We start from the raw sequence: 72,089 nt of genomic DNA, 5'->3' as shown, positions 1-72,089 counted from the left end.
CCCCATTTTCAAAAAAGTTGGTACAATGTGTCAAGTGTAAAAACTCATGAGTTTTTACAGTTGACATATCTGAGGCTTGTAGAGTCTGACATGTAGCACTTGGGTTTTTTGCAGTTTCTCTGAGCATTGCACGGTCTGACCTTGGAGTGAATTTGCTGGAAAGTCCGCTGCTGGGAAGATTGTGTCATTTTGTTAACACACACCTCAATGGTCCATACAAGCACACTGCCAAAATTTCTACTTACAGAGGTCCTCACACTTGCTGATGATCATTAAATCAAGTACATTTGATTAGCAGAACCTGGCTGCTCCTCACCTTCTTAATTCCTATAGAAGCAGAAAAGGCATCCTTAGTTTTTCACAGGACTGCACAGAGTCCTATGAAAGCTTTTTTTTTTCACATGGCTGTAGCTAGCCTCAGTTATATAGCAGATTATGATAGTCTGCATTGGCTTAATTTTCAAGCTAATGTTATTGATCAGACTCTTGAAGTGAAAAAGATACTAATAAAAGGTGAGTTTTGGGACACGGATATCTAAATCCAGCACCAAAATTATTACATTAAACATCAATATTAGAGATTCATGGACAAATGATTATAAATAGGTATAAATGAGTATAATATTATCAAAAATGAAACACCTAAATTTAGTATCTGTGTATCCATACTTTTTGTAAAATCCTACTTTTACAAAAACGTATGGATACACAGATACTAAATTTAGGTGTTTCATTTACTGTCTGTGTATCCATACCTTTTTGTAAAATCCTACTTTTAGGATGCGGTCATGTGGCTGGGGCCCACAGACAAGGCAGAGGTCCATCACCAGCTTTAAAGTAACTGGAAACTTGTCGTGTAGGTGTGTTTTCTGTCTCATAGCAAGCTCTGATCAGTAATCTGAAGGCCTGTGGGCCAAGTAGTAAAGACAGGTGGGCTAACCGGTATTTAGGCCATGCAAGATCCAGTTTAGCCCTGTGTGATGGTGAAACTGATGCAAATGAGCTTTTAAGCTGTAGCTAGTGAAACGGCATTCTCTGGAGCTACCTCATTTATCCCCCTCATCCTCTCCTAAGCTGGGGATCCAGACAGCAATTGGAGGCTCGTGACTGAGTTTTTGGAAGCGATGGAGTCATCGGTGACCCAGATGCCCTGATCTTCTGTCCATCAAGCCTCTGTTTTAGACCTGAAATACGCTCATCTCCCAGAAGCTATGCCTGTCACTGTCTGGGCTCCCGTCAGGAATTTTCTGAGTAAGAGCCTTGCGGTCTGCAGTGGCACGATAACAAAAACATCTCTTCCCTGTTAGGCTGCAAGCTCGTCTCTTCTCTCATGGTAAAAATAACATCAGGCCTAGAATATTAAAGAGGGATATTTTTTTATATATATTTATCATCTGTAATTGCATTGCCACACCTGATTTTCTGTTCTTTCTGTGTGTGAAGCAAATGGCTGCTACTAGTGGATTACAGTTGCCATGGTTTCTTCTGTTTTGATCATTCTTATATAATGTTATTGGTGACTGGTTGGCTGTGAAAAATGAGCACACACATATACACACACATTTGCAGTTTATGTCAGTAAATGTTGCTAACCACCCCCACATTCTTGTCCTTCCTCGAAGAGAGCAGCCTGAGGACAAACAACAGCTCCTCTCACATCATCTTCCTCTCTCTTATACTCATCACACCCCTCTGTCTCTTTCTCTCTCCTTATCACTCTCTCATTCCCTCTCTCAAGTCTTCCCTTCTTCCAGCTTTATTGTCACCATTTTCTCCCCTCCCCTGCCCCACTTCTTCTCTATCCACTTTATCTCTCCAGTCATAGCTGCATTGATTTTCTCAGGGCCTCTCCCCTGTCATATCTCCATATCTCTTAATTCTCGCACACTTCTTCTCTCTACACCTTTCAGATTTGTTTTCATTTTCACACAAGCACACACGCAGTCTTGTATCCAGGACACATTACGATGACTTGCATTCATTTCCTGTAGTCTTATATTTACCTTTGCCGGAGCTGCTGCTTACCTAACCCTGACCTTAAAATATGTCTTCACCTTATGGGAACTTGGTTTTTGTCCTCATAAGGAAGACACGCCATAATGTGACTATGTGAACAGATTTAGGTCCCCACAATATTAGTAATTCCAAGACGTCACAAACACACGCAAACACCCCCTCCCCATCATAATTTTTTTGTATCTCCAGCTATCTTTGGCAGCCACACATGCTCTATCTGTCTTTCCCCTCTAGATATGATTTTTATTAATCTCTTTTTCTACTTTTCCATCAATCTCCTTTAAAATACTCAGCATCTCCATCCCACTAAGCTCTGTCACACTCCCTTTTTTTAAATTTCCTGACACTCCATTTCATTTCCCCTCTCCTCACCTCTCTTTTCATGTCAGAGCCGTTTGTTGTGACTTTCTGTTGGAAGTCACATACACTGGCTCTGACTGCCTGCTGAGTCCTCTGAGCGAGGCAATGTGTGTTTGTAGAGCCTTCAGGGCACTCCAGAGCTGCAGAGCGTTTGTAGAGCAAATTGCTGATGATGCCTTTTACTCTCTCTGATGCTATCGCTGAGAAACACACATTATGTGCGAGTGTCATGCTGTAAATTTACGTACAAGTTTTTAGAGTTCACGGTCACTCGTTGGTATGACAGAGCTGTTGCTATGGAGGTAAAAAGGATACTGTTTGACTGCATTTATTTTTGCCTTCTGGATATTTCCACCTTGTTTTCTTGGAGCCAGAAGAGGCAATATTTGGACAAAAGGGTTGAAAGTGGTTAGCTTGGTTAGCAGGTTGAATTGTACATACACAAATACCTGCTGATTAGTGCTGCCACAAAAATAAAATACTAGATTTTCATTATCCAAAAATTTTAACTACACAGCTTGTTATTTGAAAAATGCTCCAAAATGTGCCATCAAGCACAACAGACAGTTCCTGTTCAGTGACTTGAACAAGATGAGGTGATACCTAGCAGACAGCTAGCGGGCTAGTCAGTACTAAATGTGTCTACACCGTTAATCATGCATAAAGTTAAGTCTTAAAACAAATTAATTAGGGGACTTATATAAGACTTCACCCTAAACTTAATCTGCTGATCCAGAACATGTTAAGCAACACACGAGAATTTTAGCATCTGTTCATGTGTCTGCAGATATTTGTTCATCAGTTTGTGATGTACTGTTGGTAATTCTTAGTATCCTGAGGCAGGTCTGTGCAAATGTCTTGATCCACAACTCATTTCTTTATATTTTGCTTCCAAGCAGCCAGAGTTTCTTGGTCTTGAGCAATAGTTCTACAGGCTTTCAAAAGCCTTTTTAAAAACATTTTTTTGGACTCTCCCTTCTTTTACATTCATTTTCCATCCAGGCCTTGTACCTGATCATTTTCAGAGAAATTATTTTTCTGTTTGTTAAGCCATTTAACAGTATGAATCATTCAAGCATAAAAAATACACCTAACCCAAAGGATGAACTAGTACTGTGTCTACACATAACATACAACTTAGCAAAAAAACAATTTTCAGTTGTATCTTTAAGCACTTTTTTTTATTAGCAGCCTGTCACAAAAATGCATAATTTGTTCCCATTTCCTTACCTGAATCTATGAAAAATGCCAATGATAACACAGTTTGACAGGCAGAAAATAGTATTTTTGCATCAGCAAGGTGATTCCCAAAGAGTTATTAGCCAAAAACTCAAAATATCTTGGCATGGTGTCCTCCAATATTTGCAGAAACTGCACAAGTGGAGGGCAAAAAAAAAAAAGAAAAGAAAAAAAAGTGGCAGGCCTAGAAACTATCTACAGCAGATGAACAGTAAGTCATGTTCTTAAGAAAGAGGGGGAAAAAAATCCAGCAAAGACCTGACACAAAACCTGAAAGATGAATGTGTCCCTTCAAATGTTGCTTCCAACTGTTCACTGAAGCCTCATCAGAAATGGTCTCAGTGGAAGGGTGGCTGTCAAGAAGCCATTCTTAACTAAGAGAAACAGGGAGGAAAGGCTGCGGTATGCCAAATTACACAAGAACTGGACTGAAAATCAGAGCCCGGACCTCAACATTATAGAAGCAGCGTGGGACCATCTTGACAGAGAACAGAACAAAAGGTAGCCAACATCCAGAGAAGAGCTTTCAATGACCTTCAAGAAGCCTGGAGAGTTATTCCTGAGGACTACTTAAAGAAATTACATAAAAGCTGCCTGAGAGAGTTCAGGCTGTGATGAAGAATAAAGGTGGTCAAATATTGATTTTCAGGCTCGCCAGAATTGGACAAACCCTGTTTCTGCCTTATATACTGTGTTTCCATGCATGTTTGCACATGTTTCAGTAAATCACTGCACCTATTTTCTATTTTCCTAGCAAAATATAAATAAATGAGGGGTGGCTTGAGACTTTTGCACAATATTGTGCATCTGAAATCTGTTTCACAAAAGCCAATTTTCTCTCCAAACATTATGCTTTCAGAGATTAAACCAAAACAGAAGCAGATGATAGTGTTGAGAGTCCACTGAGAGACATAAATTATTGTTACCGTTCTTTCAGAGCACCTGGGCGAAGTATGTAGCTGTTTGGATCAGAGCATTTTCCGCTCACAGCACAAAGGAAACAGCAGCATGTTTGAGGTTTCAGGCTGTTTTTAGCTTACAGGGAGTCATTAAATTTTTCAGGGGTACAGGACTGTATCCAACTGTGTATTGGAGGGAGTGAGGTACAACTATTCAGGGTAAAAAGTTTCCAGTGAGACAAGCTAACAATGCCTTCCCACACCAAACTAGCACATCATGTCATTAGAGTAAACATGGTTGACTTGCTTTTATTAATGGGAAAGAATTGGTATGTGTAGTTTGTAATGACAAAGAATTGTTACTTGTATCACTGTCGTTCACTTCAGTCTTACAGAGCACTTGGAGTTGTGACTGATTAAAAAAGAAAAGCAGCTGCAGAGTCATAAACAATCAAGTAACAGGTTGGTCAGCACACTTAGCTGCTGAAAAGTCAAACTTTGCGCCAGAGTTGGTATGAGAACAAAAACGGAGAGAACATTCACCAGGTGTCAAGAACATGGCCGTGTGTCAGCTGCATATGTAATGGGTTTGTCAATGTGCCATGACAACTTTATTGAGGTGATAATATATCAGTGCATTACTACCAAGTGACTAAAGAGTGACTAAGAGACTAAATCCATTATGAGAATTTGATTTGCAACACATTGTACGTAATTTAGACTCTGACACTCAAATAAAATGTCACAGATCAACTATTAAGCTTAATGTAGTTTCATGCTGCAGCTATTGTTGTATACATAATGTGAAAACACCCTGCACCAAATGCTTCAGGCCCATCCCAAGTCACATGGCAATATTTTGGAAATGAGCCAAAAGTGAGAGATGAGGGCATGTAGTGACCCTCAAGGCACCCACATAGAGGATCAGTCCATCAAAAACCTAATTTCTGAAGCCTGCCTCCTCTCATCTGAACAGACATCCTTATCACTTTTTAGGTATCTCCCCCTCAACCAACATTTGTTCTCTTCTTCCACTCATTCCCTCCTGCTTTCCACCCATATCACGTCACATTTTCTTCCCATTTTTCTCCCACTCTCATGCATTTTTGACTTTTGTTTCACGCTGTACTCGTTCACAACTCATTATCCCCTTTTTGATATATTTCATATGTCAACTGTCCATCGTCCCCTCTCTTCCTGCTTCCACTGTCCTATTTATTTTCCTACGATTCACATTCACTGTTGCCATCCTCCTGCCCCTCCTCCAACCCCTCCATCCACCTTCTCCTCCTGCTCACAACCCTGCTCACGTCCACGTCTGTTTCCACTGATAAGACTCTCAGTAGCGTGCACACACACACACACACACACACACACACACACACACACACACACACACACACACACACACACACACACACACACACAGCAGCAGATAATAATGTTGTATTGCCAACAGCATCGCAGTTACCTGGTATTCCTCTCTTCCCTAATTTTGTTGCTAATGAATATGCCATCAGTGATTTTTCTCTCTCAGCCAAATAAGTATGTGTAAAAATGAGATGGACTATGTGGAGAACGTGAACAATAGAGGACAAAACATTCTCCTTTTCTTGTAAATCCATTTTGTTTGTGGCTGCACCTAAAGCAAAGTTATTACCTGACATGTCATGGCTGGCTCAGGTAGAGAGCAGTGAGTAAGCTGCCCTCTCTCAGACACAGGCTGAGCCACGGGGCAGTTAGTTTGTTATTGTCAGACACAAATAAAGTGTTTCTGTCTGAGCCACACAAAAAAGAGGCTTTTCTCAATTAACAACTGATAAAAACAAGTTTCAAGTAACAGTAAAATGTATGACCTTCTTGTGTGTATTGCTTTTGACCTCTTAAAATGTTCTTTAATGCAAATATCTGCATTTCTTTGGAAACAAGCCAACACAATTAATCAATATGACAATCAACAAGATTTCAGCTGTGGATTGGATTTTCTGCTTTAGGTTGTACTGACAATCTGGTTTCAGCAAAGTCTGAGAAAAAAAAATCAACATATTCAGGATACATTAATTCAGCACTTACATGGGGACAGTGATTTGTTACTGTGATTTAGAAACAGGTTTAAAAAACTGAAGATACCTCTTAATGTAGTCGTATACAGACATGTGAAAAAGTAAGTTTTTTTCGCAGTCTTGTCAGTCAGAGAAACTACAAAAAAACCCAAGAGCTACATCTTAGACTGCACAAGCCTCAGTTAGCACGTTAAATGCTAACGTTCATGACAGTAAAAGACTGAACAAGTATGGCTTGTTTGGAAGGGTTGCCAGGAAAAAGCCTCTTCTTTCTAAAAAGAGAATGGCAGCACAGCTTAGGTTTGCAAAGTTTCAGCTGAACAAAACCAAGATTTATGGAACTTTGTCTTTTGGACAGATGAGATCAAAGTGAAGATGTTTGGCCATAATGCACAACACTACATTTGGCATGTTTGGTGAGAACCAAACACAGCATATCACCACAAACCCCTCATAACAGCTGTCAAGCACAGTGGTTGAGGGGTGATGATTTGGGCTTGCTTTGCAGCCACAGGACCTGGTCAACCAAGAACTCCAAAGTATAGTATAGTACCAAAGTATTCTATAGTCAAATGTGAGGTTATCTGTCTAACAGCTAAAACTTGGCTGAAACTGGGTTGTGCAACAGGACAATGATCCCCAGAACAGCAGCAAACCTGCAACAGAATGGCTGAAAAAGAAAAGAATCAAGGTGTTGCAATGGCCCAGTCCAGACCTCATCTTGATTGAAATGATGTGGTGGGAACTTAAGAGTACTGTGCATAAATGAATACCTGCAAACCTGAATGAACTGAAGCAACACTGTAAATAAGAGTGGGCCAAAACTGATCCACAATGATGTAGCCTCCTTAAAGAAGTAGAGCAGGGTATCTACTAATCAGAAGGTCAGTGGTTCGAACCCTGCCCTGTTCAGTCTGCATTTCGAAGTATCCTTGGGCAAGATATTGAACCCCAGGTTGCCTCTGGTGCATCCATCAGAATGTGAGTGCATGTACGAATGGTAGATAAAGTGCTTAAACGTACAGAAAAAAAAACACTGTGTGAGTGTGTGAATATGCCTTGTAGTAGGAAGCTCCATCCATCCATTCATCCATCCATATATCCATTCATTTTCTTTCACTTATCTGGAGCCAGTTTGGGGGGCAGCATGCGCCTAAGCAGAGAAGCCCAGACCTCCCTCTCTGTAGCCACCTCCTCCAGCTCATCTGGGGATCTCTCTAGCAATGTCCTGGGTCTACCCTGCCCGGAACACCTCACCCAGAAGGTGCCCGGGAGGCACTCTAGTCAGATGCCCGGACCACCTCAACTGACTCCTTTTGATGTGGAGGAGTAGTGACTGTGATGTAGACTGACCGGTAAATTGACAGCTTTGCTTTTACACTCAGCACTCTCTTCACCACAATGGACCGGTACAGCATCCACATCACTGCAGCTATGGCCCCAGTCTGTCTGTTAATCTCCCATCCCCTCTACCATAATTCATGAACAAGACCCCGAGATACTTAAACTGCTCCACTTGGGGCTGCAACTCGTTCCTGACCCAAAGTGGGTACAAAGAACTACGGCCTCAGACTTGGAGGTGCTGTGAACTGCTCCAGTGTGGTCTGGAGGCCACCACCTGATGAAGCCAACAGGACCACATCATCCAAAAAAAAAACCAGAGATGAAATTCTGAGGCCCCAAAGGCAGAAGCCCTCTGTCACTTTGCTCCACCTAGAAATTCTGTTCATAAAAATTATGAACAGAATCAGTGATAAACGGCAGCCCTGATGGAGTCCAACACCCACCAAAATCTAGTCTGACTTATTGCAATGCAATAAGTAATGTGGACCAAGGTCTCACTGAAGTTGTACAAGGGCTGAAATGCTCCTACCACTCCATACTCACACAGCAGCCCCACAGGATGCCCCGAGGGACATGGTTGAATGTCTTCTCCAAGTCCACAAAGCACACGTAGACTAGATGGGAAAACTCCCCCACACAATCAGATATCCTTGAGAGGATAAAGAGCTGGTCCAGCATTCCGAGACTAGGATGAAAACTACATTGTTCTTCCTGAATCTGAGCTCTGACTAACAGATGAACTCCCTTTTCCAGCACCCTGGCCTAGACCTTTCCAGGGATGCTGAGGAGTGTGGTTCCCTGATAATTGGAGCACACCCTCTGGTCCTCCTTCTTGAAGATGGGAACCACCACCTTAAGCTGCCAATCCAGAGGCACGTCCCAGATCTCCACATGTTGCAGCGTGAAACAAACCTCTTATCCACAGGTAAAAACTCCAACATATATGCAGCAAGCCAAGGGGATACAAGGATACCCACCCCAGCATGCCATCTCTCACCAAGTGCAACCCCAGACTGGAACGGAGTCCAGCGCCTCTCCAGGAGACTGGTTCCAGAGCCCAAGCTGTGCATTGAGGTGAGCCCAACTATATCTAGCTGGTATCTCTCGACCTCATACTGTTCCACATCTCAATTGCCAGCCTTGATAACCAGGGATCAGTCCAACCTCTGCCCTCTGCCCTTGGCCGCTGCCCAACACACACTACACCCGACTAGTGCTACACAGAGAGACACAGAGGCCAGTAGAAAGCTATGAAGCAAAACATGTTACCTTCATAGAAAGCATTTTGAGTGCTCAGCTGGAGTAGAACTGTATGTACCAGTCAATTTAACAATGTGAGAGACTGATAAAGTCTCACAGAGAACAATTTCTTCAAATTATTAGTGCTAAAGGTGGTTGCACAAGCTAATAAATTATGGGGTATTAATTTCACAGGACTAAGATAGACTTTGAATGTTTGGGATTGAATAAAACTTATACTTAACCTTTGCTTACTGAGCAATAAATGTGTACATTTTTAACACCTAAGGCACCATGCTTTGGAGTTTCAGACTTTGACACTCCCAGTATAGAGTTACTTGATGGGAAATAACTCAGGTCATACAAGCAGCTGGTGGTATTTTGGGGAGTGCGCCACAGTCAGGGATAAAAATTCCCTCAGCTTTTGACGGTTATCTTTTTGAACAGACTGAAATGCAGAGAAGTTGCCAAACACAACAGTAATGGACAAGGCAGCAATTAGTTTCATGACACAGCTGCTGATAGGACATGAAGTGTGGAACACATACACACATGTGCGCGCACACACACACACACACACACACACACACACACACACACACACACACACACACACACACACACACACACACAAGACAGCTAATATGTACTCACGATTAAATCAAATCTCCTGTTTCTTGTATGAAGTTCCTCTTATCATGGAATTAATTTGCATATTTTGAAGTAAGCTTGTGATTCATGCTGGTAGCTTGAATAATTTCCACAAGTGAGATAAAAACCCTGTTGAGTTTGAACATCATAAAAATAAGCTAAACAGCTCAACTTATGATATGCATTCACTTGTATTTGACTCTGTATTGCATAAACTGCTTATACATTTCTTGCAGTAGCTTTTAGTCACACCTATCTTTGTTAAACAGGTGCGTTTTGTACCAGATCATTTCTTTTATATTTCATCCAAGCAGTCTGATACAATGATGTCTGACCCACATCCCACCAGCACTCAGAATTCAAATGCCATCGTGTTCGGTCCGAAATGTCAGTGCAGCTTAAATTCCTCCCAAATGTGGGATTTTGAGAAAGAAGACTGTCACTTGGGTTCAGTGTGTGACCCACAGTTCTTGCATTTCTAGTCTCAATGCTAACACTCTGCACCTACTATATCAACATATTGTGCACATATCACTATACACTCACACAGATATATCCACTGTTGTTTAACGCAGAGCCATAAAGCAAATTCTAAAAATCTAAGTAAGATTATTTCTTGGACCTAAAGAAGAGTGTGTAGTTACTAAAAGGTGGAATATCTGTAGCTAACGGTCTCATTCAGAACAATTTGTTGAAATGAACAAATGCACACCAATTATCTTCTCCTAGTGTTTAATTTATTCACAGTGTTTACCAGAAAAGCAAGGGAGATTGGGATTTTTTTTTTTTTTTTTGGGGGGGGGGGATAAAGATCAAATTGTTCATAAGAACAAGACCCAGGGCTAGGCTCATGGCTACTGGGGAACCAACCAGCATATTAATAATGAAGCGCCACACTGAATTCTCTCTAAGGAATAACTATCCCTGACCTATATACTCCCCTACACCACATGAACAAACCCTATATTAAATTTATCAGTTAACTCATGTAGTTGACATTTTCATCCAAAAACAACATGAAGAATTTCAAATGACCATTTCTAGACTTCCCCCACAGTAACACAAACACAAAAATGTGTTCATTATATTATTAAGAGACTCAAAAGACCTGAGAACAGTGGAACTCTCCCTTTTGTTTTCAGTCTACATGGTACACTCCAAAGTGTGTCCCAATGTATATTTTATATAAAATTATTGACAGTATGGATGCTGAGGAAAATTACAATCAGAAGCTTTGTTAGCTATGTTCGCATGCTGAAGCCACCTTTTTTTTTTTTTTTTTTACTTGGCTTGACTTAAAGCAACTCAGTGACAGAATAACAATAAATAGCACTGGCTTTAGTCTTAAATCTTCAAGAAAGTCGATTTTGCTAGTTTGATGTACAGTAGCAATATAATAGAAACTGAGGTACAGATGTGTTGTTGGCCCAGCAAAAGTCTCTAGAGGGCACGGGTTATCACAGTGGCAACGATAAATGTAGATTACTGACATTTGTTTGTTTATTCTTCAGTTCTCAGTTGAACCATTTGCAAAACTGAAAGGTTGTTCATAAAGTACACAGCAGGAGAAAAACACAACCTGCTCCTCTGGTGTTTCAGCCAAATGACACACATTTGGCTGAAATACAAGCAAATGATATTTTCGCAAGATGTCACCGTATTTATCTGTACAGAAGTGCAAAAAAAAAAGAAAGAAATAACCTCTTTATTTATCAAAACAGTTCTGTAGTTGAGAAACTTAAACCTAAAAAAAGAAAAACAACTCATGGATATCTCTGACAGCCAGATTACCAGCCTAGGCTGGATGTGTACTGCTCATTTAATGAGTTAATTTAATTAGCTTCACTGTCATCAGATGAGAGCGGTCTTAATCTGACAGTCACTACTACAGTAGATTTCATCGTAGAACACCTTAGAATATCTTAGAGGTTTTATTCTTAAATCAAAATTTTCTGGTATGCATGGTGTGTCTTCTTAGGCCTCAGTCAAATAGGTCTAGATGTTGGTGACCATCTGACAATCACCACTCACTTACACCATGCAGAAAAATATGTATTCCCTGCCTGGAGTGATTTCTGGGGGTTCATGGTTGTTGCTGGGTGAAATCTGTTGCATCGAGTCTGCACCAAAAACCTCTCTGTGATTCCTTTGGTCACTAGCAGATGGTTGCCGTCGGCCATAATTTGCCTGAAACACACTGACATGTCTGCAGACACTCACCACGTGCTTTCCGAGCTGTAATGAAACTTTAAAAAAAAGTCTGCATCAAACCAGAAACCAAGAAGATTCACCTTCAAAGTAAAAGTTGTGCCTTACTGCTGCAATCAACACATTTCAAAATTTTACTTTGAAGGCAGCCAGTCTCTGTGTCTTGATTCTGTACAGTTTCACTACCTCTTGACAAGTAGTTTGCAAGTGTTTGTAAACAAGTTGGCATCTTCCATGCAAACCGCTGGTGACTGCAGCAACCTGATAGTGACCAAAGCAATTGCAAGGAGGGTTGTGCTAGTGACTACTAGCAACCTCAAGCAACCACTGTCTGAGAACTGGTCAGGGAATAATCATTTTTCCCTTGTGACCAGTGTTTGCCAGATGGTTGCCAACAGGTGTCTAGGCCTGAGTGACTGAGGCATAAGCTAATCAGAAGGGGTTAATCAGCAGTGTTTTCTTCAGTGTTTGATGGTGTGTGAAGCCATGCACACAGTCACCGGGGCTATTGTAATGTTGTATATATGCAAACAAGTGATGGAGAAGAGTTGCATGATGTTATCACTGTCTTGTGTGTTGCTTAAACAGTGTCTATGAAAGATAATGTGAAATCCAGTGCCTTAGACGAATACTGAGAATAGCTGAATTTTTTTAAGCACATTGAACATACACAGCAAGCACACACAACTGCTATTTTATATTTTTATTTTTTGTCACTGTTTTGGTAGCTTCAAAAAACCTCTTATGCTATAGTTTGGTTGAAGCACACTCCTTCACAGCATTACCCACAGAGTTATCATCTCTCACCTTTCTTTGGTTACCATGTAGGAATGCTGGGATCAAACACTGATCATACTAGTGAAACACATAATAATATACATAAATGTGTAATTTTTGTTTTTGTTTGCTTTCATACAAGTCACCGCATAGGCAGCCTGAATACATTTTACATTTCCGCTCATGAATTCAAGCTTTCAAATCAGTAAAGACTTTTTTCTTTTTTTTTTTTTTTTTGCAATTTTAAGACATTCCTTTAATCAGAGAAACAGAGCAGAGTAAATGCATTACACTTCTGTAGATATCATAATAATGTCATCATCATAAATTCTTTTGGGCATAATAATCATGTAGCATAGGCCTATTATCATGATGGTGATGTCATTATATGACATTTGTTTGCATATATCACATGCTGAGGGATCTCTTGAAGTTTGCTAGACTAGCAGATACTAAATAGGTAACCAGTGGATGAAAATACAATGCCTAAGATCATGGCCAGCTCAGGTGTGATGAGTTGGTAGTGAGAACAGGTTGGTAAATTAATTGGTTAAATTAAGTAAGAAGATAATCCATCCATCCACCCATTTTCTGCTGTTTGTCTGGATTCAGGTGGTGGGGCAGCAGTCTAGGCAGAGAAGCCCAGACCTTCCTCTCCCCAGCCACCTTCTCCAGCTCATCCGGGGAAATGCCAAGGCATTCCCAAGCCAGCTGAGAAACATAATCTCTCCAGCATGTCCTGGTATGCCCCAGACTCTCCTCCCGGCAAGATATGTTCAAATCACCTCCCCCAGGAGGTGTCCAGGAGGCATCCTAGTCAGATAAGATTTTTTTTTATTATTATTAAGTTAACCTTACCATTATGTGTAATGCGTTTTTGCATTCAGGCTTCAGCAAAGCAAGAAGATGTGATGTGATATTTTAATGTACTTGTGTGGTCAGGCAGTTTGGATTGGCTCAGAGATTGGAGTGGTAGGTGTTTGCTGGACTTGACCTCCACCAGGCATCATGACTTGCCCGACCTCTGGCCTGAGGGTCGCAGGCCAGACTTCTCCTTTCCTGTGATGAGCTGTTAACTGACCTCAGGGGCAGTCAGGCTAGAAGAGTGCGTTTCTCTCTCTCTGTGTTTCAACCTCAGTTCCCTGTGATCTGATCTACCCTGACAAGGCAACAGGACCGAACAATAAAAATGTCTATTTTCCTCCTCTCTCATTCGCTCCCTCTCTCTGCATGCTTCAGGCAAAATGGGGGAGGTGATTAAACAATACAAACTCACTGGAAGAATGACATTTCATCATAAATCTTTTTTTTGTATTTTATACTCACCATTTTTCTCTAATCAGAAGCAGCTTGGTGTCATTTGGTTCAGAACTGCTGCAGCAGGATGCAACACTTGAATGGACATATTCCCAAATTTAGGTGCCCTTATGCCTTTACTTGAAGATTTAAAGGTCACCTTTAACATTTCCACTGTTCAGTATGATGAACTGCACTTGTTCCTAGGTCAATGCTAATAATCAGAGGAGATTGGGCCTCTGCATTGAGGGCCCTTTAACTATCAGGAAAACATGCAGACTAGTTCTGAAGCTAGTTCTACAAATTTCAAAGACTTGAGAGTTGGACTTTTCACAAATGCAACTGTAGCCAAAAATGGCATATGCCTCGCAATCTGATTCAGATGTGACCAGCCCAGTGAATGGCCGTTATCATTTGTTATCAGTCCCATACACATCGCCAGTAGGCACCCTCCTCTACCTGCTGGCAGCCTCAGAAGGCTTTTATCATCCACTGCAATCAGTGAAAAACAGAGAGCAACCTAGATTATGTAGGAGAGTGAAGTCACAGTCATGTGGAGAATTAAGTTAAAATACTAGCAGACTAAGCTCTGTTACTTGTGGTTTACACAGTGAAAGGGTGCAGTTTAACCCATATTTACTGGATTATTAGAAACGTCTTGGGAGGATTTTAGAAATGCCTTTAATACTGATGTGAACACTGATTTGTGCTACAGTCACACTTGGGAAAACAGTGGTTGCAGACAGCGAGCAGGACCAAATTTATTTCAGCCATGTGCAATGAACATGCAAGTGCTGTGACCACTCACAGTCAGTTGTCATCTTCAAAACATCTCTGATGCATCAAGACGGTGATAAAGTGGCACTAAGACAGAGTCAGTCTGCTAACAGTCTGTTATCAGTTTGCAGCTTGGATATATACAAATTGGCAATTATATAAAATCTGTTTGTGATTATGTGGCAATTAACTGTGATACATGGGTGAAAATTGCAAATCTGTTCCTGCCTACATGCACAAAAGTTCATTTCAACAGAAATTCGCATCAGAGTCCAACCAGAATCTCATAGATCTAAAATTGAAATTCTTAATTTTCTCCACAGTTACAGATCAATTAGTGACATAATAATTTAGTAAGTAGTGATATAGGGACGTAGTTGGAAGGCACCAATTTAACTGCAAAATAACATAGGTGCTCAGCAATCTTGCTTTTGTATAACCAGAATACAAGTTGGCAACCTGTTGAGTTGAGTCCCCTATTGCAAAGAGAGGCGTGGAGATGATTTGAGCTCATTGGCACAGAGTGACTCAGGTTGACTGCAACATGTTGGTAATCTGTCTGCATTTATAAATGAGATTATTTAATACTATTTTTAAACCTTGGTCAAACCGTCTGAGACTGACTGCAGTCAGTCCAAGTCAGACTGCGATGGTTTGGAGACAGGCTGCCTCCTACCGGGTGACCTTGCAATCTAAAGTGAATCTAAAAATGAATTTTTTACTAAATGCAAGGAGATTGTCATCCTATTTTTACTATACTGTGACTGAGCCACTGGACAACTTGTCTAAGATCAAATGTGATGTTATCTTTCTGACAAACACACCTGTAGTTCTGTCCTTTTATTGCTATTTTCTTTCAAATTCTAATAAACTGATTTTTTTATTCCAGTATCATCTGATCACAGTACTTTGCAAGTCTACTGTGATTTGCGAGACCCTTCCCTTCTTATTTTCTAAATGATTTCTATTAGTAGTAGCAACGGTATTAAGAAGAGTAGTAGTAATAATTCTCTTATCTATGCTTAGAAATATTTCTGCTGTTTTTCTGTCTTCTAATCTGTGCTGTCATTCTTTTTGTTCTCTATCCAGCCCTGTTGTTTAGAGACTCCCTCAGCCATACGCTCGGCAGCACACTGAATTGTGAATCCTAACAGCCTGAGCAGTAGCAGATAGAGAGTGACTGAGAAAAGTGAGGGAGGGAGGGGGTTGGTGAGAGATAAAGAGTGAGAGAGCAGAGAGAGAGAGCAGAGAGCGAGAGAGAGATGAAAAGCATGCTAAACGAGAGAGAGGCGCTCATACTGAAGGAGGCAGAGGCAACAGCAACAGCACGCTCCTTCCCCCATCCTCCCTCTCTTTTCCTCATAATCCCACATCCATGCTGGGGGAGATGAAGGGTACCCTGACCAGCTGATGGGCACTGGCTGAAGAAGAGGAAAGTCTCAGTGTGAGTCCCCTTCTTTTTTGGGACGATTACCAACAAGGAGTGCAAGGAGGTGTGTACACGCGAGCGTGCCTGCGGGAGGGAGGGAGGGAGAAGAGGGAGATGCGTGGTAGGTCTGGTACAGCTGCTGATGTCAAGGTCTGAGAGTGAGACAGACTGAGGGAGACCTGAGGCTCGGAGGGCTTGCACGTGCAGCAACTTGTGGGCAAAGAGGAGAGGAAAACAGATTTCACATACGCACACAGCTGGACAAATGAGGAGGGATCAGGGACCACGCTTCAGCCCTGGGTATGTTAACTTGTGCTAAACACACACACATGGGCATGTACATCTTATCCTCAATGGCCACTCTGTTGTTTCAAATAGAGCACAGACACACTTGAAATGCAACAGTGTGCGTTTGCTGAGCTTAAGGGTTGACGACTACCCACCCTGACAAGGCTCCCTACTTGCCCTCAGATACTTGCAGGAAAGAAAAGAGGATGAACAAGAGAGGTTATGTGTGTGTCTTCCCGTGTGTCTTCATGTGTGTGTGTGTGTGTGTGTGTGCTTTCTTACTGTGTCTTATCTGATTTCTGCACACAACTAGAGGCATTTTATAAAGGCTTTGTAAGCTGCCCAAGTGATGAATGTTAATAAACCTCGACTGATGGAATGTTTCACATCGCCCGACTCTTCTGGTTGTAACATTGCTCATTACATTACCTACACGAGTTATGTGCTCTGCTCACAGTCTGCAGTCTTAAATTGTACAAAATGTAAAAAATCTGAAACAATAACCTGGCTGAAAAACAGCTGAAGTGAGGACTTGTGTATTCACTCTGGTCTGAGACACAAACAGCTCTGCTCACCCATGCTACACTGCAGGATGCCATGTGTGGTAACATGTTGTGTGTGGCCGTGTGTTATGTCATGTTGTGGCGGGGTGCATATGGCCTTTGACAGCAAGTGTGCCTTAGGTGTTTTAGCCAGCAGCCCCTTTTTTTCTGAATCTAACTCTCTGTTTCAATCCTTTTCCACCATCTTCCACCCTTCTCCATTTCCAATTATAGACTGTCACCTCTCTCCCTTTCCTCCTGATCCTATCTCCTGTTTCATTCTCTTGCTAAGCAATTACCTTTACCTGAATCTGCCCCTCTGGACATCATGGCTGGCTGGTTTTTCTGTCTGTCTTCTCAACAATGAAAGTGAAGGATAGGTGGTGATTTCATGGCCATTTTTTATGGCTGCCTGAACCATGAGCAAAGAGCAGCAGTGAAGCATGAGCGCAGAAGCCACTTCATATTAATACCACTCAAACAGATCTGGAACAGATACGTAAATATGAAGTACATCTGGGAGGAGGGGGTGTTCAGTGTACAGAAGAATTATGCCTCTAATCATTGAATCAGCTCATTGCTTCCTGCTCCTCATTAACTTGTTTGGGTTTCTAACTTTATCACTGCTCAGTCTTGTCTTCCTGAAAACAAAACAGGAAAAAAAAAACTCACCCAGACAGTGCTGGCAGGCAGATAGCTCCCAGCATACAGGCTAACTTGTTGTTGGTGTCTTTCCTCCACACACGGACTCTTCAGCTATCTCTATTTCTGTTGCTTTACCCTCTTTCTATAATCGCCACTGGTACTGAGCCAACCTTCACACACACACGTACACAAAAAACACGCACCTATTCCCACCTTCCCACCATCAGCATGACCCTTTAAGTGCAGCAGCTTGGCAGCTACCTGAAGCATAATATCACTGTCCTTTCCGCTGCCAAGTCTGCGCAGTGTGTGAAAATACTGAGACTAGAAATGAGACACACCGTTGAATCAATGAGACGTTAGATAAGAGAAAGAGAATATAACAAGGAGAAAGAGGAAGACAGCAAATGTGACATAAAATTAAAGAGAAGGACATTAAGGTGATGTAGTGAAACACTTGTCAAAAGGATAGATGGGACAGAAAGTGTTGGGAGGGTGACAGAAAAATGAGAGAATGAGGGTGAAACTGTTTGGCCTCTGTGTTGACAGGTGCTTATTGCAGATGTGTTTTTCCAGTGAGTGGACACACTGGCAAAGTGATAGTTTCAGCCACCCGTGGGGAAGAGGGTGATGAAAAAGAATGAAGAGGCAGAGGCACACATCATTGCTGGAAACAAAATCTTTACAAAAAAGGAAAAAAAAATCTGTAAAGAAGACAGCTGATTCTCAACCCCCCCCATCCCCACCCACCCACACACACACATTTAGGGGTACAAGTGAGCATCTGAAATTCCACATTAAAGAAAGTGCCACAGCTGCACCACGTACCATATAGAAGTATAAATGAGAATAGAAACATGAAGTCAAAACATTGCAGCAAATTGAATGTCTGCAAGATGGCCTACCCCATTCCCAGAATTTTTCAGCTTTAATTCTGGGGAGCTGTCATGTCTTCTATGCATCTGTGGTCAGGATGTTCATGTAAAGATTTTCACTGGAACAAAATACTTCCAGAAAGTAAAGGTGGTGGTCTATATGTGATACTTTTGTTTTGTTTTTTTGTTGGCATTTTCACCTTTTTTGGATAGGGGTACAGTGATGATAGACAGGATAGCAGTGAGATAGAGAGAAGGGGAAGACATGCAGCAGAGGGCCATGGGTCAGACTCATGCTGGCTGCATTTTGGCCATGTGGTACATGGTTGCCTGCTCACACACTGAGCCAAACCTGCACATGTGATACTTTTCAGCTAAATTTAACACAGATGCGACAGAGCAGAGATCATTTGATGAACATGAATTCCTATTTTAAGCTATACAAATCAGCACTATTATGTTCTCTCATTAGGGTTGCATATCTTTCACATTTAAACCAATGACAGTACCAGAACCTGGAATTCAGGGCTGGTATCGAACAGTACCTTCTATTTGGTTGGGTTAGCTGCTGTCAGCTGCTCCACAGTGAGTGGTATTTATAACAAATTCAAAAACTTATCTTACAAAAGAAGTCAGTACTTATCTGTTGAAACAGTTTGTTATTTATTTACAACATTTTACACTCCACGCAAGCTGCCTTGGTCAACATTGTCTGTGTGCTGACATCGCTGTCACAGTGTTTGCAAACTACAATAATAAATAGCAGTGTTAAACTATTTTCAGTTATGGCTATATCTTAAGGTTTTCAGACAGACTGTGACAGATTTAGTGGGGGGTTGTGGCTCAGGAGGTAGAGTGAGTTGTCCACTAACTGGAAGGTTAGTGGTTCAATCCCCAACTACTCCAGTCTGTGTGTTGAAGTATACTTGGGGCAACTAAACCCCAAGTTTCCCCAGATGCATCTGAGTGCTTGATTAGAGTAGAAAAGTGCTATATAAGTACCAGTCCATTTATGATAAATAATATACAAATTAACAATTGCACTTCCCTGACATTGCAGAATGTGTAAATGCACAGTTGTTTTTCCTCTAGTACTGAATTCTCACCAAATGACTGTGTTTTCACCTGTGGGATAGTACAGTCATTGTCTCAACTTTATAGGGTTATATCAACTTTATCTTCCCTACTGAGAGATACTATAAGGAATACCGCAACGTTGTTTTTACAGCTTGTTGTGCTCTCCCCAGATTGTCAAAAATCAACTCTCATTATGAGCATTATGTATCTACTGGAGGAGACGTGAAAAGAGAAAATAATCTGGTGCAATGAAAGAATTTGATTGAGAGGTATGTGGGCGTGTTACAGGAGCTTTTGATGCCAGCATGAGCATGCTTTTGTGTGTGTGTGTGTGTATGTGTGTGTGTGTGTGTGTGTGTGTGTGTGTGTGTGTGTGTGTGTGTGTGTGTGTGTGTGTGTGTGTGTGTGTGTGTGTGTGTGTGAGGGCAATGGTCGACCTTGAGGAGGTCTTAAGAATGAGGTCCAGCGTGGCGGATTGTTTTTATTAGATTGCTTGATCGTGAATGAGGCGATTGCACGGACAAGGGCAAAGATACACATCCACACTGCCCACATCTACCCACGCACATACACACATGCACACCCATGACACAAACAAACACCAGTCCTTATTAAAGTCTTGAATTGCAGTACAGCGTCCAGTGTTGCATCAGAGGTCGCTCACAAACTGAAGTTAATGGTCTTGCTTCCAGTATCATTCAGCGTGGGTGAGTATGTAATATTACCACTGAGTGTGTGCATGTGCATGCACGTGCGTGTGTTCAGAGAGGTTATTAGATCTTTAAGGTGGTGGCCGCGGGTGTAGCCGCCCATGTACAGTGCAAAGTAAAGGGCATGATTCCAGTCAATAATGAACAAGTAGGCCCCTGCTGCAGGCCAAATAACTTGCAGGTGAAAAGTACAACACTTCTGCGGTCTCAGCCTCCTCCATCACTCTTCTACAACCTCCCGACCTTCTTCAGCACATGCTGTTTCTCTTTCTTTCACTTCGTCCTTCATGATAAATTATTCTTCCTCACACGTTCCCTGTTTTGCTCATGCTGCCCTTTCACTTTCCATTTTGCCTACTTTAATTTACTTTCTCAGCTGCATTTTCTCAGACGTGACCCAGTACTTCAGGTTCTGCTGTTCATTCTCACCCATGCAGTTTCTGTCCGTCTCCTGCACTTTCCCCTGTCTGTCTCTTTTGTCCCTCAGCTGCCTGAGTCTGATAGGGAAAGTTTTAAGGTCACCTGCTATCTCTTGCCGAGCACTCATAATGAATTAGCATTTGGCTTTGCCTCATTATTCAGTCTGACACAACCATCCCTTGAGTTATTCTCAATGTCTTGACAATTAAACGCTCAAATTCAATTTAGCGATGATTAAGTAACAAAATCTCTTCTTTGTAATTACAAAAATCTTCCCTACTGAGAGATACAGAGTCCTTAAAGGTGTGTCCGTTCCATTTTCATGTTAAAGAGTTCAACACCACCGTGATAAGAGCCAATAAAAGAGTCTAATTTTTCCAACTTTAAACACTTTGTCTTGTCTTTTAAAAGAAACCTTTCATTGTTGCGCATGTATGGTGCTTTTGTCTTCCTTGACACCTCATTCTGAGCACTCCTAATAAGGTTTCTTGTTCATCTGCATAGAGCAGAAAAATAACTGTTGAAGACAAACAGCCTTTTATGGCAACATCGCATAACTGCATTTAATGTCACACTCTGCCAGCAGCTATTACTATCACACTTCTCGTGCAAAAAAGAGTGAAGGAAGTCATGGAAATACAAAGGCTTTGCGTTGACTGTGAAAAACACACATCTTGGCTCTCACAGTTGTCACATTAAAGCTGGCAGTTAATGACCTTGAACAGGCAGCGCTGTGTTGATGCTTGCTGTGATTCGCTATAAAAATCTGCAAATTTCATTTCATTTGTATTCAAACTGCATTTGATGGTGCAAAAAAAAAAATGAAGTAAACATAAAAATGAGAGCAGGCATGCTGTTTTGGACCAACACATCCAGACTTACGTCATCGAACTAGTGATTCACTGCAATCTCCACACCTCCACATGTTTATACCATTTCATGACTTTTGATTCTGAATTTCTCCAGAGTTTTATCATCCCTCAAAAACCAGACGTCTGGCGACTCATCGCTAAGCAACAATGTCTTTGCTATTCAAATCAGCCTGCTGTTGTGCTCAATCAACTGCTGTTTCCACTGCCCAATTGGCCAATTAGAGTTGTACAGATGGGGTTAGTCGCAGCGCATAGGTAGCAGTTTAAGAACATTCATGAAAGGAGATGCCCCATGCAAAGAAAACAAGTGGTAAGACTCGCACCTCTGTAAATAATAACTCTGCATGCAATCAAAGCTTGATCCCACATTAACTCATCAATACTGTTCAGACCACAAGAGAAACCCAGATAACTTCTACTACCAAAAAAATCTTGTCTCCTGCCTGCAGATATCTGTTTATAGAGATTTGTGTACCAAATGTAGCAAATCTCAAAATGTTTATTTGATCAAGTGAAAACATTAGGGGATTCTCTTATTAGAAAATGGAACTGTGGGTTACGTTTCAAATGAATTTTATATCTGCAATCATTACTGAGTGGTTAGAACAAAACAACTGAAAAAGAAAACAGCTAACATGAAAAACTTTTTTTTTTTTTTTTGCGCTGCACGCTAGCTTCTCTTTACAGATGGACTAAATGAAGAAACCTTGAAAGGAGGATTCTGGAGATCATGAAGATCATTGGTTTTGAAAAGAGTATGCATGACAGTATAAAGCTCTGAAAAATGCGAGTGCGTGGACCTTTAAGTTAGGAGTAATTTGTGATTTAACATTTCTGTGGTTGGCTTTTAAATGAGACTACGATTACCTTGAATATCTTGCTCACGGGTGTTGGGCTGAATCAGAAAGGTTGATACAAAAGGTGAGCTTGTTTTAGCAGTCTCTTCCACTCACCACCTGTTGCAGTAATAGGAACTGGTTCCAACAACTCTTTGTGCATACATGTGTATGTGTGTTTGCAGCAGTCGTCTCATTACTTCACCTGCATGAATAAAGGAATCACATTTCTAAGACTTCATTAAATGTTGATGCAGGTCATGAAGCATGTAGCTTTGCTCACCTGAGCTTCCCGTCCTCCGCAGATGCTAATGCAGGTCAAGGAGATTCTGTCAATGTGTGCAAATGTGTGTTTGTGAAAGTGCACCCACATCTGCTTTTGTTAACTGAATGTTAATGCAGGTTAAATTGTATCACCCTACCTTTTAATAATGCAGGTGAACTAATGAATGCACACAGGATATTGTGGTTCCGCTTTCTTCACTCTGCTTTTCCACTTTTCTGTACTCCATCTTACACATGTTAGACAAAGTGGATCAAAGTACTATTACGTAGATGTGTGATTATTCTTTTTTGAATTCATGTGATGCCCTGGAGTGACCTAGTTTGACATTTAAACATACTGATGTACAATATTCTCAAAATTGCTGATGGAAGTAATTGGCCTGTGTGTGTGTGTGTGTGTGTGTGTGTGTGTGTGTGTGTGTGTGTGTGTGTGTGTGTGTGTGTGTGTGTGTGTGTGTACTGCCATCTAATGCCATCTGTAGGCCCAACCTTTGGGGCAGGGGGGACGTTATTCATTAATTCTAACAGCATGATTTCTAGACAAGAACACTATTCAAGTAGGTGTGTGTGTGTGTGTGTGTGTGTGTGTGTGTGTGTGTGTGTGTGTGTGTGTGTGTGTGTGTGTGTGTGTGTGTGTGTGCGTGCGCGTGTGCGTGTGCGTGCACGTGCACGCAGTGCATGTTCTTTACACACATAAGGTCAATGAGTCTCACTTGTGCGCTTCATTTTTCTCCTTTCTCACTCCTCTTTCTCTCCGTCGCTCTCTTTCTCTCTTTCATCTGCGATTCTCAGTAGATGAACGGCTCTCTGATCCATAAGAACTCTGTTAAGAAATGCCGTATTGCTATTGATTCCCTCTCTGTTCCTTCAGTTTGTACAGGCACAACCCAAACCGTGCGGTGTTGAGAGGAAGGCTCAGCTGATAGCTGTGATGGAGTGTTGTGCCCCAGTCCTGCAAATTGGATTTTAATGATTCAAGTATCATTTTGTGAACACTGCTCACTGCTCCCCACAGACATTAAAATGTGATTTCCTCTACAAAAGACAGAGAGATGACTGGGCAGGGGAAAAAAGAGTGTTTGGTGAAGTTGAAATGCCTTGAAAGGGCAATTTACATTTGTGTGAATGCATTTTAGATTAAAGTTAAACTAGCTTGCTAAGGAATCAGCAGACAGATAATACTGAAACTTGCAGTCACCAAAACAAGATGTTTTTTCTGTCATTAGGTGAACTAGCTTTCACTTACTGATTGACATGCAAATATCAGAACATGGTGGGTGCTATCAAATCTAAACATTGCACAGATGAGACAGATAGATAGCGTAAAGTGCAACCCTGCACACTGTAGCTCAAGCCTCTGCCTTGTTTTTGTATCCCCCTCTGCGTCCCATTACGCCACATCCACCGACTGGATGCTGTATGGCTTTCCTCTTGTTCCCATTTGCCCCTCAGTGTGTTTTTACCTGCCATCTATCCTTCGTTTTATGTCAAATCATGGAAGGCTGGTTCCTCTTGTTGTTCCAGTCTTGTTGTCTGCTTCCTTGTCCCAGTTTTCCACCTGTAGGCTTCAATTTGCGTTTTAATAAGCCACTAAAACTGTCTCTGCCTGCCCAGTCATGTCTGCACTTGGGTCCTCCCTCTTGGTCTCATTGTACAAATTGGGGCAGTATGGGATTGTCTCTCCTGAACTCCTCTGTGCATACTGGCAACAATTTGAACCAGAAATTTCACATTTGGATTCATCACTCCATAAGACTATTTTATGCCTGTCAAACTGGGTTATCTTTGGCATTTTTTTTTTTTATGTATTCAACTACAGAAATGGGAACCAATTATATGTTTTTATAACAGGCTGCAAGTAAAAAAGTGCCTAAAGATAAAATGTAAAAACAGTTCTTACCTAAGTTGTCTGTGATGTGTAGACACAACAGTGGCTCATTCTTTGAGTTAGGTGCTTTTTATGTTTGATAAAGGCTCAATAAACAAAAAGCATTACTCTGGAATTGATCAGGTACAAGGACTGGACAGAAAGTGGGTAAAAAAAAGCAGCCATTGTCTAAAGAAAGCCCTTCAAAAAGCTCAAGACCACTTAAAAAAAAAAGTGTGGCTCATTGGAAGCAAAAAATGAGGGGCAGTTCAATAAGTAATTTTTTTCCATCACTTTTTGAAAAGCTCATAGTTGCAGTATCATGATTGTTTCCTTAGGCAAACAGTGGGGAAAAAAATCAAGTTCAAATTCATAAATCAGTGCAAAGTTTTCTATAAACTGTATCTGGCTTGAAATTTTTTTCCCTCTCCTTTGGGAGTAATTAGTCTTGTTCAGTGTAGATGGGCAGATTTTCTCTACTGTCCTTCAGTGCTGACCCCCTATTCAGTGCGCGCACACACACACACACACACACACACACACACACACACACACACACTCACACACGCACACATACATTTCGCTCTGAGGGAGCACAGATTCAGACATTACTTCTGCCTCACTGCTACACAAACAGGCTTGCAGAAGCCTGGGGACACTTTACCATTGGCGTGTAGATACACACACACACACACACACACACACACACATAGACGCACACATTCATCCAGGCTCACGTGTTTGTCACCCTTCCTGCTGAACTGGAGGCATGTGGAAGTCACTTGGGCATGTTAGCACATGTGTGTCGTTTTTGTCTTTATACGTATAAAAAAGAGGCCAGTTGTTGAGTCACTGTGCAAATGTATTCAATATCTGTTAAAGTTCGTGTACCACTAAAGGTTAGCTGCCTCTTCAGAATCAGATCTCTCTTTGCTTGGCTTCTTCTCTCATTTATACAACAAAACTGTCTCGAATTATTTGCTCCGTTGCGTGTTGAACTCTAGGACCAATTTAAAGCTGGTGAAAAACACAGACTTGTTGCCTTTTAGCAAGGCAGTTGGGGTGTTTTTGTTTTAGCATATGAAAGCAAAGAGCAGACAATCAAGGCTGCAACCACAGAGATCCTTCTGTTTCCCAGAAAAGGTAGAACAAAGACAGGCTGAATTATTAATGTGCACATTTACATTCTCATATATAAAGAGCGCAGCTCCTCATCAGTTCTTGCGTGACAGATTGTGTAGTGTCATGTGTCCTCTGACTCATTTTGTTTCAGCCGCTTGTTAAAGTGAGGTTTGTTTAAAAAGGACACAAGCCTGTGGCAAGTTATCTCTGCTCTGCGTCTTCTTCTGTAGATCTTTTTGTTTTTCTTAAATTACTACACTGACAAAAGTTTTTAAGGTGCTCTTTTCAGAAAAAGATATTTTCTTTCAAAAAAGAATATCTGATGTTGTGCTTTCAGTTCAGTGTAGCATGTAAACTCCTCTTTATCATGTGTTCAATTTTCTCTTAGCGTCTCTATTTTCCATCTATTTTTTGTTTTGTTTTGTTTTTTTGCTTGAAGTCATCATGACTTCCATAATAGCCATAATTCTGACCTTTTTGAAGGAAAATTATTTTGAGTTGTGTTTCTGTGCTTACAACACTAAGCTGCACTTACAGTGCTGTGAAAAAGTGTTTGCCCTCTTCCTGATTTCTTTCTCTCTCTTTTTTTGTATATTTGTCACATTTACTGGTTTCACATCAGCAAACAAATTTTAATATTAGACAAAGATAACCAGTGTAAATACAAAATTCAGTTTTTAAATGATTATTTGATTTATTAAGGGAGAGGGAGAGAAATCATTGGACTAAGGAACAGTACTGAACCTTTCCAGGAGTAGCTGGCCTACCAAAATTACTCCAAGAGCGCATCAACGTCTCATCCAGGAGGTCACAAAAGAACCCAGAACAGCTGGGTAAAAGACGGTAAAAATGGCATCTATGGAAGAGTTCCAAGGAGAAAACCACTGCTGACTAAAAAGAACACAAAGGCTCATCTCACATTTGCTAAAAACCTCGTGATCATCCCCAAGACTTTGGGGAAATAGTTTGTGGACTGACCAGACAAAAATTGAACTTTTTTGGAAGGTTTGTGTCCTGTTACATCTGGCATAAAACTAACACAGCATTTCATAAAAAGAACATCATACCAACAGTTGAATATGGTCGTTTTAGTGTGATAGTCTGCGGCTGCTTTGCTGCTTCGGGATATGGACGATTTTTTGTAACTGATGGAACAATGAATTCTGCTCTCTACCAGAAAATCCTGAAGGAACATGTCCGACCACAGTTTGTGCCCTGAAGCTCAAGCAGGTTATGCAGCAAGACAATGATCTGAAACACATGAGCAAGTCAACCTCTGATTGCCTTAAAAAAAAAAAAAAAGGAGTGGCCTTTTGGCTGTTTAAGCTTGAAAACCTTCCAGTGTGGCTACATGAAAACAATTCTGCAAAGAGAAGTCGGCCAAAATTCCTCCACAGCGATGTGGAGATAATACCAAAAGATGACCTTGACATGGTGGTGGTTAGCACTGTGGGCTCACAGCGTGAGGTAGTACAGTGTATGAAATAGTCATGACTTTTAAACTAGTGATTCATGTAGATACACAAATTTTACCGTTTTTTTTTTTTTTTCATGTTCCTCAGCACAAAATTCCCAACATTGTTTTCATGTCCCTGAATATGGCATCAGCCTGCTACCATATGTACAGATTCAATGCTCAGTCCACTTTTAAAAGGCAAAAACAAAAGAAAAGGAAAAAAGCCCACATTTGGAGGTTGGAGGGTTTGGTGGTGGAGTGGATCATCTCACACCAGAGTGTTCAAGTCATGTCACAGATTTTCAACATGTTATAACATTTTTTAAAAATGTCTCTTAGTTATTTTTAGCCATTAAAAACTGCTTGGTTAGGTTTAGAAAAAGATGGTTTGGAGTAAAAAGCTACACTTACCACATCTTTTAAGACTTGTTGCCATGGTGATGCCTCCCTGATTTCTCTGGACAAAATACGTGCTTCTTGAAATGACATATACTTCCTACCGAAGTACATTATTCAAAAAATTTGTGCTCACTGACACACAAAAAAGGGACAATTCATGTTCATGAGTATGAAAAATAGATTCTTTTCATGAGACTGGGCTGGAAAAGCTGAATGATTTTCCCATGCTTGCATTGCTTTTCTCATGTTCCTCCAGTTTCTCCCAGCATCAGACAACATGCGAGGCTCTTGTGTCTTTCTGAGACACTCTGGCAAAAATCTTAAACGTTTCACTTCCAGATTGAAAAACCACTGTAATCTTCCTAGCATCGTCATGGTTACAAACAACCTGTAATGCAACACTCTTGGAGGCTGCAGTATTTAGTTTCTTAGTGATGAGCGTCACGGTCCGACTCATGAACCATGACAAGTAATGGGAGAGACACAACTTGAACCAAATTTTACCGATTGATTAACCAAATAAACCAAAAACCATAATTAACATCATGAGGTGTGTTAGTCAGTGTTGTCAGTGTGTCAGCAGTTGGACAAGTGATCGGATGTTAGGTGTGTTGTGTTGTGTTGTGTAGGGTAAAACCTAATATAAGCAACTAAAACCAACCAAACAAATAACATGGTGCTGGGTGAATGGAGAGACTGATGAAAGCTGAGACACCCAGCTCTTAAATGCTCCAATGAGACTGGCCAGGCACTCCCAGTTGCACTAATTAGCCCAACCTACCAGGACCCTGTTAGACAACACAAAGGGACAAATAGGGAAAAACCCAGCAGGTCAAGGCAGATGGCTGTCACAGCTGGGTTCATATTTTAAGGAGTTCAGTTGGGGACACAGTTCATTTAATCACACTTATTTCATATATTGCTTTGAAACCATTCACCAACCATAAGCAGATAGGATAAACGATGTTAAGCTGCAATTAGCAGCAACATGGCAACCAGAGACCACAGAGAGTGAACGACGTTTGGCAACTTCAAGTAAGTATGGACAAAATAACCGCTGGTGACGCAAGGTGTACGGGACCTGAGATACACTTTTCTCAGCTTCCAGGCAGGCAATTGCATCGACTGCCAAAGAGAGTGCAGGATACTGTTGATTTACATATAACCTGGTCGTAAACACATTAGACAGTTACCTAGGCAACCAGAGCTTGGAGCATCCTCAAGGGACCAACCGTCATCTTCAAAGCGATGCGCAACATTAGGCAGTGAACTAAAGATCACCAATCAGTCATGTGACTGAGGTGCAGGTCTCTCGTTGAGCCATAACCATGTGGTACCCTGTTTGAGTTTCTTCTTCACCCACTCGCTCACGATTTCCAGTCACTCCTTCGGTTCTGGCAAGTCTCTCTTCTGAGAAGACAAGTGGACTAAACAAATGAATCTGCACAGTGAATGTGACTGAATAGCTTGAGTAAGGGACAAGTTTACCTACGTCACACCCTTTAAATATAATATGGCCTGGCTTTTTAATCCCCATAATGCGCTATTAATTTAGTATTTGATTTTCTCTCCTTTCAGTTTTCCTCGCAGGGTGTCAGCCTCGCTCTCAGCTGATTCTTGGTTGATGTGCTGTGTCAGCTATTGCTTCATGTGTTCATGTAGATTTTTACACAGAAGCTCTTTTTGAAATATTTATCTCCAAAATCTCTGCACCCTTTCCTCATTGAGAGCCCTGTTTTCCCTCTCTCTTCCCCTTCCCCTTTCATCTTTCTTTCACACTTTTTGGTGCTCACAACCTTTCCTGAGCCCCCAACTGTCTCCACCCCTCCTCCCACCCTTGCCTTTTTCTTTTTCTCTTTTAAACATCCAGTCATGAATTTATTATGTGAATCAAAATAGAGCGATGACTCTTTGTCCCCTTTTGCTGCATGTCATTGGTCTAGAATGAATAATTCAGCCACTGTGGTTGAAATTAGGATCAGGGAGAAAAAAGGGAATTATTTTGAAGCAGCGCTATTCAGGCTATTTTCGAACGGCGAGCTGTCAGCGCCTTTCCTGCAGCGCTCACTCTTTCTTCTCCTTCTCCACTTGCTATCTCTTATTCCTCCCACCAGTTCACTCAGTATACATGAAGATAGAGACAATTCTTCTCTGTCTTCTCCGTCCTTGGGAAGGCTTGCCTGCTAAGCAGAGAGGATAGGATTCCCATTGGATACAGTCAGCTTTTGTATCTGTGTTGCTGGGATGTGTGCGTGTGTGTGTTTTTGTCTGTTTTTACACTATGTATGAATCCTGAAGGTTTTTTGTCAGTGTGAAAATATTATTATGAATGCTTGTTTTGCAGATTTTTGTTGAACAGCTTTGATGGCAAAACATGTAACTGACAGTTTATGTCAACAGCTTCCTCCCTTTCAGAGGCAGCCATTGATCTCATTACAGAGTGCTTGCCGCCTCACTGTTTGACACCAATTTAATGTCTGCCTTTTAAGATGACAGTTATCGAATGGCCTAAAATGAGTCCTGCAAGCTCTCAGTTTGACTTTTATGATACTTTATGAAAAGGAAACCACAGGAGACAGGATGAAATGCTCCTCACTTTGATTCAGATGGCCTTTTTGGGTGTTCAAATCCTGCACTGACCGCCACCGGCAATGGATCAGATAACCCTGTGACAGTGTGACAGAGGCCATCAAGCAGCCAGCCACCTACACATCCATACATGATGCTCTCATAGCCATAAACATAGACCCGTGGCGTTGTATGCACATAAGGTCAATCATGCAGCTGAATACACACACATAGACGCAGATGCACACTTGGATGATTATTCTCTGCCTCCTGGGGCATCATTGAAACTTTTCAGCCATGACCTCGCTAAGAGGGAGAGAGGGAGTGAGATGAGCATTAGAGGGAGCAAAAATGAGGAATGGAGAGAGTCCTTGAATTTTAACTGGATGCTCCCTGGGGAGAACTCCAATCATCTCTGTGTGTCTTCAGTGCCAGAGTCCCACAGCTTCTTTTAGGACCTCAAGGACCCTGAAAGCTCTGCTGTTCTCTCAGGGAGGTGGGTTTGTCATCATTGACTTGATAGCTGCTTTTTGGGAGAGAAATCATTGGACTAATCAGCTGTAAAGTGTGTTTCTTATCAGTTTTTAGTGCGGGGCAATGGCATTCCTTCTGCGGTAGCTAAGTCTTCTAGAGAAAAGGATGTACCAAAAGATATATGTCACTATCACTTATCAGTAATGTAATCAGGGCTCAGTGACCTCATCTCTTCGTTTGTAGTGTGTGTTTTAAATGAATTTTACTGCAGTGCAGGGATTTTGTGTATGTTTTCTCTTAGTTATAAATAATGTTGCACCCCCACCACATAGCCAAATAAGCCAGATTATTTAAAAGAAGGAAAATAAGCATTCCCTCCATATAAACTTCATATATTACTACTCTTCAGATTAATATTCAAATCATGGTGTTACAGACGTGTCATTATGGTCATTATGAGAAATAGTGCTGGCCAAAACTGTGAAATTAGATGAAAGAAAAACATTGTTTTACTTTTGAGGTCTGTGTGTGTGTGTGTGTGTGTGTGTGTGTGTGTGTGTGTGTGTGTGTGTGTGTGTGTGTGTGTGTGTGTGTGTGTGTGTGTGTGTGTGTGTGTGTGTGTGTCCATGTCTGCATGCAGGTGCAGACATGGACAGGCGAATAGAAGCTGTCACAGTGCTGTGAGTCCAGATTGTCAGCTGTCAATCAACAAGCCAACCCTGACCTATCTGCACACTTGACAACCCATTTACACGCTCCCTCCCTCTGGCTCATCTTCTTTTATTCTTCTCTTATAATGTGTGTGCGCTCGCACGCGCGCATGTGTGTGTGTGTGTGTGTGTGTATGTGTGTGTGTGTGTGTGTGTGTTTTCATTATTTCACCTTCTCTTCACTCCTGCAGCTCTTATTTGTTCAACAGCGTTTATGACCTTTCCAGAAACTTCCTCCCCTGTGATCCCTCTCCTCTTCCTCTTCCTCCTCCCCCTCTTTCTTCCTCACAATGATCTGTTTCTGCCTCTGAAGTGTTTACAAAGCCTTCAAAGACATATATGTGTGTATACAGACATGCATGTCTGAGTTGGAAAGGCTGGGGTGAATATCCTCCTCTGGGATCTCTGGTGAGAAGAGGATCCAGAAAGTGTGATGATCACCTAATGTTCTGTGAAGCATCATCTTTTTACACATACACACAAAGCTGTTCAACACACACACACAGTTACACATATGCTCTGTTGGTGTTGTACAACCACAAGCCGAGCGGCTTTATCACTGCTTAGGGATTGTCGCCTTTGTTTCCTCAGTACAGAGGATTCAGCTCTCTCCTTCACATCTCCTGCTTTCTTTTATCCCTCATCTCCAACCTTGTCACTCTCCATTTCTCTCCCCTCCCCACATTACCCATTTTTTTCCTAACCTTCACCTCTATTTCACCGTCCTCCTTGCTCCCCCCTTCTTTCTGTTCCTTCATCCCCACATCTGAAACGGTGGCGGCGGCTCTTATTGGTTGTGCTGACAGAATCAGAGAAATAGATAGCCAATAAGCTTTCAGGCTAACAGGGTCACCATTATCCATGAAGCAGTGCAATTACGCGGCTGTCTACAACCCTGCAATATACGCATATGTCGTGCTTATACTTATACCTATTCTACACGTTTCAACTGTGCATGAGCATCCTTCTTGCCTGGAACAACATATTTATTTGTTAGGGGCTCATATGATGTCAAAAGCTTAAATGATTCCACATTCCCTTTTTGCCTTTATTTTGCAATATGCACATTGTTCAAAAATAGAATTTAAAATTTAGAGAGTGCGAATGAAATTGAACGTACATTCGGAATCAGTTTATGCATTCAGGTCAAAGCTATGAACATATTCATCATAAATTCTCCCCATGTGAATCCAGCACCATGCTGCTCTTCAAAGACTGCAGGAGGAAAGCTGTTACACTGCTCCCCTCCCCCTTCTTTCTCCTTCCAACTTGTTCCTTTTCTTGCTGTTTACTTGCCACACAGACAGTTATATATTTGTAGCAGGCTCAGTCAGTCAGTCAGGCTGTGTTTGACTGCGTAAATTACACAAGTTTTGTTCTGTGGGGTGATGTGGCCTTTTCACTTGCCACTGCCGCCTTGCAATAAAAAAATAGGATGTTTAAAATGCTAAATTTCAACCTTCAGACAATTGCACTGTGTGTTATTGGGCAACATCATGATTTCTGGGCCTCTCTTGTGGCATTTGACTGAGCGTCAGGCCTAATTTGCATCATTAGATTCTCTCAACTGTGGAATAGCTTTGACCTTCCTCCATCATTAGTGACAGAGTGAGACAGAGTGTCCTTCTTACCTCCCTCCCGTCTGCTCTTCTCCTCCTCCTCTTCCATCCATCACACTCACTTCTTTACGGTCCTCCATGTCCATTATCTCTTCCCCTGATACCCAAATCTATCCTTCACTCATATTGTGGTGATATTATGCAGCTGTACACTTATCTATTTCAATCCCCCCTCCCCGTCAGTTGGTTTTCATCACACTTCTTCCTGCACCCTTCTTATTTGCAGTGGAACATCAAGGAAGTGTTGGCTATCTTTCTTTTAAATACCCTGTCCGGCTTTCACCTATCTTAACGAGCAGGAGAATTGAATTAATTTCCTTTCTTCTGATACCAAAAGGGATGTAACAGCACACTTACACACTGAAAAGCATGCACACTCATACACACTGAACTGCACAGGGTGAAAAAGGGGCTGTTGCCTCTCAGGTGAGATGTCTCCAGGGAAATGTTTTCCTTCACACGAGTCACCTAGTTATCATCGCAATCTGCAGCCACACCGTTGGCGCTGACAAGAAGACGTGATTTCACTTCCCAATGACCAGCCCTTGGGATTGCCCCACCATCTTGTTATGTGGAAAGTCATTAGCCTTTAGAAAGGAAATTACACCAGAAATGAACTCCCTTCATATCCTGTCTAGAGCCTGGTAATGAGAAATGTGATGACAGAGTCTCCTGTTTGAGCCAAGGAGAAGTTTGTCCATCAATATGAGATCTCATTTATCACAGTGACCCACAAAATACTACAATGTCATGTAAAATCATAGCAGATACACACTATGTGTGCAAAAAAATAAATGGGGAAATACCACCAAATAAAGCTGATGGCAGTGACCAGTTTTGCTTTGTTTTTTGTTTTTTAGAAGCATGTGTGAGATAATTAATGAGTCATTTCAATCCACACCAGTAATAAGGCCACAGATCCCCAAAGGGTGAGACTAATTCAGGGCCGCTCGGTCACTTGTCATCGTGTCACTCAAAATGATTTAGTGTGTGCTTTTTTTGATAAGACAGGTCATGTTTGATTAAATAATTTCATCACTCAGCTTCTTCTTCCAAACTTGCACTATTGCTAATAGTGCAATAATCTTTCCCCTTCATGGTTAATTACACCCGAGGTTTAACAATTGCAACGCTAAATGCTTTTCCTCAATGCACTCATAACATGTAAACATTTGAGCAGCTCTGTGTACCTTCAGCAGTGCAAGTACCAGACTTAATGACTTGTAAGTCATCAGTCTGGATGTGGCATTGTGGAGCGAGCTCTTCATTGTTCCTGAAAAACATTATGTTTCATATACGGAGCGCTGACCAGCACACAGATCATTTCACCAACTCCTCTCACATTGGATATGAGAATTAAAGTTTGAGTCTGCACATCATTCAGCATGAAGAAACTGTGTAAATATAGGCTCCAGCCCGCTCAGTAATCAGGGAAGTCCAACACTGAATAACAGGGCCACACTGTTAAATGATGATGTATAAGGTGAATATATGTGTGCAGGGAAAACCTCACACTTGGGTAAATATCTTATGAGACAAGGCTAATGTTCATAATCCTGTGATAGGCAGCAGATTTTGTGGTTCTAATTCATTGCTTGCATGTTTAGCAACCCTGTTTAAGGTGCCTGTATATAAGTGTGCGTGTGGGTGACTTGTTTTGGGGTGTAAACCAATCTGCTCCCTTTTTAGCCCTGGCATTCTACTAACGTCTGCTGACTCACCGGAAAAGGAGATTTAGGATGACCCCATGACCCCTGAACCTCCAGATCACATTGCATCATTAGGAGCTGATGTCACACAATAGACTGAATGTCAGGGAGTCAACTGAAAACCTAAACAGGTTGAGCAGATGCGCACCTGAGCACACCTGAGCAGAGACCATATGGTGACAGGACAATCTAATAAGACAGACTCCCAAACCGCCCTGTGTTGTTAGCACACATATTATAACCATATATCTGCGTACGTGCGTGCATGTGTGTGTGTGTGTGGGTGCGTGCGTGTGTGTGTGTGTGTGTGTGTGCGTGCATGTGTGTGTGTGTGTGTGTGTGTGTGTGTGTGTGTTTTTGTGGGCATGCTGTGCGTGTTTTTCATGTGTCTGCGCTCTCAGTATGTGTAGCCATGTGCTCAGGTTTGAGCCAGAAAAAAGCGGGTCAAAACACAGCAGGGTGTGAGAATCATCAGAATAGCTACAGCTAATTAAATGTGCCATGCCTTTGAGTAAAACTAAAAGATCCATGTTCACTAAAAGTGAGCACTGGCTGAAATGCTCTTTGTTTTCAAAGCATTTCATTTTTGATGAGACAGAATAGCCAGAAGAACATGTAGCCTCTTCTGTTCCAGTATCCAGTGGATGGATATTAATTATTTACTGGTCTCAGAAAATTGAAGTACTTACATTTTAAATTTGCAGTACTTTTCCAGTCAGCTGGGTGTTCTGATCACCAAGCTTTCCTATGACAGTATATTTTTGAAATAAATATAAATTATTATAATTATCCAGCAGCAGAGTGGCGCACAGGATGTGGGATTCACTCCTCCTTGTTGCTCATGTTCATCACATAAACAAAAATGTCAAACTGGGTTATTTTTTTTTTTATAGTCTTTTAAATAACAATGAAGGTCAGCTGCACAGAGGAATAACGTGTATTATAATTTGCCTGTAGCAAAAATATGTGTTATTGGGATGAGTTTGTTTACATTTGGTCTCTGGATTTGTTCGCAGGGAGAGTTTAAATGTTAAGCCTGGCTCATTCAGGACACAACAACGAGGGAGGATTCACAGCAACAACCTCAGCTAGCTCAAAATGCATTAATTTTTACTCAAAGCTAAGCTCAAAAAGAACAGATCTGTGGGTGTTTACACAGAACATGTGGCATAAACAAAAGATAAGTGCAGCACAATTAAATGAAAACAAAACTGGATGCCAGAAAGTGTTTTTCTGTCTGTCCCTTCCAGGTGGAGGGACAGTGAGAGAGACATCTTGGGATAAAACCAGCTTATTTAGACCCTTAAGCAGATGAAGATATTCCTCAGTGAGGAAGAAGCAAGGACAACGGCCAAACAAGGGCCCAGGGCTATCCCATGAAATGTAACTGTATTATTACTAAGGTCATTAAAACTTACGAATGATTCAAAGTAATCTGAATATTTTTCATGTGGAGAACATAGGATTTCATCCCAGATGTCTTCAGCTAGATAAAAATGGCTGATAATGACAATATCTTTAAGCTAGTTTCTGTTCATAAAACATTTGTTTTGTTTTGTTTTGTCTTAGTGACTTTAGATTAATTTAAATTAACTTAATTCTGTATGATGAGATGAAAGAATTTGTATATTAGCTAATGTACAATCATGGTAAAAAAGAAAGGACATCTTCTTTCAGTTCTAAGGTTTTGTGTATTGGGACATGATAAAAAAAAATCATCTGGTCCTTACCAGGTTATAAAGTTGGGCAAATACAACCTGAGATGAACAACAACACATGACACATGACATATGACATATGACAGCCTTACCTTTGATTTTTGATGTGATTTTGAATCCAGCTCTCAGTTGGTTCTACATCTTTTTTTTTACCTCAACAAATCACACAGTATATGTCAGTAAAGATTTTCAACTTTAACATTTTGAAAATTTCATCAAGATTTAATCAGTGACTTAAGTGTTCCTTAATTTTTTAATTTCTTTTTTTTGAGCGGTATATGGACGATTGTCACAGAAAGGCAACAGATGGGACACAACAGGTCTGCAGATGAATTCATGTTTGTTCTACTTTAGAAGAGAACAAACAGCATTTGAAGTGATTCACAGGATGCTGCAGTGTTTTGTTTTTCCCTTTAATCCCAGCCTCCCTGTGTGTATATTTATCACAGTTGTCAAACAGGACTGTCTTCAGCTTTCACATTACAGACAGAAACAGGAAGAGGAAACAAAGGCAGAGGAAGAAAATGAGATGGAAGCAGTGTGTGTGTGTGTGTGTATAGGTTTACATGTAGGATTCTAGCTTAATCTATTTTAGGTGCATGAGGGATTTCACAGAACGGCTGCCGCGAAAGCCGAGACACTGAGAAATACTTAGCGCTTACTTTCTGCAATGAATACTGTCAGCCAATTGTCATTCTTCACGATTTTCAGTTATTACTGTAATCTGACCAACTAGACACGATCAGCTGCAGCACAAGGGATGTCGTTTGTTTTGACGGGTGGATTTATCATGAAGCACCTACAGAATTTGTCTTTCAGGTCTCGTCTGCAGCCAGCACACAATAAATAATTACAGCAGAAAGAATTGATGTTCAGATATAATCACTTCAGAGGACTGAAACCTGCCCACACTCTCTCGCTTACTCTCCCTCTCTCTCTGTCTCACACACACACACACACACACACACACACACACACACACACACACACACACACACACACACACACACACACACACACACTTCATTGATGTTTATCGTGGACTGGTTGAGCTGTACTGAGCTGCACACTCACTAAAACAAAAAGAAAAATAACAAAGCCAGTATTGAGTCAGAGCAAAAGGAACAAAGTCTCATGAGACATCAAAGAAGTGGGTCTTTCGCATTATGCATGTGCACAGTGACACTTTACATGCAGCATTTACTTGTTAAAGTGCAACAAGAACTGCAAAACAACTACACATCAGATACTGGAAAAAGCAAGTGAGATGTGCAGAGACCTGTGAAACAATAGTAAAGGAAACCCCTGATTTGCATTATTAATTTAGACTAAAGACATATCCACTTCACATTTGAAGCTTTCATGATCCATTATACACTGTAGTCAAAAATACCATGTTTCACATTTGTTTGACTGTACTTTAAGTTACATTTGCCTGGGATCAGATCCACAGACGTTAATATTGGGAAAAGGGTCCATGTGTTCTCTTAACTTTAAATAGTGTACACATAAGTTAAACATACGCGTAGTTCATTTAAGCTGTTTTCCGTGTTTGAGTCCTTGTGTTTGTGGATATCGACATAATGTAAATAGATTCACAAGGTCACCTTGTGAATGAATAAGTCAATCTTCTATAGCATACATACCTTTTATATACAGAGTTAAGAGTACTGGAGCTCATGTTAATATTTAAGTCATGGTCATTTATTAATAAACCAAAAAAGAAAACATGTAAAATAGTCAGTCAGTCAGTTGCTTGGTATATTTTTCATTTGGTCAGTCAGTCAGTTGCTCTGTGGTTTGATTAGTCATTTTATTGGTAGCCAGTCTCAGGTCTGCTGTTGACACTTTCTAATAACTAGTATACACCCAAACTATAGTGCTTGTGGAATTGTTGGAAATTTTGGAAAAAAAAAAAAAAAAAAAAGTGAAAATATCCAATTTTTTTTTAAACTCTTGGCTGAGGTGTGACAAAGTGCAAAAGTAATATATTAAGAAAACACTTGAGGCAAGAATCGTGTTGAGTATCCGCTCAGGACAATTAAATAGTGTCAGAGAAATCATCAGCCTTTCCACAAAAAACATCAAATCTGTGCAAATGTCACTTATATTTCTGCTCAATAGCACATAAAACTATCACAAGTTAAAACTTTAAGAAATCCTTCAAATAATACCTGAACCTGTAGCTGGAACCAGGTCTGCACCAAAAGCTCACTGTGGTCTGTGCTCTGACCTTGTACAAACCTTCAGACATCTTCTCACGCCTGAAAACACCTCACCTGTAGTGCTGATGACTTTTTAACCATTTCCTTCTTTGTATTTAGATGAAGGACAGCCACAGTACCATAAAGATTCTGCGGCTATTGTCCAACTAATTGACATTGTGTCTGTATATCTTATGGATTAGCTGCATGTGTCTAATCATTTTAAGCACCTTCTGAGTGCTTAAAGTGAAACTGATACAGACTAAAGCTATCACTGTCACAGCATTCACCGGTCTGACTCCCTGCAGTGCTCATCACATCTCACTAAGGTCTCAGTGTTGCTGAAGTTTTAAGTGAAAGCATCTCTCACACACACACACACACACACACACATACACGACCTTTTGGGCTCATTCCCTTCTAATCCATTTAGCGTTGTCTACCTTCTGCCCACACACCAACACAGACAGCTCCTGTCTGAAATCAGGGACAATAATGATGTTGGCATTTGGTGTGTGTGCATGTGTGTGTGTGTGGTCTTTTTTTAACAAACAGTTGTTGCAAGATTTTGATTATTTTTGGCATGATGAAAGTAAATAGTTTTTGAAGATGCTGTTTGAGGACTGGAAGAGATTCTCCTCCTAATAAACAAACAGCACATATATTTTTTTATTTGTTTATTTCTTGTCTTGTGGGGTTTTATCTCAGCTCTTTTTAGCTTTGTTTGTTCTGTTGTTGTTGTTCCTCCGTGGCTGTCAGGCATTGTTCTCGGTGCAGCGTGCTGGTTTTCAGCTTCTCTATGACTGAGGCAGACTTTGATGCAGTTAAACAACTGAGGCAAAGGCTCGGCTTTCTTAGTTCAGGCCGCTTTTTGCTAACTAACTAACTCTCAGTATCAGTTGCTGTCTCGCTTTGTAGTGCTTCTCAGGAAAGAAGCAGAGGTACAACCCGAGAGAAGTCATAGAGATCTGTGAAGTATTTTGGGGATCGCCTGGTTTGAGGGGAAACAGTACAGTAAAACACTGCGAGTCAGAAAGCATCTTTCATTTCATGAAACATCATCCCCAGTATGAGGAGACAGTCATCAGCAGAGGGGTAATGATACATTTGGTGTGCTGTACACATCTCACCGTGCTACAGATTTATGGTGTCAGGAGTATATGATTGGATTTAGACTGACAGTGTAGATATGTTACTTTGCATCCACAGCTCAGCAGCCCTTCAACTCAGTGTACACGCTTGCAGTGAGTGAGTGTGACAGTTACAGTTAGAAAAGCTTTAAGGAGCTTTTTTTTTTTATTATTATTTTCTTAAAATCAGAAATTACAAATTGATCTAGTTTACTCTGACACACAGCAACACGTCAGGAGAGAGTTAAAAACTTAACAGAGTGGATCAGCTCCGGAGCATGTTAGTGAAACCACTGAGCCAAAGACAAACAAGGTTTTTCAGGGGTTTTAAGTTGTGATGCAGAGTAAAAGAGAAAAACAGTATAAACAGAATGCAATAATTTAAAAGTCATATAAACCCAAAAGTTATATATATATTTTTTTTTAAGTAGAAAAATGCATGCTAATTTTAAGTTTGATCAAAGTAACATGTTTTTAAAAATCAGACAGGGCCATGTTTACCACCATGTTGCATCACATCTTTTTTCTTTTAACCAAGTCTGCGTGAGCTTCCAAACTGAGGAGCCCAATTGCTGGTAGTTAAAAACTGAAATGCTTTCCCGTTCTTGCTCACTATAAAATTTCTGAGCCTCCTTGGCTGTTTTGTAATGTGCCAAATGGTTCCAGCGGTTGGCAGGTCTGGACTGCAAGCTGACCGTTTTAAAGTGAAGCAATGCTGTTGTAACACGTGCAGAATGTGGTTTGGTGGTGTCTTGTTGAAATAAGCAAGGCCTTCTCTAGTAATTGCCTAAATGGGAACATATCCATAATTTATATAGCTCTATGACTTTGGGCCTTGCTGGCTTTACACCAGTGACCTTAGTTCATCCACCTGAAGGAACAATGAGCTTATGCAGTGGCATCTCCACAATTCACCGCACAAATCACAAGAATCACTACTCCACCTAGAGTGTTGGTTGGATTTTTGTGAAACTTGAACACAGTGTTCACTTAAACTGTGCTCAAGGTCAAGCTCATATTTGTCGAATTATGGACACTTTTCCATTTTTGCAAGAATCTCTACTCCACCTGGTCAGATTTGTCCTGAAGATGATTGTTTGTGAGTCTCCTTGACTTTATTCTGATTAGTTTGTTCAGCCAACCAATGATAAGAAAATTTGTGGCTTTCTTGCTACACTGCACACATTACAATAACCTGTGATTCATGATAGAGGATAAGCCAGATGAGCTACTACATCACTGAGGTTCTGGATTTAGAGATTCATGGAAAGGGATGGGATGAGTTTCCTATTTCTATATTGTTATTTGTGTCTTCTACAGTCTCAAGATCCAGTTGTAACAACATTATTTCTGCCCGTAATTGAAATTCGTGTCTAGTAGATTCCTGAAAGTGAGCAAGTAAGTTCTTCTCAGACTTTGAATGTGAGTTAAATACTATATATAGCAATCTGTTGTCCAATGAAACACTACCGCAGCAGTCGAGTCAGAGGTTTGTGTCTTTGGCTGTAATCAACTGAAGGTCAAACCAGACTGCATGTCATTCTCAATCAGACCAAACTCGCTGCCTCAGTGACTCAGAGTACTTCAAGAACGAAGAGGATGCAGTTACAGTAGGAGTTCATAGCACCAAGCACCGCCATGAGTATCATCTCTTTATGCAAACTCAAAAAACTGCAGTGTCCTTCACATTGCATTCTGCAGCTCAGTGAAGTGCAACTTGAAAAATGTTCTGCTTTTATAGATGCTTTGGGAACTGTGGTTCATAGTCTCAGTGTTGTCATCACTAGATGTTGTAGACAAATGACTGAAAACTTTGAAGATGTTGATCTGGTGATGGTGTTGTGTTCTGTACTTTGTTCTACATCCTGTGTTTTTTTGTTCCAGTTTATATTTTATACATGTGCGTTCCCACCGCAGGCATTTTTCCTCTCATCACTGTGGGGATCCTGCTCTGTGAGCCTCCTCCTTTGGCTTTTCCTTTTTTTTTTTCTCCTAATTCCTAATTATATTTTGATTTCAGTTTTCCTTTGTTGTCACTGAGGATTTAAGTTTGGGCGTTGTTTTTGGTTTTCCACTTTCTGCAATAGTCAGAGAGTTGCTAATCCTTCAGGAACTTTAACTTTGATGAAGAGCAGCACAAAAATACTTGATCTGACTTTTTAGGCTTCCTTGTATTGACTTACATTAGTTAATATTCATTGTAGATTACAATAATGTGGCAAAACTGAGATTTCTCTGACTCTCTTCTTCATTAAAACTTCTAGGATTCTGCCCACTTCCTTTCCTTTCCTCTTTGGCAGTGGGTGCAGCCCCACCAGAGACTTGCTAAGCCGTATTCCACACTTGACTTGGGCTTAAAATGGAGTGACTAAGCGCAGATTTAATATTGGACTTATAGCTACTTAGCAATGGAAAGTACAAACTGTCAGCTTTCCTCTGAAATGTAAAAACTTGTCAAGTTAGCAACTTGGTTTGTTTGCAGCAATAAAATGTAAAAGCTTTCTCTAATAACCTGCTGACTGCTTGACTGCACCTCCATCACGAATGCAAAACAGATTTTTTTTTTGAGAGGTCTTTATTCTGTGTGTGTGTGTGTGTGTGTGTGTGTGTGTGTGTGTGTGTGTGTGTGTGTGTGTGTGTGTGTGTGTGAGTGTGAGAGAGAGAGAGAGAGAGAGAGAGAGGACGAAGAGGAGCTCTATGCTCTGCCGGCCAAATATAAAGGCTTATAAAGGCTACCAGTCAACATGCATGACCTATTTACGGTCAGGCACACTGCCACACAAATACACACCAAACCACAATGTTATTTTCCCTGCAGTTATTTGGGAACACTGCATGGTGTTTATGATCAGACTAACCTGACTGTATAAAGCAGGTGAAACAACCAGTGTCTGAAACATCTGGCTGTGGTCATCAGTGTCATGCCTGTGCAGTGGCTGGGAAAGAATATTGCTCTAAAACATCTGTTCATTAGGTCAGCCATCTAAAATTTAGTTATTTTTAGCTTCTGGGCCGACTCTTCTTCCATTCTTCTTCGTTTTTCCTCCATGGCCAGCTGGCCTATGACTCTATCTTCCTCTGTCTTCCTGTCTGCAGCGGTGGTTGCCTTAACATCTGGTATATGGACTGGTGAATGGATTGGCTCTTACATAGCACTTTTCAATTCTACTTGAGCACTCAAAGCACTTTATACACCATGCCTCATTCACCCATTCATACGAGCACTGTAGTGTTCTCGTGCAGTGTGGAGGAACACCGCCTAAACACCTAGTTAAACCAGCTCCAGTGAAGATGCAGAATTGCAATAAGATTGACATTTACTGAAACTTAACATATTCTTCATGGACATTCTGGTGAAAACTGCAAAATAAACAAAACAAAACAATCAACACCTGAACTGTTAGTTCACAATTTAACGGTAGCTGCTAGCACTATTCTTAGCTTGTTCACAGTCATAAATTAACTTCTCCATGAAAAACTTATTTCTGTGCATTTCTAACATATCCATTGTAAAATTCATGAGCTTACAGCATTGCTTCTATGTTGTGTCAACACTGATAGCAGCAGATTGGGCCTTTCTCAAAATAGGAAGTGACAACGTGTGGACAGGAAGTGATATTAAAGTCGCTTCTACTAAAACTAAAAAATAAATCATCATTTTCTACTTACAAATGGAATATCGCCTTTAAATAGCAGAATTATCACATTCTTTAAACAGAAAAACCATTAACTCAAATGAATGTTCACAGGGCAGCACAACCACTTTTTTCTACGTCTTCAAGTGCTTTCTCAATACCATTCACACTTCAATGAACAATTCAAATCAGTTTTATTTATATAGTGCCAAATCACAACAGTTGCCTCAAGGCACTTTATATTGTAAGGTAAAGACCCTACAATAATTACAGAGGAAACCCAACAATCAAAATGACCCCCTATGAGCAAGCACTTGGCAACAGTGGGAAGGAAAAACTTCCTTTTAACAGGAAGAAACCTCTGGCAGAACCAGGCTCAGGGAGGGGCAGTCATCTGCTGCGAGGGGGAGAGACACAGGACAAAAGACACATTGTAGAGCATCTTTAGGTTCAGTATCTTGCCCAAGGATACTTTGGCATGCTGACTGGAGCAAACAGGAGTCAAACCACCGCCCTTCCGAATAGTAGATGCCTTGCTCTGCCTTCTCTCCCTCTTACAGCTTTCCATGATCATTTACAGTTTGTATGGCAGCTTTAGGGACTCTTGCTGTGATTTTGTTTGTGTCCACTGCCCAGGTGCAGGGAAAGATGTAAGACTGAGCCTTTAAACTTTGAAGGATAGAAAGTGTGTGTGTTAAGGAATCCAAGCCTGTCCTTGAGTCAAGCAGGAAGGACCTTGTCTGCCTTGACGATGTAAGCTCAGTGATTCATGCTGTGACTCTGCCACTGACCCGTAGGATGACTCTCATGGGGGTGTGCAGACAGGCTGCATCCATCACAATGCCAAAGAGCTGGGCAAGATGTACACTAACACACACATAGAAACACTAGATGCACTCAGTCAAGAGTCTATAGCTATGGAGTGGACTGTGTATGGGTACAATTGTGCTTAGAGCTAAATGTTTGCCCAGAAAATGTGTCCATGCAACGTGTGTGGGCAGGGCAAACCTACACTTATCCCATGCGGAGCCCCAACTGGGTTTGCCCACACAGGCCCCACAATAGTTTTGCCCTTTGGATTGTGGATTTTCTATGGGCAAATCCACTCTATATGAGCAGTTTTGCCCTTCTGGGCCCCTAAGAGGGAATTCTGTGGGTAACCCACTATAAGCTGTGTATAGAAACCCATGTGGGCCCCATGTAGGCTAGCCCACTTATTTAAAATAAGGAAACTCCATTCAGGGAAATGTGATTATTGGGAAATGATGATGAAACCATGTAACGTGTTTTATTACACTGTCAGAAATATGAGGCTGAGAGAAGGCGACTGATTCAAAATGTCAGTAAAATAGAAGTTAAACTGGATCCTAATGATATACTGCAAAAGAACTCAAGAAGTAAAAGACATCAGGACATATTCCATTTTCTAAAACAGACTAACTTGATTGATAGGGTTTGTTTGTTTGTTTGCTTGCTTGCTTTTGAGTGAGTGGCTCCATAGTGTAATGGTTTACACATTTGCCTAATAAGTAAAAGATTTCTGGTTTGAGCTTGAGAGGAAACACAAATTGCCTGTGGGATGCATCAAGAAGGGCATCTGGTGTAAAAGTCTGCCAAATCAAATATGCAGAGCTACCTGTTGTGGCGACCCCTTGTAATTACGGGAGCAGCTGAAAGTTTTTTGCTCTTGAGCAACATTCTGGTCCACACTCCATGCCAGTGTGGACAACTGTGGACCCTGGTACCAGCATGAAATGTGGGGCACATGTGGGCTCTGCAGCATGGGGTCTGGGAGCGACCCCAGTATGCCAGCCTACACCTAGAGTGTGGGCATACTGTGGGTACACTGCAGGCCTACAATACACCCTACTGTGGGCCCCTCTCTGCTTAATGTGGGCAACCCACAGTCAGCCCACACTGTTGGTTACCCTACTGGGACTCATCTGGGTCCCATAGTGTGGGGCCCAGATGTGCCCTGTATTTCACACTGGTACTAGGGCCCATGTGGGTCTGTCCACAGTGGCCCCACGTGGCCCTAAGGGGACATGTTTGCTAGATGTGTCAGAATTTTAACACAAAAGGATGTTTACTGGTAAATGTTCAACATCTTAACATTAACTTGCTAAAATCACGTTAACATTTTCAAATCAGCAATAAATGACAAGTACTCCTAGGTTTGGTAGAAATACTGTGTTTGTCTGGTTTTTGAAGATATCCTTTTTTTCTTTTTCCTTTTTTTTGTTGAAGATGGCATGGAAAATAAAGAAAACAATTCTCTGTAACTTTTTTAAAACATCCAAAGAGACAATGAAAACCAGTCGATGGTTTGCATGATATAGCAATAAAAAAAAAGCATGTCTTGTGGGTGTTGAAATGAAAAATTTTTTAAATGTTGGGATTCCTCACCTTTGCGCGATGAATATCTGCACAAATATTTGTGCCAGTATACCTCAGAGATTTTGAACTATTTCTCTAGAGACCCAGTCATACAGGTCCTTTTCACTCTGTTGTTAGTAGGTGAAATACATGGCAAAGAGGCATGGGGTGCTGTGCCGAAAACTTCCTTTGATTACTTGGGCTGCTCACAGTTTGGAAGACACCAACTACTCGCTAAGCAGTAGTGAAACTACTTGGTGGTTAATTAGCAAGTGTTTGCAGACAAGTCAGTGTCTTCCATAGTCCTTCCATAGTCAGTTGACCACAGAGGTGGGAAGTAACGAAGTACAAATACTTCGTTACTGTACTTAAGTAGATTTTTCAGGTATCTGTACTTTACTTAAGTATTTATTTTTCTGACTACTTTTTACTTTTACTCCCTACATTTTTACACAAGTATCTGTACTTTCTACTTCTTACATTTTCAAACAGACTCGTTACTTTTTAACACGTCAGAGAGAAGTTTTTATTTCCGGTCAGTGCGCCGTCAAACATCAAACGATCTGAGCCTAAACGGAGGAATAATAACACATAAGAGACAATCGTACTGGCGTATCCTCCATCACCGGGGCTTATCTCGTACAAAGGGATTAAATACGCAAACCCATATAATTAATGTATCATTTATAGCGCTAAAATCGGGCCGGACCGAGTCCGTAAGTTGGGCTGCGGCACATAAACAGCTTAGCTAGCGCTACTGAAGAGGAGCGAGCATGAAGGGAGTAACGTGTGGCAGGTAAATGCAACGTTTCTAAATGCTCAACAAATATCAGCAAACACACAAAGTGTGTGCAGTTTGTCACACAGTGTGTCTGCTAGCTAAAAGAAGAGCTGCTGTATTTCAGGGAGAGCAAAGAGAGAGAAGTTCACTCAGAGATGGAGAAAGAGGACAGAAGAGGAAGAAGAGAGGTTAGATTTAAAGGTAAGGACTGGAAAATAAACTGAAGTATGCTGACGTCGTGTAATTCAAAGATTATATGAAAATACTGCAGTTTAGTACGTAATAAACGGGTTAGCTTGTTGTACTGTATTTACAGTAAAGCTCTGTGTTGGACTGGAGCACAGTGTTTGTGTTCATGGTCAGAGTTACAGGTTACATCAGTGCAGCAGAGATGAGTTTGAATCAAAGCTGCTGATGCTGAGATTTATTCACTGAATCCAACATTTCTACAGCCTGTATCCTGTCAGTGTATGGGATGGAGATCAGCTCAGAGAGCTGTGAAATACTGGGTTACATCTTTGTGAGTTCACTTCATCCACACAGAGCAGTAAACCTCAGAGCAGCAGATCAGCTGATCACAGCCTGCACACCAACATCATTTACTGCAGCTACAATAGAAAGTTGTGATTCTTCTCTCCATGCAGAGCCACTACAGCTGATCTTAGGGTTCCTCCACCTTCTGAATCCCACTGTAACCCCTGAGTATCCTCATGTTGGTGTTTAGGTGGAGGCACAGTCACCCTCTACTATGGAGGACACAGAGAACAGAGCTGTGTTTAAATTGCCTTTCACAGTTTGTGTCCAACATAACAGATTCAAGCTGAGTGCATTCATTAGGATTAAAATTTAGATTGGAATAACGTTTGTATTCTCATGTAATATTATTTTATATTATTACAATAATATATAATGAGGTTCGGTTAGTTTTACACAAAAATAGCAGGTAGAAACATCCTCCAAAGAACTACTTTTACTTTCTTACTTTGAGTACATTTCAGAGCCTGTACTTTTTTTACTTTTACTTGAGTAAAGAAGTTGAACCAGTACTTCAACTTTTACCAGAGTAGTTTTTAACACAAGTACTTGTACTTCTACTTAAGTACAGAATGTCAGTACTTTTGCCACCTCTGGTTGACCACAAAAATCTGCTAGTGACCAAAGAGTACAGCACCCGCTTTGTGATTAAGTTCCCCCAACAACTGCCAGCAACCTCTAGCAACCACTCTCCAACCAGTCAGGGAATACACATTTGCCAGGGGCTTCCACGCCGGCCTCTAGGCCTGTGTGACTGAGGCTTAAATAAGTGAATTCTTTGACTTGCAGCAACATAATCACCAAAACGGTACATTTTAAGCTCAGGGTATCTTGAAAATATGTTCCAAATGGTGTCTAATAGTTTGCATTTTTTTACTCTAAATTACAAATGTCAAACTCATGGTAGCATGAAAAGTCATTTCATGTTAATCCAGACGAGAGCTGATGAGATGCAGAGGTGGGAAGTAACGAAGTACAAATACTTCGTTACTGTACTTAAGTAGATTTTTCAGGTATCTGTACTTTACTTAAGTATTTATTTTTCTGACTACTTTTTACTTTTACTCCCTACATTTTTACGCAAGTATCTGTACTTTATACTTCTTACATTTTCAAACAGACTCGTTACTTTTTAACGTCAGAGAGAAGTTTGCATTTCCGGTCAGTGCGCCTTCAAACATAAAACGATCTGAGCCTAAATGGAGGAATAATATATGAGACAATCGTACTGCGTATCCTCCATCACCGGGGCTTATCTCGTACAAAGGGATTAAATACGCAAACCCATATAAGTAATGTATCATTTATAGCGCTATAATCGGGCCGGACCGAGTCCGTAAGTTGGGCTGCGGCACATAAACAGCTTAGCTAGCGGTACTGAAGAGGAGCGAGCATAAAGGGAGTAACGTGTGGCAGGTAAATGCAACGTTTCTAAATGCTCAACAAATATCAGCAAACACACAAAGTGTGTGCAGTTTGTCACACAGTGTGTCTGCTAGCTAAAAGAAGAGCTGCTGCATTTCAGGGAGAGCAAAGAGAGAAGTTCACTCAGAGATGGAGAAAGAGGACAGGAGAGGAAGAAGAGAGGTTAGATTTAAAGGTAAGGACTGGAAAACAAACTGAAGTATGCTGACTTTGTGTTATTCAAAGATTCTATGAAAATGCTGCAGTTTAGTGTTTAATAAATAGGTTAGTTTGTTGTACTGTATTTACAGTAAAGCTCTGTGTTGGACTGGAGCACAGTGTTTGTGTTCATGGTCAGAGTTACAGGTTACATCAGTGCAGCAGAGATGAGTTTGAATCAAAGCTGCTGATGCTGAGATTCATTCACTGAATCCAACATTTCTACAGCCTGTGTGCTGTCAGTGTAGGGGATGGAGATCAGCTCAGATAGCTGTGAAATACTGGGTGTTTAGGTGGAGGCACAGTCACCCTCTACTATGGAGGACACAGAGAACAGAGCTGTGTTTAAATTCCCTTTCACAGTTTGTGTCCTACATAACAGATTCAAGCTGAGTGCATTCATTAGAATTAAAATTTAGATTGGAATAACATTTGTATTCTCATGTACTATTTTATATTATTACAATAATATATAATGAGGTTCGGTTTGTTTTACACAAAAATAGCAGGTAGAAACATCCTCCAAAGAAGTACTTTTACTTTCTTACTTTGAGTACATTTCAGAGCCTGTACTTTTTTACTTTTACTTAAGTAGAGAAGTTGAACCAGTACTTCTACTTTTACTAAAGTATTTTTTAACATAAGTACTTGTACTTCTACTTAAGTACAGAATGTCAGTACTTTTGCCACCTCTGATGAGATGCAATCTAATCTAAATATTTGACAGGGTAAAAGGTCCAACAAGGAGAAAAATCATATGAGTATTTCCATAACAGTCACCCAGAAGATGTAAGGACATAGAACCTGATGTTTGATTTAGTCTAAAAAAAAGGTTCATTATTTCAGGACTTTGATACACTCCTGCTAGTTTTTCTGATCTCCATTTTTCTCTTGGGCTCTATTCCACTGAGTTTGCTGCTCTGTTGTTGTGGTCATGGTGAGTTGCTGATGGCTGACAGTGCGAGGCCGAGTTGCTGCTGAGAAGTGGGTCAGTCTGTTTCCGCACAGCAGCTTCTCTGCGCCTGAGTTTTGTCTCCCAGCGAAAGGAGAGATTGTGCCAGATTTCAACCAGATTGTTCAGATATGGGATCTGTAAACAGAGATTTTTCCAGGCCTGTCAAAAAAAAACTGAAGGACTTATCCACCTTGAGGCTTAGTAGATGAGACAGAATCTCTGGGGGGTTTTCTACAGCTTGTGTATGTGTGATCATGTGTGAAAATATGAGTGTGTGCATAGAATTTGTCTGCCGTCATTTATAGTTAGCTTAAATCCCATTTCATCCTGTTTGATCCCATTGATGCCAATGCATTGAAACAGTCAGATATGATTAGGCATTTTAGAGGCTGTTTTCAAAATCCAACTTTCTAGAAAGAAATTTGAAGCAACGGCTTCAGTGAGAGAGAGCGATAGAGCCTGGCAACTTTTGGCTCTTTTAACTGCGTGGCTGGCCTTCTGAAAACTGCCCATTACACACAAACCAGCCCATATATTATTAATTTGTTCAGCTCTGCCTTCCTCCTCTGCCAGCATCAGAGTGCATTTTAACATGAAACAGCATCAGAGTGCATTTTAACATGATACTCCCTGGTGGTGATGATATATTCTCTCTCATTTCCACTTGATCTGAAAAACAAACAGTTTAACATTGGGGATTTCTGGTCAGTAGTTTGTGTTTGAGAGGAAAAAAAGTTTCTTCTCACCATGCTTTCTTGCTAAATTGCATTTTCCTCAAATATGAAAGTGTTCATACTGCTTCCTGCTAACTGGATGGACACAGAGTGGTGTTCCAGATCTAATGCCAGATGCTCTTTGACTGTCTTCATGTTGAAAACAGTGTGTGGGAGAGATGACCGGCTGCCTGAAGGAATGCTAAAGCACAAATGATTCATCTCATCTTCCCTCAAAACATTTTTAATTCATACCCAGCAAAATGTCAAACCGAGACAAACTTGCATCGATGCACACCTGATCGAACGTTTGCAGTGATTCAAACCCCTGCTTCTCGTCACGGTGTGCATGGTTTCCAGACATACTGTGATTATTGAGGAGCTCAATCTTTGTTTATGAATGGCAATTATAATAAATTCATTGTGTTTGTCAAAATGGAGCAGACAGTCTCGATGCTGGAGGGAGAGGGGAGGAGATGCAAGATGCATGAATTCAGCTGCAGCAAGAAGCTCCCTCACATGGCTCCAGGCGTCCCAGTTCTCCAACCGAAACCACAGATAAATTAGTGAAAAGACAAAACTTCTAAACTGTCTTAAAGCTATCCTTATTCCTGTGACGGGATCTCATCGGCTATATTTTAGTGCTGAGGCACGAAATGGCTCAAATCTCCACAACAAATTCTGAGCTCTTTTACTTAAACTGTAGGAGGCATTGATAATTTAGGGCATTGTGGATTTGGGCCAATTTTAGTGAGCTTGGGAAATGACAGGTTATAGGTTCCATCTTTCTTTTTCACATCCTCCTTTCCTTATTCATCATGTATTTATTCCCTCCTTGTTTTCAATTTCTCCCTTCACTTATTTTCTGTAAATCCTGTTCTCTCTCTGTCTCGTCCTGCAGGTATCTGGCGCACTGACCCTGCCTGTAACAGGCGAGGAGTCAGAGGACCAGGGCCATGACTGGCTCTCCTGGCCATGGAGGGCGTGCCTTAGTGCCATGGCCGAAGCTGTGGCGATGGGTCCTGACTACTTCACTGGTTGCCATGGTAACCTTGACACTGCCAGGAAGCAGCCAAGCCTGTCCACCACGGTGCGAGTGCTCAGCCCAGCTAAGGTCAGTGTCATGCCAGCGGCGACGGTTAACCAACATCCCAGAGGGCATTCCTACAGAGACGCGGCTCCTGGACCTCAGCAAGAACCGGCTCCGCTGGGTGCAGACAGGAGACCTGGCACCATACCCACGGCTGGAGGAAGTGGACCTCAGTGAGAACCTCATTGCCACATTAGAACCGAATGCCTTCTCCACCCTCCAGAGTCTTAAGGTGCTGAAGTTAAGAGGGAACCAGTTGAAGTTGGTGCCCATGGGGGCCTTTGCCAAGCTTGGCAATCTTACCAGCCTAGATCTTAGTGAGAACAAGATGGTGATTTTATTGGACTACACCTTCCAGGATCTGAGAAGTCTAAAACACCTGGAGGTCGGCGACAACGACCTGGTTTATATATCCCACAAGGTAAGCTCTCCAGCATCTGTTCAATATTGGACTGAGCTTAATGATGAAATAGTTGTGCTGTGCGGCAGGCAGGGCAGGACCCAAGCGCAGGACGCAGAGACAACAAACTTAACTCAAAGGGCAGCTTTAATGCTGAAGTCTTCTTACAAGATTCAAAAACTCAACATACAAAATCTCAACCAAGGCTGGAAATCACTAAACAGGGAATCACACATCTAACAGAAACACAGACAACGCCAGGACAAAGGACAGGGAAAAAACACAAACTATATATATATATATATATACACACACACACACACACACACACACACACTGAAGTAGCAAGAGGAGAGTGGAAACATCTGAGGAAAACAGGTGAACAGAATTACACTAATGAGACAAGGGAAGCACAAAACACAAAACACTGGGCAAAAGGCCGAGAACCATGGGACGAAAAATGAAATGGTAAATATTTTAATGCTGTTTTACTGTTTAACTACTAACAAACTGCCTAACAGCAGCACACATTCAAATAGAACCGTCCATGTTGGGAAAATGGTTTCTGTTGCTTTTTTTAATTTTACTCTATTGAGTTTTTTTTTGTTTGTTTTTTTTAACTTATTACGTCCTCATTATTTAAAAGATTTAAGGCACCATTAAAATAAAAACTATAGCTGAGACCTCAGAGAAAACCACTCGTCTCAGCACTTTTAAAACTCACCACACTCAGAGCTGGTTGCTGTGGCCACACATTTGAACTTTTCCTTTGATAAGGATTATATAAAATTAAAGGAGTTTGTGAACACTTTTCTTGGCATGTACCCCTTGTTTGTCACATACAGTTATTTAAAAAACAAACACTCTACACTTGAAATACTGAGCAAGAGTCCACAAACCAACAGAGGACCTTATTGTGGCTATGACCATCTTTTTGATCTAGTCTGTTACCAAACCTCTTTCTTCTGTTTGTTTTATTTAAGCATAAAAATTGAACATCTCTTCTGGCCATCAAAAATATATATAGCATAAAGCAAACAGTAGTGCTCATTATGTCTTTCTTATCTCCAGGCATTCTCAGGTCTGCTGGGTCTGGAGGACCTCACTATAGCGCGCTGCAACCTGACATCCATTTCTGGCCAGACTCTGTCCTACCTCCGCAGCCTGGTTACTCTTCGCCTTCGCCACCTCAGCATCACTGCCCTGGAGGACCAGAACTTTCGCAAGCTTTCCAACTTGCGGGGTTTGGATATTGATCACTGGCCATACCTGGAGTACATTTCCCCTCTTAGTTTTCAGGGCCTGGATCTCCACTGGCTCTCCATCACCAACACCAACATCACTTCTGTCCCTTCGGCTTCTTTCAAGAACCTTGTCCACCTCACCCACCTTAACTTGTCCTACAACCCCATCACCACATTAGAGTCTTGGGCCTTCAAGGACTTGCTGAGGCTGAAAGAACTCATCATGGTAAGCACAGGGTTGATGACAGTGGAGCCCCATGCCCTCGGAGGCCTCCGACAGATCCGGGTCCTCAACTTCTCCTCAAACGACCTGCAGACACTGGAAGAGGGTTCCTTCCATTCTGTCAACAGTCTGGAGACCCTCAGAGTGGATGGGAACCCCCTAATGTGTGACTGCCGTCTGTTGTGGATCCTGCAAAGACGCAAGACCCTCAACTTTGACGGCAGAGTGCCGGTGTGTGCAGGGCCGATGGAGGTGCAAGGCGTGAGCCTCAGCTCCTTCACCGATTCTGCACTCTTCGATCACTTTACATGCCAGAAACCTAAGATACGCAACCGAAAGCTGCAGCAGGTAATGAATGATGACTAGTTTGTTATATTTTCTACAACCATTAAATGTATTTTGTGTGTGTGTGTATATTTGTATATATATATGTATATATATATATATATATATGTATGTATGTATATATATATATATATATATATATATATATATATATATATATATATATATATGTGTGTGTGTCAAAAAAATTCAAGGAACACATTTTAATGAGCGTATAGCATCAATCTGGTCAGTTAATTATCAGAGAGGGTTGTTGATCTGTTTCAGCTGCTTTGGTGTACTAGAGACACAACAGTGAGACACAGTGGGCACCATAGAGCCCGATTAGCATTTGCCACAGAATACCAGAAGTGGCAGGTCCACCATTGGCACCCTGTACTTTTCACAGATGAGAGCAGGTTCACCCTGAGCACATGTGATAGACATTGAGGGTCTGGAAGGCTGTGGAGAGCATTACGTTGCCTGTAACATCGCTCAGCATGACCGGTTTGGTGGGTCACTGATGGTCTGGGGAGGCATATCAATGGAGGGATGCACAGACCTCTACAGGCTAGGCAACAGCACCCTGACTGCTATTAGGGATCAGGATGAAATCCTTGGACCCACTGTCAGACCCTATGCTTGTGCAGTGGGTCCTGGATTCCTCCTGGTACACGACAATCCTTGGCCCCCACACTCGCCTGACCTAAATCCAAAAGAACACCTCTGGGACATTATATTTCTGTCCATCCAAAGCCCCGAGGTTAGGTTCGTTCCTAACACGTTACCCAGTACATATTAGTGTAGATATTCAGCATGATATTTTTTTTTCCTATTGAGACCTGATGTGTTTTCAAAGTGTTCCTTTAATTTTTTTAGCAGTGTATATGTAAATATCTGATGTGTTCTTTGAAACTTCTGCATTTATTCATCCATGCGCTCTTTTCCTCTATATATTCCAGGTGATTGCACGTGAAGGCCAGCCGGTGAGTTTTCTGTGTCGAGCTGAAGGAGAACCTCCCCCTTCTATTGTCTGGATTTCCCCACAGCGCAGACGGATCACAACTAAGAGTTCAGGACGCATTACTGTTCTCCCCGGTGGCACCCTGGAGATCCGCTATGCTCAGCTCACTGACAGTGGAACATACATCTGTATAGCCAGTAATGCCGGAGGCAATGACACCTACTTTGCCACACTCACAGTGCGTGGCCAACCGCTGGATACCGCCTCAGCCTTCTTTCTCAATCGCTCACTGTACAGCAGCGAGTTCTTCAACGACACAAATCTAAACAGCACACGCGTTTTCCTCAAGTTCACCTTGGACCTGACCACCATCTTGGTCTCCACAGCAATGGGTTGCATCACGTTCCTTGGGGTTGTCCTCTTTTGTTTCCTGCTGTTGTTCGTGTGGAGCCGGGGACGCGGACAACGCAGGAACAACTTCACAGTGGAGTACTCCTTCCGGAAATCTGAACCCGCCACTGGAAGCTCTTCAGGAGGGACCAGGAAGTTTAATATGAAAATGATATGAAACAACGCAGCCAGGGGTCCCTCGGGGGAGGCATGAGCACGTCCCATAAACGTGTTTGACACACGCAAACACACACAGCCTCTGACTCGCAAAGAAGTTTGACAACATAAGTCCCTGTCTATTGCTCCACTCATTTGAGTGCCCACATCAAAACCAGAGCCGTGACTCAATTTGGTCCTGGCCCTGATCTCTCAGCAATTTAATTCAGCTTGTGGTCAAAATTTGTTTAAATGACACTGTAAGAAGCAACAGCTACTTTTCATTTGTGCTTGATAATATAGATTAAAGAATTATAGGTGATAAGATGTAAATTGGCACAATCACTGGCCTGTGGACTACTGATAGTCCTGTTTCTCATTGACTTTAATGAGAAATGAAAAGATTTCCTTTTTAATTTAAGTTTCCCTGTTCTGTTCTTTTTTTTTTCTGTAGAGTCAGCAATTCAAAAAGAAATCTAATGCAGAGAGCTTCTGTCCATTAATTACTCTCTCTAAAGTCAGATGTTAGATTCAACTCATTGTGCACACAAGGCACACAATGAAATGATCATTCCAGATCGCTCATCCAGAGACGAGCATCTGCGGTCATGCAACCAGAGACCGGCGCTACGTTAGGCGGTGTGGTTTAAGTGTCTTGCCCAAGGACACAGTGCAGCGCAGGGACAGGGGCTTGAACCTGCAACCTTCCAGCTGCAAAGTGGCCTGCCCACTGAGCCACTGCCACACGCTAAAGGCTGCCATGTTGCTAATCATGCATGTAGCGTTAATGTGTAAGTTTGCACCAGCCATAAAAATACAGTTTTGAAAGACTGCTTAATAAGTTTTTCTATAGCACATATAACAGGCATTGTTATTTATTCTGACCACAGCTGAGGAGCAAGGATTACAAAGGGCCAAACGTTTTATGAACATTATCACGTGGCCTTTGCTTTAATGTGAAAATGCTGAAAAATATGACCCAATAAGATTTGCATAAATGGCCAAAAAAAACCAAAAAACAATCTGGCTTTTTCTTCTTTGTGGGATTTTGCAACATTAGCTGTGTGAGTTTGGGACGAGCACACCGGCTGAGAGTTGCTGTGGCAACCTGTGACTTGGAGGGTTTTGTTAGGAAGTTGTGCCCACGGGTCACAGGTCGCCACTGTAACTATGCCAACCAACACAGGAGGGACAAAGAGGGACCAGGATGGCGGCCACAGGAGGGTTGCTGGGTAGAAGAGGAAGGGAAGTCTCTGTGACCTCTGCTTCCTCGGCCCTACATCACAGCGCTCACTCATCCTCTTTCTTCAACACGGGAGGGTCAACCTGCCGCCTCCTGCCCCTCTTCCCTGCTCTCTGCCGTGTTGGTGGTCACCCGGCCTTACCAGTGCTGCCAGGGGGGAGCAGCCTGGTGAGATGGGTCATACTTAGAGGCAGACAGAGGACACACAGTCCCACTAGGAGGTGTTCGCATAAACACACATAAACACCCCCATCCTACGAATGGAAAGCGACACATGTACAGCCCCTTTTCTCAGGAAAAGTGAAATAACTAGCCTACAGAGTGAGAATGGTTACACATATTTACTCTGATAAACTATAAAACATTCCAGCAATACTTTATGTGGCACCAGAAAGCCAAAATCCATTCTCCAAGAGAGAACTGATGTGAATTTGTGAGTGCATAAGCTAAGCCATAGTTGTGTAGGTTGTATTTTTATACAGTCGTGTGTGCATGATTCAGTTATATAATTATTGCCACTGCCATCTTACAAGCTGTCGCAATGATCACAAGACCATCTGCTGTCACTGGGCTTGCATAAAGTTTCACCTTATAACATACACACACACACACACACACACAGAGGAGATAAAACCACATCGAGGTTATTTAGGCTGATAGGAACAACAATCAGCGACACATGAATAAACACATGAACCAATGAAAAACCATGGCAATCACAAAGTGCGGCGCTTGCTGCTCTCTGTCTGTCTCTGAGAGGGCCGGTGTGCGAATGTCTCTGCCCCCCTAGCCCAGTGCTTCCCCCCTCCTCACCCACATCCCCCACACACCCCCACTGGGTCCTCCTTTGGGAGGGGTCCCTGGCTGGAGACCAAGGATTCAAAATGTAAATGAAGTCGTGTTAACCCTACCCACGCCATGTGCATCGTATAGTGGAGAGTAGTACTGTGGTTTTAAAAATGAAAAAAAGATTTTAAAATGACTAAAAACTTTATTTTAAGTGTTTTGTTTGTCCTTCAGTTTATTTTCTTTTTTTTTCAGTTGTTGTTCTCTGTGACCTTTTGGCTGTTTGCCGTCTTAATGTTCTTTGTCCTCCATGTGGGATTGTTCTGTTCTCAACACCTCAGACAGTACGTTATACGGTACACATGCACCCATTCACATCTCAGGGTGCACGCAGGCTTAAAGCAGGCAGTGTCTTAAATTCATCAAGAACTGAGACTTAATCCAAAGCTGTGGTTGATACCTGCTATACACAATAAGAGAGACAAAGTTAACAGATTAAACTGATTTTTTTCTATCTGTAGGTTTATACATTAGCCTAAAAGCTTAACAAGCTTTTCTCAGCAAGTAGTTACTAGGAAGCTGTGAGATGAGGACTTTACACACTAGAGTAAGTCATGGATTTACCATGGACTGTATTATTTAAAAAAAAAAAAAAAAAAAAGCCTGATGTAGTCATCCTGATGTCAACTTTTGGTTATTGAAACCTTATATTTGGCATTTTAGCTGTTGCCATTTTTTTTTTTTTTTAATAGGGACATGACCGTACATGACACTTTGCTGTAATGTTAAATAGGATGTTAACTTTGGCTAGCAGAAAAAAGGAGGCTCAGTATAAAGATGTAGTTACCGTGTAGTCTGCACATTTAGTACAACCAAATGCTAAATGAGACAAAACTGGAGATGTGCTGATCAATCAGCCAGCAACAGGATTTGGCTGATTTTGAATGCTCTCTGCCCAACTGGGACTGGCCTGATCAGCCTAATGTATGTCTGTTTCAGTACGTGCAACACCAGCGCGGCAATGTAGGCAAATCTTCACTGTGAGAGAAGACACAAAGTTTGCCACAGTAAACTGAGCGTGGGACCACCGTGAAAACGTTTGTAATGACAAACCTAATCAGACACTTCAACTACCGTTACCCAGCTGAACAGGAATGTTTTAAAGATGCTAACAAAGGAAAAGCAATCCAGAGCTCAGAGACATCCAGCAGCTCAGTCAGAATTGGCAAAAATCGGTATCGGCAGGTCACACTTGGTAAAAATAGGAAATCTGAATGAGCCTAGAAAACTGCAAATGGTGCATGTCTTGACAAACTAGCATCTACCAACAATAATTAATTACATTGGGCTTAATTCAGTTTAAAGGTGTTATTTATACAAAAATCTACACACATAAAGATACTTTGAAAAATGACGGTCCACGGCGATATCAAGAGGCCACAACATTATTTAGCTTAGGAAAATTGTTGCCATTTACATGTCAGGGGTTGCAGATAGTCATAGACCTACTGTAAGAAACTGAGGGAACATTCTTCTGAATGCTTGCTTTATATAGCAAGTTAATGGTTTGGAGATCATTTCCCCCAGGTAAGAGACACCTCAGATTCTTGAAACCTTTGCTGAATAAATCCTGCAAACTCCATTTTTGTCGCTTGTAAGGGATGATGAAACCACAGCCTCTCTGTCAGAATGAATAACTGAACAGCTCTTAAAGATTCATGAGGCCGAACAAGAATAGATGAACAAATTAGCCTGGTTTTTAACAACCTCTTTGACAGCGTCTGCAGCCATTTTGGCTCTCGGGGTGTTGAGAACAGGATGTTGCCTTTGTGGATATCTCCTCTTCCTCAGCCATGCCTTGTGTGTTTCCATACCCCGGTACTTCTCAGTGCAAACCCTAGGTTTAGAAGACAGTGAGAATGTCTGTAGCGATTGTCGATGGTGTTATTGTGTAAACATCGGTCTCAAATGTAAGCGTAGATGAAGGTGTGTTTCATTTTTTTGACCTTCTTCTCCTTCTTCCCTCTTTACCGTCCTCGTCCCTTCTTCCTTTCCCCCCCAGTCGTCTTTCTTCATCTCCTCGTTGTGCCTGTTCACAGTATTAGGCTGGAATATGGTTGTGCGGTAGTAGACACGTGTTCACTGTGGCTGGTGAGTAAGTGTTGTTGTCTTATGATGTGTTGCTCCTCATGATGCCATCAGACATGGAGCAGTGATTAGATCATTGGAGACAAAAGATGAAAGGAAGGGGTGACCCAGGTTCCCTGAAAAAAAAAACACAAAACACACACACACACACACACACACACACACACACACTGGTTTCCATTTCATGCACCCATTCCTAAAAAAAAATGTCTGGAACTTTTCCCTCTCTGCACAGTGCCACTCTGGGATCTTTCTCTGCATATGAAACCCCATGGACTGTACTGTATGTATTTTCTCTTGACAATATCTTGTTTCACTTTAACTTGCAAATGTAGAAAAGAGGTTGGGTTGTTGTAAAGCCGTGACTAAACACCTGTATGCTCACTTTCTGCCCACTGAGGTACACTGAGTCATCTTGACAGGGAGGTAGTCCATTCATTAAAAACCTGACACATCAAGCTGATCGGGGTTGGAACGAAGCACTTGTATCTATTCAAGCTCCAAACGCTTGCGTCAAGCTAAATGTTGCTTTAAAAAAAAAAAAAAAAAAGAAGTGTCTTGCATTTTAAAACTCCTTGCAGAGGTTTGCTTTCAAAGGTTTTATTGATATGCTAAAGATTTTAATTGATAAAGAGAAATTACACTTTTCAAAAAAAGAAAAAAAAATCCTCAGCAGCTCTCCTCAGAAAGACGGCAGCGCACACAGCTTTGCAGCTGAGCCTTTGCCTGACTCTGACTGACAGACTCTCTGTGTTTGTAGATACCAGTGGAGGCGAGTTTGATTCATCTCCTCTGCCACGATTCTTGAGAAAGTAGGCTGAGATATCCCCCGCTCCCTCCGCTGGTGTGTCCTTGCCTGCGGTTGGTATACCGTAGTCTAGACGTCCCATTTACAGCAGCAGCAGAAGCAACCTCAGTGTTAGTGTACCTTCCACTCTTCAAAGACCCACAACAAAATAAGAAAAGAAAAAAAAAACCCTTAGACACCACAGTCATGGCATCAAGCTTGAATTATTCATTTTTTCAGTGTGTCACATTGTTTCCATTCCATTAACACACTGAAGAAGGCTTTGCTTTAAATGCTCTAAGCTGTTTACTTACTATTTTGGCCAAAAAAAAAAAAAAAAAAGAACCACATTAGCCTTCCCTTCAAGACTACATTTCTACAGCTTTTGTCTCCTGTCATTTCTGATTCCATATTAGCTCTAAATAAATCCATCTCTTCCCCCCACGTCCTACAGCTGCCGGTTTTGATTGGATTAGACTTGAGAATTATCAGAGCTGAGACAAGCAGTAATGGGATGACAGACAAGTGAGTCTGGCTGATTGGGTGATTACTTGGCTTATTAGTCCCATTTCCATAACAGACCTTTCAGACAGAGTGTCATGCAAATAGACTTTTAGCTTTTTAACAGTATCAGTGTCAGACAGAAATATTACCTATGGTGATTTTCTCAAAGAGGCGGCAATGCAAACAATCTGCATGTTCTGCAGCTGGGCATGTTGCGGAGCTTTGCTGAAACACTTTAAAGCACCTTGGACAGACAAATGCTTCATCTTAACCTTGACCAGACAATAACAAGTGCCCCACCTCCCCACCCCCAACCTTTCTCCTTGACTTTCTTCTGTGTGACAATACTGACCCCCAGTGGTCACTGTGAGTATGTGCAACAAATAGGATCCTGATGCTGTTGTACCAAAGCAACACCTCGGGGTCCTGTGCAGGAAAGAGAGTAAATTGACTGTTAGCTCCATAAGTCAGTGTGTCACTGATTTTCTTATAGCCATAGCGTGACCCTCATCTAGGCACTGGGTGAGTCTCTGCCTGCAATGGGAGCAGGAGAGGCCTTCATCTCGTCAAAAAGCAACTGCTCTGACTCAGTCTGGAGAAACCCCCACCAGTCTCACCAAACCCCCCTAAAAAATGTCACAGCATTATTCTTTCTCTGTATATGATTGAGCGCTGATCAGCACATGATTGGCTACTCTCTAGAGGAAAAAAAAAACAACTTTCTTTCTTGTGGTCTTAGCAGATTAAATCTATGCATGCCTTTTGTATACAGTGATTGGTCTTGCCAAACTCTCACCTACACTTGTACAGAGAGCCATGGGTGCCATCATCGCTGGCCATGGGACTGGTTGAAACGATTAACATGTGTTTGATCTGGTACAAGTTAAAGCCAGGGGCAAAGAATCACCTGCATTCACGAATATATAAAGAAGCATTTGTTTACTTGGGATGATTGTACTTTTACACATATCTATCTACAAACAGACGATCTGCTCAGATATGTAAGCTATTGATAAAGCTATTGATATTCCAAGCAGGATGGTGGGACTGATCAATCATGCTGCATGGGGACAGGATTATTCATGGCATACTTTCATTGATCTATCTTGAACCTTGTCACTCTCCCAAAGTCTCTCTGGAGTAGGAGGAGGCATACAGAGCTCTTATAGACCTGGTTGGCACTCATTCCTAGGTTTCTACACTAGCTAGGTTTCTACTAACTATTTCCTCTTAAAAACGAGATGGTGCCAGCGTTTGTGCTTTTTTCTCCAGGTCTGGGGTAATATAGTGCTCTGTCACCTCTCCCACTCTCATTTGGTAAAGCTCTGTATTTGTTGGAGCCCTCTAATTTAGTGCCAACAGATAAAATAATACTGATACTTAAATCTCTCTCTCTCTCTCTCTCTCTCTCTCTCTCTCTTTCACACACACAACTCGGCACCGACCTCGTGAAGTATCTCAAAACATTTTTCATCTATCACTCTTTCTGTGCACAGGTGCACATTTGTTTCCCTTTGACACGATTGCTACTGACTGCTGAAACCTAGGAATGGGTGCTGAGCGCTCCAACTAAATGCAGAGCCGATGTGAAAACAGCAGGTTATCAGGTTGACTCGTGTCAAATGATCAATCCTTACTATCAAAGAGACTGTTATACAATCAATACCAAATCTGGACTCTGATTTTCTCTGGCTTCTCGAGCATCTGAGTGTACCTGAATATTTCTAGCATGTAAATTTTGTGCCATAACGTGTGGATCCTTGGAGAAGAAGAACAGGAACTGTACATATTAGATCTATTAGCCATATCATGTCATCCAATCTGTAGACCTCCTTGCCATGTCTGACAGAGGAAAATGACTGTTGAACTGTAAATAGTGTAGGTATAGTAAAATAGGATTTATCTGCTGTTTATTTTCTCCAGGGATCACCCATGTTTTGCTCAGTCCCATGGCTGCTTGGTCTCAAAGGGAAGGATAAGACAATAATGTACTTGTCTATAGAACACATATGACTTCTTTTTTAATTTAAATGTATGTTTTATATACTGTCTGTCTTGTAAATTAGCTCCTTTTTCGTCATAAAAGCATGATGTGACTCGACTGAATCCTGCGTGCCTTCTTGTTTTGTGTGCATCACTTGACATTAAGACAATGCTTTAGGTTTAGTGGAATGATTCTGTAGTTAGGGGTATATTGCATATCAACCAAAAAGTGAAGACATCGGTGTTAGCCAGTTGTTTCAACAGCAGACCACAGTAGTGTGCAAAATCCATGAATTGTCAAGCACTAATGATTTTTGAAATATTTAAATAAAATAAACAATCAGTTGATTTTTTTGTTGTCAACTGTGTTACGGAAAAGTTTAGTCACAGAAGACATGACCGAGATACTCCACGTTTGGAAAAGCATGTGTTTGAAAGTTTTTACATTTATTCACCGGGAGGTTGAAAGGTTTTCTGTCAAACTCATTTGAAAATATGAAGTTTGAGCTTGATAGGGGAATTATGAAGCCCTTCTCTCAGAGTCAGAGTCTGGCGCTGCTTCTCAGCAGAAGATAACCTCATCTCCCTAAACCATAAAACACTGCTTTTAATAATAGGGTACGTATCACTGCAGTTGTAACACTGAACGTAATGATTCAAAGGCGCACTTTGCAGTTATGGATCAAATTATACAAACATCAGCAGGAACCCAAACTACTGAATCATATCAAAATCAGCCATGATTAATGAAATCATTGCTTTGTTGATATGAGTATTGCTGAAGACAATACAGATGATGATGGAAAGCAAATACTCATCAGATAGTGAAGTTTAGTTAGAGTGTAATTATTTATTCAGTGTAATGTATATACTGTACCTTGACAATGAAATAGTGTTTAGATCAGCTGCACTAATCCTTTGTAAAAGTATCCTGTAATCACATTTTTATAATTACTATGTAATTGCACTTTTTCATAATTTAATAACAATAGATCTTTTTTTTTTATCGAAAGCGCTCAGTGTAAGCATAAACTATGAGAACTGGCCTAATCCGTGATAAACTGTCACCTGTGTTATCCAAGTGTTACACAGTTGCCAGGTAACACACACTGCTAGGTGCTAATATTTCATCTCATGACCTCAATCATCTCATGCTTAAACAAACTTTCTCTACATTTTTGAAAGACTAATATCTAAAGCAAGTACACAAGAACATGCTGGTAACACAGCTGGAGAGCAATTAACCCTCTCTATGTGCAGACAGCACATGGAAGAAATACTGAATAAACTTACCACACTGAATTTAAAATTCCCTCTGCTGAAGGGACTGAAATCATTTGTTGTTGGTTATGTGACTTTGTGTAAACTATTGCTGAATTCTAAGTGTGCAACAAATATATATATATATATATATACATACACACACACACAAGTGTTACTTTGAATAACAAAACTTTACATTTGCCAAACTGAGCAGCACAAAAGCACAAGCATTAATATGATGCTCTAACAGCCACCACTCTTCTCCAAGGGCTTCTGTCAACATTTAGGACAATGGCTCCAGGACCTAATGTGTTTGACACTAAACAAATAAATTAGACACAATGAAAAACCTAACCTGTTTCTTTCTGACAAATAAAACATTTTACATCTGTTGATTTGGATGAGATCGGTGTACTTCTTGCAAATGGAACTTCATGGCCTTTGCATTCTGTGCAGTGGAACAAATCTTAGCTTTGATATCCTACATGACATGGCATTAATTATTTATTATTTATTGATATATTTTACTTCTTCATTATGTTGTATGGTGCTTATTTGATGTCTGTTGTCCATGTTCGTTTTGAAATTGTGCGTGTAATGATGCGTGACTCCACATCTGGAGACCTGAACCTGAGCAGGGATAGAAGCACACTCTTGCCTAGCATCTGTACTGTATGTTAGCTATTACAGTTTAAAAAAACAACATTTGTCTGGACCTTCACAGAAGTTTAAATATTTTAGACTCAACATATTTATATTTCATTATATAAATCAATAGAACACAGTCAGGGAAATCTTCTAGTTCTTCTTTCAGTTGCTGCCTCTAGGGGTCACCATAGGGGCACATTGGCCTCGATCTCACCCTATCCCTGCATCCTCCTCTGTCACACCAACCCTCTGCATACCCTCCTTCACCACATCCAGAGGTGGCAAAAGTACTGACATTCTGTACTTAAGTAGAAGTACAAGTACTTGTGTTAAAAACTACTCTGGTAAAAGTTGAAGTACTGGTTCAACTTCTTTACTCAAGTAAAAGTAAAAAAGTACAGGCTCTGAAATGTACTCAAAGTAAGAAAGTAAAAGTAGTTCTTTGGAGGATGTTTCTACCTGCTATTTTTCTGTAAAGCTAACTGAACCTCATTATACATTATTGTAATAATATAAAATAATATTACATGAGAACACAAACATTATTCCAATCTAAATTTTAATTCTAATGAATGCACTCAGCTTGAATCTGTTATGTAGGACAGAGACTGTGAAAGGGAATTTAAACACAGCTCTATTCCCTGTGTCCTCCATTGTAGAGGGTGACTGTGCCTCCACACCATCAAATTACAGAAAATATAATTGGAAATATGAATAAGTTACCACTTCTTATAATCAAAACATTTTGGAGACTTTATTTTTTGTTTATTTGATCAAACTTTGTTTTGGTAATGCACATTTAAGAACCTGGTGGGTACTTCTTGAACTCAGCTGTTTAAATCCTTACTCATAATTTTATACCTATAAGTAAATATTGAAAGATTAAAAAAAAAAAAAGGTTGGGCATTTTTCACAATCTGGGCATTTTATCTTTGGAGAATCAGAATTTACAGACATTTCCTTTGTTTTTGAGGACCTTTCTTTTGTTTCCTGGTCAAAGGTATTCAAAAGAACAGAGAACCACATACTTTCCATACTTTTTATTTTTTAAACCACCAGGTGGCAACAGAGTACCACAATAAAAAAAGAAGAAAAAAAATCACACAAAAAATGAGAAGCTAGTCACCCAATTGCTTCTCTCTTTATTTGTTTTAGTCAAAACACACAATTTACCAAAACTGGTTTTCATTTTGTGTATTATTTGCTCTCATTATTACTTGATTCCTCCTCCACAAGCTGAAGGCTGACACGCTAACTGTATCACTGAGATCAGGATCAGAAGAAAGGCTCTCTGCCTGATGGTCACATGCGTGTGTGTGTGTGTGTGTGTGTGTGTGTGTGTGTGTGTGTGTGTGTGTGTGTGTGTGTGTGTGTGTGTGTGTGTGTGTGTGTGGGCATACGCGTTCACGTGCACATGTGCTGTGCATATGTGTGCAGGCATTTGATCAACATCTTCGATTAGATGTCCACTTAACAAGTCAGATCCCCCCCACTACCTCCCTTATTGCCGGGGGAGGGTCCAAGGTGCCTCGACCCCCACCGTAAAGGTCATTCTGCAGAGGTTAAAGGTGATCATACACACACACACACACACACACACACACATTGAAAGTATCGCTCCCCCTCTGCTCCCATCTCTCCTATACAGTCAGTTTCTCTGCCCTCCTCCATCACTCTCTTTCTCTCTCCCTCCATCTTTTTTTTGTCTCCATTCTATTTGAAATTGATTGTCTCTACCATCACAAAGACACTTGGCTCTGATTGATTGATTGGTAAGGGAAGAGGGAGAGAGCATCGACACTGGGGCTTCCAGAGCTCTGAGGTCTGTCTGAAGGAAAAAGCAAATGACGCCATTTTGAAGCACTGGAAGGAAGAGTAGTTCAGCTGCCTGGCTGTCTGTTTGGTTCAGCTTCTTCTGGCTTCTAAAGCAGACAAACACCCAGGGCCATAAAATTTAGATTAAACACGGATTAGCTGAAATACAAAGGAGAAAAAAAAACAGAGAAAGTCACACACAAACTCACACTCACACCTGTGCTATGAAACAAAGATATACAGAGATGGAAGTGCAGGGGACTACTGGACACAAAGGGGAAGGTTACAACAGGAGGGGAAAGACACAGTAATGAATCTCAAAGACATACAAATACACATATTTTATACAAATACACAAACAGCACATAAAACACAGAGGGGTAAAAAAAGAATGTAAAGACTACTTGAAAACCAAAACCTGGTGATTTTTTCCCCCCAGTTTCTCGCCCTTTCCTCCACCTGTAGAGATACAGTTCATCCTCCAGGTTATATACACTAATATAATATCCATGCATAAAAGAATTGCTCATCCCACTCCTAATGACAGAACTGCTTTGGTTGGTTCTTTTTTTTTTTTAATGTGAATCACTTTAGCACACATAGGAAACAATTTTCAAACACAAACAAACCAAAAAATGATGCAAACAGAAATTATTCTGTCTTTGATGTGTTATTTTGATTTCTTCTTCTCTTTTACTACTTGCGTGTTATGTCATTGCTTTCCTCTTTTCTTATCCCTTTCATACTCTTCACACATCCCCCATGTTATACCCCTCCTTTCAGTCCAAAAAGGAGACCGTGCAAATCTACAAACAATAAAAAAAAAAAAAATTAAAAAACTGGAAAACTGTCAAACCATAGACCAGCTTACACTCCGCATGCTCCTTTAAAGAAAAGTTAAATAAAACCCCAGAACAATCATTTGGTTGTGACTTTAATGTCACGCTCATTGCTAAACATTGTCCTTATTGTTTCTCTACATTAACCTTTACAGTAAAGATTTGAGGTATATCAAGATGAATTGTCTACACATGCCTGCCTTGTTGTAATGCTACCCTGGACAGAGGGACCAGCGAAGAGGGCTTGGATGGGGTGGGAGGGGCTCACCAGTGGGCATCATGTGTCTTTAGGAGATGGAAGGTCTCGTATTTTTTTGTGGTTGTTGTGATTACTTATTGGTTGGTTGTCAGACCAGTTAAATCAAAAAGGCAGCCAATGAGAGACAGGGGAGAGCAGGAGTACTGGGCGTTGTAAACAGTCAAATACACACACACACACACTGACACTCGGTTTACAAATGACACAAAAATATCTCTGGGAGGAGTGTGTGTGCATGTGTGTGTCATAAAGAGAGGATTTGGTGAGATGACGTAGCCTCACCAGTATGTAAAATTATCATTTAAAAAATGGGAATGACAAACAATGTTTTCCAAAATAAGTGTCCCTTTAATGTCACAAGGACCCCTCCAGTGCTGCCCCTCCCCCCCTTCACCCAGAGTGTGTGTGTGTGTGTGTGTGTGTGTGTGTGTGTGTGTGTGTGTGTGTGTGTGTGTGTGTGTGTGTGTGTGTGTGTGTGACATCAGAGCAGTCCATCCCCTGGTTGAAGGAAAAAGGCACTCAACTCTTCCCACATAACAAACACTTTGTGTTTGCTATGCAGCATGACTGCTCTGTGGAAGTGCATGCATCTGCAACTCTTTATCCTTGTATGTGTATCTGCATGTGTGCATTATTTGTGTGTATATGTGTTTGCATGTGTGTGTACATCTCAGGTCCAGTGTGAACACAGCAGGCTTGAAGTATCTTTGGTATTGATGGCTGTCACAGTCTGCTTATTTTCTGTGAGGTAGCCACACACGCAAAACATTTCCCTGATCGTCTCTCTCTGCTTTGGGTCTGAACTTCAAAAAAATCTGCATTTTTTTTCTCCCTCTAGACTCCAGAAGAATTCCGAAAAGACTGTGCAGTGCATATCCCGGTTTATGTAGGAATGTCACTTAAATGTTACCTTCCGGTGTCATGATGGGCCCTTGATGCTCTTGCCTCCCCTGCTGCACCCTTCCTCCTCCTGTCCGTGTCTCCCCCTTTATATGATTATCTCCCGCTAGAAGATGCTACACAACAAGTGGCTTTGCCCAAAAAAAAAAAAAAAACATTTTGTAAAAAGACACAAAGAAATCAGGCAATTCTTATGGTAACAAAAGAACACCATCAGCAGAGGAATGCAGTGACTGTCCATTTCAAAGAGGTCAAAGTTTAGAGATCAAGGAAGAGGTCCTTCACGTCCACACAGTCCATTTGTTCCATCAAACAGGTATTCACAAATATGCACAGTTTGTCTCTGTTTGGTATCCCTTCCTTGTCTGTGCATAGGATCAGTCTATGACATGATGATTTGTCTTTTTTTTTCTATCTTTAAGTTCTTACATTTTGTCAACAAGGTGCTTCTTTATATATTGTTTCAGCACAACATAGCACAATAGTCACGAGAAAGAAACCATGTGTCTATGGTACTATTATTACCCGCATCAATAGTTGGGGAGGGAAAAATCAAAGAAAGACACATATCAAGACAGTAGATAAATAGAGAATAGATAAGACAGGGAGAAAGAGAGATGAAATTAAAGATTATTTACAATCATTTTCATTGTGTTTCATGTGGATCAAATCAATGTTTGGTTTGTTTTTTGTTTTTTTGAGGTATGAAATAGGCAAATGTGCCTGTATAGTGCTCGCAACTTGTAGGTGTGTAATGACACAGACCAGACACTGCAGGGCACATTGGAGGGGGGACAAAGTGGGCTGCATCTGTTCTCTGATTATCATAAAGAGGCAAACATCATTGGCACTCAGGATCCTATATTGTGACATTTGACCTCTGTGTTTGGCCGCTAGAACAGAGCAGACCCGCTTTCCCTCACTTCCTACACTCGAGGACAACACTTTTTTTATGTGTGGCATGTCGTCCCTGTTTGATTGTTCTCCTTTTGTAACCTGAAAATAACCTTTCAAGCGGTTATGCAGTCTATGGCCGTGGAGCCATTCAGTGTGTATAAAGAAACAAACACTCAAATGTGTGTCAGTGGATGTCTGGATAAATGCGCGTTTTAACTATTTCTCTCCGTGTGTTTTGGTGTTGAATCTGCCTGCAACGTGCAGTATGTTCGCATGTGGTTGAACTGGACAGCAGGTGGCGCTGTTACTCCGACGTGCAGCGGGCTGAGTGGCTGCAGAGGAATAACACCCCTGTGGCAATGTGAACGTTACGCACTCGTACGACGCATGCAGTGACGCGGAGCGGCGAGGTGGTGTGTGTTTAGCGGGTAAGACCACCTGCGGAGAGCGTTTCACAGACACTTAACACATAAACGCAATTCTCCGTCAGCCTCAGCGTGTTACTGCTGGGGGTGGTCACAGACCTGCAGATTCACCTGCTGTCTGATTTCGGTCTGATTTGTAAAGACTGCTCAAGACTTCCTGTCTTAAAGCTACTTGTTCCCTGACGCAAAACCATCATCGTCTTTCACACAAACCCACAGCGTGGTTGGTGTAGATGGATGCTCTTTGGTTTTCAGGCGGATTTTCTGACAGCCACATGTGGTTGTTGGATCTTTGGTTTCAAGAGCCACATTTTAAAAATGCAATTTAGCCCCTAAGAGTAGCATTCGGGTTAAAAGATAACACGTGAAGCACTGAGGTCTGATTCATCTGCACAAGCCTTCATCACTCTGAGCAGATGAATCAGATGAGTGGTCTGGAGCTACACACTCAGTAGTTCTGCAGAAATGGAGATAAGAGTCTTAGTGTTAAACAACCCTCCACCCTCTTTGCATCCGTCCTGCATCCGTCAGGCCTTAGAGAAGGTGGTAGCAGACGAGGTGCCAGGTTGGATCGGTGAGGAGCCGTTGTTGTTGCTATTTCCGTGGGGTGTGTGCACGTGGCCGTGGCCGTGCGCCCCGAGACTGTGTTCCTCTGTGTCCCAACGCTCTGGACAACGGCGGCGTGAGTTCATGAAGAAGTTGGAGACGGTGGACAGCTCCAGGCCCAGCTGCTGAGAGATGGTGAGCTGCATCTCCTTGGAGGGCCGGCGGTTCTCTCTGAAGATGGCTACCAAGGTGCGACGCTGCAGGTCGGTGAAGACCAGTCGCTGCTTCTTTGGCACCTGGCTGCGCTCTCGTCCTCGGTCCTCCTCCTTACGTTTACATGCTGGAGAGAAGAAGGAAACGGATAAAGGGACGAGGGAAGAGAACAAAACAAAAGACAGGGTTCATATATTATAATTTATGATATTTTAAGTGGAGCACAAAATACAGAACTGATTTGGAAGATACAGCTAATGTATAAATATAACATAATATTTAGGGAACAATACCGGGGAACGATGGGAAATACCAACAGCAAACATCTGGGTAAAGAGCCAAGCAGAGTGTGAAACCAAAAGGTTTAAAAGTGGGTGTTTATGACCATGTTTTAGTGTGATGATGAAATCCTAATGCTTAAGTTGAATGTGTTTAGGCCTGCATCATGACCTATAATTATCTATTTGAAAAGGGCACATTATAGGAACAGATCACTATGTGTATGCAACAGGAGCGTGTGCAAGCTGCAAAAGAAAGAATAAAAAACAGAAAGACAGATGGGAAAGGAGCCGATCGAATTAAAATATTTAAAATGTTATCCCTCAGGTTCTGAAAGTCAGAGCTGTGATACAGCCTACGGCCTGACTACTGAGGGAGAAGCAACAGTGTTTTTGTAGATTTCCAAACTGATGTTCGTCTTTTAAAATCCAATATTATTGCTATTAAGCCTGCCAAACATGCTCTAAGTGTTGGGATTGATTTCTTGCTCTCTAGAAAAAGGTCTAGTTTTGTCCATTTACTTCACAAATTGAGTGGATCTGAAATTTGCTAACAGTTGCCTTATTTTTAAGTTGTGGCTTCTGTTGGTAAGCTAAAGAACACTCCGTATTTTGAGACTTGTTTATGTACGCGGGTATTTCTTCGCACAATTTCTTTTTTTTTTTTTGGTTATATTAACAACAGCAGCTGGAAATGAGCACCCAGATGTCGTACTGTCCCTGAATGCTGCACTAATTAAAGATTCTTGGTCCTTGCTTGGTGCTGCAGCAAAAAATGATAACATGAAAAATAACGTTCAGAAGAGTCAACATCTTCTTCACTGAGATGGATCTAAAGTATTAAATCTATAGAGGTTTATTTCAAATGTGTGGTGACATGAACTGAACCCTGTGGCTCCAAAGAAAGGAGAGGAAATCTGGCTAAAACCTCGATAGGCCTAAGTTCAGTTAGGGCTACGCACCGTTAGTATAACACACCTGTGTGCGTAGTTGAACTGTTTATGTATGTGAACAATTCGGCTTGATTTAATCTGTGTATCTAATGGAAAAGGAAGTTATGGTGGATAAAGTGGTTTGATTGTGGTTCTGTGTGCCTTGCTGGAACTGGTGGAGCTTGATGTGAAATGCTGACAAAGAAGTGGTCTGCCGTGCCTGGATGCACCGTCAGTAGGCTCGGCTCTGGCTGTGGAGACTGGAGGGAGTCTGTTCTGTTCTGCTGCCCTAAAAAGCTGCAATGATCGATTTTCCGCGGTTTTCTCCCAAACACGTGGTCCAGTAATCAGGGCTCCCTTCCCCACCCGATCGATCCTCATCGATCCGCGA

The 72,089-nt window shown here is 41.4% G+C and overlaps 2 protein-coding genes across 2 annotated transcripts in view; one reads left to right on the top strand and one right to left on the bottom strand.

Annotated features, from left to right (window-relative positions):
- Positions 1 to 16,497: 16,497 nt before the first annotated feature.
- lingo3b (leucine rich repeat and Ig domain containing 3b) lies at positions 16,498 to 62,801 on the top strand. The gene is made up of 4 exons (XM_030751883.1): positions 16,498 to 16,598; positions 51,343 to 51,952; positions 53,003 to 53,746; positions 54,685 to 62,801. The coding sequence occupies exons 2-4, from the start codon at positions 51,398 to 51,400 to the stop codon at positions 55,252 to 55,254; spliced, it is 1,869 nt and encodes a 622-aa protein (XP_030607743.1). The 5' UTR covers positions 16,498 to 16,598; positions 51,343 to 51,397; the 3' UTR covers positions 55,255 to 62,801.
- A 7,455-nt stretch (positions 62,802 to 70,256) lies between these two features.
- The window catches only part of LOC115796224 (hepatocyte nuclear factor 6), a 10,222-nt gene continuing 8,389 nt past the window's right edge, over positions 70,257 to 72,089 (bottom strand). Inside the window, 1 exon segment of the mRNA XM_075074441.1 lies at positions 70,257 to 70,615. Coding sequence (XP_074930542.1) covers positions 70,257 to 70,615 — 359 coding nt within the window.

The sequence above is a fragment of the Archocentrus centrarchus genome, chromosome 17 (assembly GCF_007364275.1).
Source record: "Archocentrus centrarchus isolate MPI-CPG fArcCen1 chromosome 17, fArcCen1, whole genome shotgun sequence".
Classification (NCBI taxonomy): domain Eukaryota; kingdom Metazoa; phylum Chordata; class Actinopteri; order Cichliformes; family Cichlidae; genus Archocentrus; species Archocentrus centrarchus.
Note: the sequence above shows the minus strand (reverse complement) of the source record. Positions and strands in the feature narration are given on the sequence as shown.

Excerpts from the sequence above, each read along its gene's own strand:
- lingo3b (XM_030751883.1), top strand. The coding sequence starts at position 51,398 with ATGACTGGCTCTCCTGGCCATGGAGGGCGTGCCTTAGTGCCATGGCCG. Across the intron at positions 51,953-53,002 it reads TGGTTTATATATCCCACAAG|GCATTCTCAGGTCTGCTGGG; the intron begins GTAAGCTCTCCA and ends TCTTATCTCCAG. Across the intron at positions 53,747-54,684 it reads GCAACCGAAAGCTGCAGCAG|GTGATTGCACGTGAAGGCCA; the intron begins GTAATGAATGAT and ends TATATATTCCAG.